The following is a 72,089-nucleotide window of genomic DNA, read 5'->3' as shown; positions in this document are numbered from 1 at the left end:
AAATGGAAGAGATTTTTATTTTGGAGTGCAGCAAACAATTTGGAGATTTCAGAGCCTAATTTGAGTGTGGCTCTTCAATATCTTACTGAGTTATTGGACAAAGGTTTGTCTTTCTCTTCCATTAAGATTCATGCTGCAGCAATTTCAGCTCACTATGATTGTGACCCACCATTGTTTTCGCATCCTTTGTTCAAGCAATTTCTTAGAGGGGCAAAGAATATAAGACCCCCACGTAGAGCTCCTACTCCTGCTTGGGATCTCAATTTTGTGTTGGAGAAACTTACTCTACAACCTTTTGAGCCTGCGGCTACTGCTGAATTGAAATACTTGTCATGGAAGACTGCTTTTTTGTTGGCCATTACTTCTGCAAGAAGGGTTTCTGAGTTGCAGGCCCTTATGGCGGTAGAGCCTTTTTTGATTTTTCATAAGGATAGAGTATCTTTACGTACTAATCCTTCCTTTATGCCTAAGGTGGTTTCTAGTGTGGCTTTAAACCAAACTATTCATTTGCCTACTTTTTATGCAGATCCCCAAAATAAAGGGGAAAAGATTTTGCACACTTTAGATGTACACAGGCAATTGCGTTATTATTTGAGCAGGACTAAGGATTTTAGGCAGTCTCAGCAGTTGTTTGTTTCTTTTGCTTTGAGTTCGCAGGGCAAGCCTGTGTCAAAACAAACTATCTCTAGGTGGATTGGGTTTTGCATTGCATTTTGTTATTCCCATCATGGCAAGGAGATTCCAGCTGGGATTCGGCCTCATTCCACTAGGGCTACTGCCACTTCAACAGCATTTCTAAGGGGGGTGGCAACTAAGGATATTTTGGAGGCAGCTACTTGGAGTTCAGTGCATACTTTCTCTAAGCATTATCACCTTCCTCTCTACTCTAAGTCTAGGGCTGGTTTTGCCACAGCTATTTTGCAAGGCATGTTGTCAGTTCCTGCTTCCTTATGATTTGCCAGCCTCCCTTACCTCTGCTTTGGGATTCTACCCAATAGTTAGGACTGCAGCAATGTGGAATGAAGAACATAGTACAGTTTTGTACCTACCATAAATGTAGATGTTCGAGGATCCACATTGCTGCAGTCCAATTTACCCTTCCTCCTTCCCCTCTGTGTTTAGGGGTGGTTGTGTAGGTGAGGTTATATTCTGGTAATTTTGTATATATTCTACATATTTTTGGTGCAGGTATGTTTGGAGTTTTTGGTTTTGGCCTTATCTTTTCAGGGTCTTCTGACATCTGGGGCAAGAAAAGACTGAGGATATGACGTCGGTCATGCGCATTAGTACCCTGACGTACTGACGTCAGTCTAATGCGCCCTGACCGACGTCAGCCATATACTTTGGTATTCGGGCCGACTGGACAGCGGACTACCCAATAGTTAGGACTGCAGCAATGTGGATCCTCGAACATCTACATTTATGGTAGGTACAAACTGTACTTTTCTGTCATATGCGGAAGGAAAATTGGGCCTTCCTGTTACTAAAGTATCCCTCTCTAGATGGCTCACCTCTACAATTACCTTCATCTATGAGATAAGACATCAAAAACTACCCTCAAGACCTAGAGCTCATTCAGCTAGGGCATTAGCTACATCCGTAGCTTTTCAGGATAGGCTGCCAATAGATTCCATTTGTGCAGCAGCCACCTGGGCTTCTCCTCATACATTAATTTCACATTACAAATTGGACATGGTTTCCAGAAGCCGTGCCAATTTTGGTTCCACTGTTCTCAAGAGTCTGTTCCGATAGGCCACCGGGATAAGGTGCTAGGACGGTCCCATCCAGCAAGAATGAAGGCGAGATGGACAACTTAACATTAAGTTATGTACCTACCATAACATTCCATGTTAGTTGTCTTCTTCTCCTTCTTTCTTAAGGCCCCACCCTCCTTCCCCCAAGCCTGGACAGACCGACAGGAATTCAGTTTGTGTTCTTCCTCTGGAAGTCGTCATTCCCACACGTTCTTCCACCTCCTTTTCTCCTTTCTTAGGTCTGCGATACCTTTCACGCAGGTTGTTTTGAGGTGGGTTTCCCTACTCCATTCTATGGAGACTAGGGTTGCTTGGTATAGCTATCAAACGAGATCTGAGTAGTTACCGCCTAGCATTGTGGGATATAGGGGAACCTCGAGCCGGTGGAATTAGCTCTCGAGCTTTAGTATTGGCCGAGTCGGCTCCGAACCCATCCAGCAAGAAAGAAGGCGAGAAGAAGACAACTAACATGGAACGTTATGGTATGTACATAACTTCTTATTTAGTTCCGTCTTCACCCCATGGCACTGACTCTAAGCCTTCGGAACCGAAGACCAAAATTCCAAAATTGATATCATCTTCGGCACCAGGGTCTCAACCCCCCTCCACGGTGTCGTGCTCTGCTCCAGAACTAAAAGTACGTACCTTGGTACCACCCTCAATACCAATAAAGACTACTGCACCGACCATGCCTATGATTACCACTTCAACTCCGATCTACTTTTCGGCACCAAAAATAGTTTACCTTATGCCGATCACTCCCTTCCCCCATGCATTTTACTGTTCCTGAAACCACGATGTTGAAAGGAGAAACTACTGCTCGGACCTGATTACGCACTTTGGCGGATCCATTCTTTGGGCAACAATATAGCCCTTTCTTGGAACGGCCTAATTCACCATCGGGGATATCAACCCGCTCCTCCTGGAGCCTCTCAGAATTGGACGTGGTGCAACTTGTAGATCAGCTGTTGACGGCCAGAGGGATTTCAACACCTTCCAAAACTCCCCTCCCAACTGGAGTTGGGAGTTTTTTTCTACGGACGCTTGCATTTCCGTTCCCACTCCAGTTCCACTGGTGGACCTCACCGTGGTTCTGTAGCTGACACTTTGGTCATCGACTCATCTGAAGCCAAGCCATCCTCAGGATTGTGACTGGGCTGCCAGCACCGTGACCCCTAGTACAGTGACAATGTTTTCTACGGTGCCGTCTACTACGGTTCCTGGAGTCTTGGCAACACCATCTTCTTGAGGCTCCTTCCTTGGAAGTGGGATCATCAGAGTTGGGTATGTCCCCGGTTCCGAGGTTGTTCCTGTCAGTTCCAGGCTTCCACTCCTCTTTAGGTGGGCCAGTTTTCCAAGTGATGGAGAGGGCCCTTGCCTGTGTAGGCAAACCTTCAGCATCGGAGTACTATCTATATCCTCCCTCTGAACTGCAGCTGACACAGTCCACCACATCGGGGCATCGAGCACAAGAGCCTCAAGATACCCTACCGCAGGGCACCCTCTCTTCGGAGTCATCTTTAGAAGCCCCCGCTGAAGAGGTACCACACAAGAGATTGTGCAGGAGGAAGCACATGGACCCCCCTGAAGTCCCTCTCTGAAAATACAGACTATGATGAAGGGGAGGAGTCCCCACAGTCACCCCCGAGGATGTCTCCTTTGGAGAGATACTGGAAATATTAAAACAGTGGGTAGGCTGGAAGCCCACCAACCCGTCTTGTGAGGAGTCCGTATTCTTGCAGGCTTTTTGTGCTCAATTCTCTACTTCCTGGGTGAACCCGCCTGCAGATGAACTAGTCCAGCTTGTCGTGCAGCGCGCATGGAAGAGTCCTGTTACCCTTGAACCAATCCCCCAGAGACCAGACAGAATTTTATCCCCGCCGGAAGAAAGTCCACATTGGTCCAAAGACCTACTTGTAGACGCTATGGTGGTGGCAACAGCCACTAAGAAAGAGTTCGCTGAGGAGAGCCATACTCTCCACCCCCCAAACAGGGAGTCTCGGGCAGTGGACAGGTTAGGGAAGCGAGTGTTTGCCTCATCGGCCTTTGCCATTCGATCCTTGAATTACTTGGCACACTTTACCAGGCTCCAGAGAAACCTAAGCTCAGAACTCTCTGGAACTTTGCAGGAGCAGTTTCTGATGAGGTATGCAACAAAGTTGCCTCGCAGCTTGCAACCCTGGAATCTATATCCCAACTCGTCCATGTGGTTGATCTCTCACACTACTGAAAGGGCGACTAGAGCTGTGGGTTCAGGCATTGTCATGAGACATCACACCTGGATGCGCCTTTGTGACTTTGTGGACTAACGCTCCATTGGAAGGTTCTTCCCTCTTTGGCCGTAAAGTGAAAGACACGTTAGCCAGGTGTGAAAAGGGTGAGAAGACCCTGTCTGCTGTAGGTGTACATTTTTTCACCCCTCAATGATCCTACTTTAGGAATCAGAGGAGTGGAAAGATGTGGCACAAGAAATCCCAGGGTCCTTTCCATGATACACGTGGTAAGTTTACCCTCAGGGCAGTGGGGGTAACTCATCTGGAAGATGGCCTACAGAGGCAGAGGGGGTCCGTGTAACCAGGGTTCCAAAAAAGACAGAGGACTGAAAACCGATCAGCATTGTGAACAAATTTGTAAACCAAACAAAATTCTGGATGGTCACGGTTCAGGTTCCAGGAGAAGGAAGATTGGATGTGCTCAATAGATCTTCAGGATGTGTATTATCACATAAAAATAGGCAAACACTCCAGAAGATTCCTTCACTTCCAGCTGGGAGCCAATCATTACCAGTTCCAGGCACTGCCCTTTGGACTCTCTACAGCCCCCATAGTTTTTACCAAATGCATGGCAGTGGTAACAGCGCACTTGAGACTACAAGGAATTCGAGTGTTTCCATACTTAGACGATTGGCTCCTTACCTCCCCCACCAAGCGTCTACTAGTTACATAGCTTACATTACACTCTAATACTAGCAAATTACCTAGGAATCTCAATAAACAGGGAAAAGTGCAAGCTGACGCCTTCTCAAACCCTGGAATTCATAGGAGCAACTTTCAATACTCAGTCTTGCCTAGTCTCCCTTCCAGATCGCAGATTAGAAAGCCTGAGGTCCCAACTCTGAGTGATACTCTCCCAAGACAAAGTTCCAGCTTGGACTGTCCTTCAACTGCTAGGATCAATGGCAACATCAATTACAACAGTTTCCCTGGCGAGACTACACATGAGACTCCTTCAGTGGCTCCTACTAACACAGTGGACCCCTGCGAATCACCCTATGTCTTTTCAGATCCACATAACAAACCGGAGTCATCCTTTCTCCCCACCTCAGCCCAAGGCCATAGTGACATTAGACGCTTTCCTGATAGGGTGGGGGAGGGGCACTTCCAGGGAAAGGCAGTCCAAGGCACTTGGTCCTCTGTGGAGGCCAATCTGCATATCAGTATTCTAGAACTGAGGGTGGTGCTTCTAGCATTCCAAGCATTTCAATCTGTCCTTCCGTCAGGGACAATTGCTATCCAGTCCGACAACATATCGTTGGTCTGGTATATCAACAAACAAGGGGGAACCAAGTTCTACTCGTGTCGAGAGGCCATGAGAGTTTGGGAATGGGTGATAGCTTCCAACCACTTTCTGATAGCAACGCACATTCCTGGGGATTCCGGTGTCATTGCAGATAAATTGAACAGATGCATCCTCCTCCCTCACGTGTGGCCCCTCAATACAACCATAGCGTCGAAGATCTTCAGCCACTGGGGCCAGCCTTGCTGTGACCTATTCGCCTCACCAGCAAATCTCAAATGTAGCAGCTACTTTGCCCTAATCCCCCCGCAGGGGGAGTCCCTGAGAGACGCTCTAATACACGATTGGCCCATGGGACTTCTTTATGCTTTCCTTCCCTTCCCCTAATCCCACAATTTCTAAAGAAGGCCCTTCAGTTGAGAAGCAGAATAATCCTCATTGGACCCTACTGACTTTGACAAGTTTGGTTCCCCTTCCTTTGGCCTCACCTAGTACACCAACCATGGATTCTAGATCCAACTCCGGAATTATTGTCGCACCCAGAGGGGTTGATACACCCAAATATATACAGTCTCAAGCTAACTGCTTGGTTTCAACACTTCCAGTAATTGCCAGGCAGAATAACCTTATCTGTCTTGTACATAACATTTTTCTGGCTTCACACATACCATCCACCAGGAAAATCTATCCTAGCAAGTGGAAGAGATTCCTTATTTGGTCCCGACAGAAAGAGCTAGACCCCTGTTCAGCCCCTGTTAGTGTGGTATTGGATTATTTGTCAAGCTTTCTTCACTTAGGAGCAGCGGCCTCCACCATTTGAGTACATTTGGCTGCTATTGCAAACTTCCACAATGGATTCCAAGACTCATCTTTAATTTCCCATCATCTCTGTAAAACCTTCTTGAAAGGATTCTCACACATCAGACCACCCTTCAAAGAACCGATCGAACCTTGGAGTTTAACACTAATACTGCAGTCCCTGACACGATCTCCTTTCGAACCTGCTGCCACCTGCAATATAAAGTTCTTATTCTAGAAATCCTTTTTTTTAGTAGCCATCACCTCAGCAATACGCATATCTGAACTTCAGTCACTCCGGACTAATCCTTCCTTCCTGCCCAAAGTTATTTCAGAACTGACTGTTAATCAGACAATTGACCTACCAGTCTTTTTCCAAACTTCTCAAACAAAAGTGAATACTGCCTTCATTTACTGGATGTACATAGACAATTACATTTTTATCTAGACAGAACTAAATCAGTACGTAAATCTGATCAGTTATTTGTTTCCTATTCAGGGCCAAAATTGGGAAACTCTGTTTCTAAGGTAACTTTATCTAAGTGGTTGAGAAATTGTATATGCTATGTTTACCAACATAATAAAATTCATCTACCGAGTAAGGTCAAAGCACACTCAACCAAATCAGTGGTGACTTCTGTTGATTTTCATTCAAGGGCTTCAATGGATGATATTTGTGCAGCTGCAACATGGGCTACCCCTCATACCTTTATCACTCATTGGATTTGGTCTCCAGGGGGGAGAGCATCCTTTGGTTTAGTGGTGCTCAGGAACATCTTCCATAGGGCCTCCCAGGACATAAAGTAGCTAGGGTCTCTGTCCCATCAGTAAGGAATGAATGAAGATTAACATCAGATAAAGAAGTTATCTTCTTACCATAACGTTCCACCTGTGTTGTTCATCTTCATTCATTCATTACCTCCCACCCTCCTTCTCCCTCCAAGGGGCTCCTGGAGGTTTGGATTTGGTCCAAGTCCCGCATTAGGGGACCTGCTCAGAAAAAGCCTCTGCTTTCTTTATCATGGGCAAACTCGATCTGAGGTAACAGGGAGAGGGGTACTATGGGTAAAGTTTAGCTTGAGAATTTTTTGGCTGGCACAAGCTTATTATAAGGCCAACTCACTTCCGAGGACGGAACTAACACCCATCAATAATGAATGAATGAAGATGAACAACACAGATGGAACATTATGGTAAGAACATAATTTCTTTTTTTTCCATGTTTTCCAGTAAACTGTGTAGAGATTTCAAGAAAGGTGTTTTTCTTCTCAAATCCCCCATAAAAGAACCGTCACCAGCCTGGAACTTCACTGTAGTTCTCCAGGGATTGACCCAGAAACCATTCAAACTGACAGGTACCTGTGATTTAAAATTTCTCTCCTGGAAAACTATTTTGTTAGTGGCGATTACATCAGCAAAAAGAATCTCTAAGTTACAGGGATTGTCAGCGAAACCTCCTTATATCCTTTTCCACAAAGACAGAGTATCCGTACATACCAGTCTGAATCTAATCTCAACCTATCCATTCAACTACCAGTATTCTTTCCCAGTTATGCAAATAAAGGCAAATATATGCTACACCTTCTTGATGTTCACAGTCAGTTGCTTTTTTTATCTTCACAGAATGAAACAGCATAGGAAATCTGATCAACTTTTTGTGTCCTTCTCCTCTAACTGCTTGGGGCAAGCAGTTTCTAAGATAACTTTGGCAAAGTGGATTACAGATTGCATTTCTTTGCTATACCAGTAGAGAGGTTTAAATTTGCCTCACCAACCTAAAGTCCATTCAACCAGGTCCATCTCAGCTTCAGCTGCCTTCTCTTCCAAATCTTCAGTTGAGGACATCTGTGCAGCTGCTACATGGTCTACAATACATACTGTTGTCATCCATTATAAATTGGACATTATCTCCGAAATCAGAGCCTCCTTCAGTTCAGTAGTGCTCTGCCTTATCCTTCCATGAAGGCTACCCAGGTGTTATGTAGCTGGGGACTCTGACCCCAGTGGTGAGGAAGAATGAAAAAGACAACATCAGATTTTAAAGTTATGATTTTACCATAACTAGGCATCTGTGTTGTCCATTTTCATTCTTCGTCACCTTCCCATCTAACCATCCCCCTACCTAATGTTCCTGGAAGAATTTCCTGGACAACTTAAGAACCCACAGGTTGTTGGCCTGAGCCTCTTCAGTTAATGAAGTTCTTTTCTGATTCTTGAGATATTTGGTGTGTCATGGTAGTAACATTTGTACATGAAAGTCAGCAAACACGATCTGAGGACTTGGGGATGCACTTGGAGATTATGGGTAAAGGGACTTGCATGAGGCTAGGATTGGAAGTCTAGTGGAATGCAGCTTAGCTGGATCCGAGGATCGGATCCGTGACCCAGTGGTGAGGAAGAATGAAGATGGACAACACAGATGCCTAGTTATGGTAAGTACACAACTTTAAATTTTATTAACTTCACTGCTACTATAATTAAATATATTAAAATTATTATAGGTAAATTTGTAGCCATCTTGCAAAATCTGCCCTTCTCTAGTTAAGGACTCCCCTAGACCTACATCTGTCTTATTCCCATAAGTAAACAGGCTCTTATTTAAAATTTCCTCTTGGGCGGTCCCCTCCTCCTCCTGTGGTTGTAGTTGTAATAAGGTAATTTCTTGTACTTTAACCTTTCCATTCTCCATACCGGAGAAAATACTAAATGGTCATTAATATCAAAATTATTGTTATTATTATCATGATGTCCATGTGATGCAGTAGATCTACCAAATGTATCCTCCCCATCCCTCCTGTATTGTTCACTGTGGTTCAAAGGTACATGAACAGCCCTATAATCAGTGAAAGGGGTACCCTTAGGGGCTCTAGTCTTAGGGTAACAATGCATCTGAAGTAGAAGATTCATTTGTCTGCAACCTGTGGGTTATGGATCCGATATCGGATCCGAACCGGCATGGTTTTCCAGCTATGGATCCGAGCTCTCAGCTCCTCCCCTCACCCATAATGCCCTGCTCTCCCTACATGACCTCAGATCTAGTTTGCCGCGCTGGTGACCATATTGGATTTCAGAGCTCTTCAGCTAAGTGTTTGTTATTCTCTTTGAAAGTGTTAAATTTAAAATTTTTAGTTAGTTTTGTGTGAAAGTGTTAGGTTCCCCATCCTTAAAGCTTAAAGTTGAAAGTTTTTAATAACTTTTTATAACTTTTATTTATCCCTCCCCTCGCTGGTGCGTAGTGTGTGTTTGGGCCTGTGTTTGTCTTTGGCTAGTTAGCACTTATTATTTTTAAAAAAAAAAAAAAAAAAAGTAGAAGTATCCTTAGGATGTCTGAAGCCCCTAAGGCTTTCTTTTCGAAGTGTTCCGAGTGTGGCCATAAGCTTTCTCCTGCTGATGGCCACACTCGGTGCGTTCGATGCCTTGGGGTTGAACACCTCACTTCTGGATGTTCCATTTGTGCAGGGTTCAACCCCAGGGCATTGAAGGAGCGGAGGTCGAAGCTGGTCCTGGTGGGACTTTTGCCCCCGGACACGGCTTCGGCTACCGCTCCTTCAGGGGGTACTGTGTCTTCGGTTCCCTCCTCTCCGGCTCCCCCTCCTCCACCTGGGACTCAACCTCCCTCTAGTGGTTTGGAGGAGAGGGAAGCAAGAAAAAAGGACCGGAGGGAGAAGCACCATAAGCGGCGGGCCGAGACCTCTGTTTCGGCCCCGCCTGCCAAGCGGGCTTCTCCTCCGGCCTCCTTGTCTGCTGGTTCTCCCCCTCCTCGGCTCCAGTCTCCAGTGTGCTTCTCACCGGGACCTGAGGAGGAGGAGACCCGATCTCCGTCGAGGCTATCGAGGAGGCACTCAAGGCCTACCTCGGTAGCCTCGTCGAGATCCACATACAGTTTATCTGACGCTGATCTGGACCGGATGATGAGAAGGTTCATCCAGGCCCAGATGCAGATGGGAGTGCTCCTGCCTCCCCCCCCTGGGGGAGAACTCGACACCTTTTTTCAAACCTATAGCTCCTTCTCCGACCCGCTACCCGGGTTCGGAGCAGTTGGAGCCGAGCAGCTTCGGAGCCGGGGGTGGGTCGGCGCCGATAGTACTGGGTACTGCGGATCTGACCCTGCCCTCGAGTGCTTCGGATCCGACCTCTCGGAGCCTGGATCCGAGCTTCGGATCCGGGGGGATCAGTGTTCCTTCGGCGCTGTCGGTGTCGGAACGCACTGCCCCCTCGGATCCGAATGCCTCGGGGCCGGCTCCGATCCACTCTTCGGATCCGAGGGGGAGACGATTATCGGATCCTTTGGTCGAGGTTGGCTCCCCCTCGGCTTTTGATGTAGTGGAGAGGGCCCTGTTGAGGGTTTCCGGACCCCCGGCACTTGCTTCGGCTCCTTCCCGCGCTCCGTCTGCACTGGGTCAGGCTTCCACCATCCGGCCACTGGGACAGCCCGCTCCTTTGCCCCAAGTTGTTCCATTGGAACATGACACCGCTTGCGAGGGGTCCTCGGACAGCCCCCCTGAGGATGCACCTCGCAAGCATACGTGTAAAGGAGGCACATAGACTCCCCGAGTCTCTCACAGAAGACACGGATTTGGAGGAAGGGGAAGGCTCCCCAAGATCACCCCCCGAGGATGTCTCCTTTGGAGACATCATGGAAATGCTTCGCATAAGGGGGGGTGGTCTGCCCCCAAGTCTTCCTCGGACGAGTCTGTGTTCTTGGAGGCATTTGAAGTGGGCCCGTCTACCTCTTGGGTGTCCCCTCCTGCCGACCCCCTGGTGGACCTAATTACCACCAGGGCGTGGAAGGATCCGGACACCGTGGAACCAATCCCCAAAAGGCCAGACCGCATCCTTAGTCCCCCGGCAGACCGTGCCCACTGGAGCAAGGGGCCTCCGGTAGATGCCATGTTGACGGCTGCAGCCACCAAGAGGGAACTTGCCCAGGAAAGTCCCTCAGTCCATCCTCAAAGCAAGGAGTCTCGGATGATGGACCGCTTGGGGAAGCGAATGTTTAGTTCAGCGACCTTTTCAGTGAGGGCGCTAAACTACTTGGCACATGTGATCAGGATGCAGCGCGATCTTATCAAGGAATACGCTGCATCCCCCCCAGAGTCCATGTCGGAGGAGGACAAACTGTTGCACTCCACCCGTATGGCCACTCTCAGGTCCGTGACTAATACCTCTATGCGGTTACTGTCCCATGCTACGGAGGGAGCCGCTAGAGCTGCAGGGGTAGGCCTAGTTACTAGACGTCAGGCCTGGCTCCGACATTGCGATTTCACGGAGCCCTTCAAGGCGTCATTCGCGAACGCTCCCTTCGATGGTTCTGCCCTTTTTGGCAAAACTGTTCGCGATACTTTGACCCAGAGCGTGAAGGACGGGAAGATGCTGTCTGCCGTCGGAATCCGCTTCTCTGTGCCCCAGAGGCCCTATTCTAGGAACCAAAAGGGCCAAAAGAAGATGTGGTTCCGGAATTCGCAGCAGTCCCAACCCGCTCCGGACAACCAGTCCTTCCGTGGCAGAGGAGGACAGGGAGGACGCCACCCCAGGGGCAGAGGGGCTCCCAGGAACTTCGGGTCCAGAGAACCTTTCTCTGAACGGCCCGCGCAGCAGCCCTGAAGGGTTGCCCGGCTGCTCCACTCTGGAGGCAGTCGGGGGACGTTTTTCGGAGCACCTAGCGGCATGGGAGTCCATAACATCAGACCGCTGGGTCCTCCGCATCATATCCAGAGGATACCTCATTCCATTTCATCACATCCCAAAATTGAAGTCCCTCCCCGACGTTCCACCTGGTCAGTGGGAGGCCGCTTTGGCAGAAATTGGCCATCTGCTGATGAAAAGAGCCATCCAGCCCGTCCCCCCAGACCAGATCGGATCAGGGTTCTACTCCAGGTTCTTTTTAGTGCCAAAAAAGACGGGGGACCTAAGACCAATATTAGACCTTTCACTCTTAAACCTGGCAGTTCCCAAGGAGAAGTTCCGAATGGTTACCTTGCAGTCCATTCTCCCCCTTCTGGGAGAAAATCACTGGATGTGCTCTATAGACCTGAAGGATGCGTACTACCACATTCTAATGGACAGACGCTCCAGGAGGTTTCTTCGCTTCCGGCTGGGAACCAGTCACTACCAATTCAGGGTCCTTCCCTTTGGTCTCACCACAGCCCCCAGGGTGTTCACCAAAGTATTAGCAGTGGTAGCGGCCCACCTGAGGCTTCAGGCGGTACAGGTCTTCCCATACCTGGACGACTGGCTCCTCACCACCCCAACAAGGCATCTACTGTTATTGGCGTGAGATTCCTTTCTCCATCTAGCTCCCCGCCTGGGCATCACAATAAATGCAGAAAAGTCCAACCTAGCCCCTACGCAATTCATAGATTTTATAGGTGCCAGGTTAGACACGACACAGTTAAGAGCCTTCCTCACTGCGGACAGAGTTCAGAATCTGCAGCTCCAGGTGCGGGCCATCCTCCACTCCAGCTCAGTTCCGGCGGAGTTGGTCCTGAGGGCTCTAGGGTCCATGGCAGCAGCGATAGCTCTTCTTCCTCTCGCCAGGTTCAATATGCGGGTCCTTCAATGGACACTCCTAGTTCAGTGGTCTTATCTTGCTCTTCCTATGCATCATCCCATTGCGATCAGCAAGGCTTGCAAGCGGTCCCTCCTGTGGCGGCTCCACTCACAAGATCTCCACGGAGCCGCCCCTTTTGTGCTTCTCCCCCTCTCGCCACGGTGACCACGGACGCCTCCCGCCTCGGGTGGGGGGGGGCATTTTGCATGCCGGACGGTCCAAGGCACGTGGAACGATTCAGAGACCTTACTGCATATCAATGTTCTAGAGATGAGAGCAGTGCTCTTAGCGTTGCAAGCACTACAGGCCTTTCTTCCCTTGGGAACTATTGCAATTCAGTTGGACAGCATGTCTGTCGTCTGGTACATCAACAAACAGGGGGGAACCAGGTCTTACCCTCTTTGTCGAGAAGCCATAAGAATGTGGGAATGGGCAATCTCCACCAACCGCTTTCTCATCGCAACACATATTCCGGGTCGGTCCAACATCCTTGCGGACAAACTCAGTCGCACCATTCTCTCCCCTTACGAGTGGTCTCTCAATGCTCAGGTAGCGAAACGCATCTTCGCACGGTGGGGAACTCCTTGTTGCGATCTTTTTGCGTCTCCCTCAAACACCAAGTGCGACAGTTTTTTCGCTCTAATCCCTCCTCCCGGAGATATCCCAAGAGACGCTCTGGTGCATGCTTGGCCCCCCGGTCTTCTTTACGCTTACCCCCTTTGCCTCTGATGCTCCCAAGTTCTTCAGAAAGCCTCTCGGTTGGGGTGCAGAATGATTCTCATTGCCCCATTCTGGCCTCGACCGATCTGGTTCCCTTTCCTAAGGTCTCACTCAGTGAATCCACCTTGGATTCTAGATCCCATTCCGGATCTGATATCTCACCCGTCCCATCTATCAACCCCGAATCTGGACAACCTGAAGCTAACTGCTTGGCTGCTCCAGTTCCACTCCTAATCAGGACTCCCGGTATTTTGTCTCCAGTTAGGGCCATCCTGGTAGCGGCTCATAAACCATCTACCAGGAAAGTTTACCGCAGCAAGTGGAAACGGTTCTCCATTTGGGCGGAGCGGCAAGGTCTAGACCCCTTCACAGTTCCCCTTCCTCTGGTGCTTGACTTCCTAACCACTCTTTTTAATGATGGTGCCAGCAGTTCCACAGTCAAAGTGCAACTTGCGGCAATTTCTCACTATCATATTGGTCAAGACTCCAGTCCACTGATGTCTGCCAAATTGTGTAAGATTTTCCTAAAAGGTACTTTTCTCCTTAGACCCCTGTAAGCAAGTGGTTCCTCCTTGGGACCTTTCATTGGTTCTTCAGGCCTTGACCACTCCCCCCTTTGAACCTGCGGCTACGGTAGATCTGAAATTTTTATCTTTCAAGACGGCCTTTTTAGTAGCCATTACCTCGGCCAAGAGAGTTTCAGAACTTCAAGCCTTATCCATCAAGCCTCCTTACTTGGTCTTTCATCCGGACCGTGTATACCTCAGGACCAACCCGTCCTTTCTTCCTAAGGTAGCTTCTGAAGCAAATATTAATCAATCCATTAACCTCCCTGTTTTCTTTCCTAAATATCAAAACAAAGGTGAATACAAGCTACATTCCTTAGATGTTCACAGGCAACTTAGATTTTATCTGAACAGGACAGCTAGTCATAGGCAATCCGACCAGTTGTTTATTTCCTTTGCTAAATTCAATTTGGGTAAACCAATTTCCAAAGTCTCCTTATCACGCTGGATTTCGCAGTGCATCTTATTGGCTTATCAAGCTTCTGGAAGGCCCGCACCGGAGGGAGTACATGCCCATTCAACCCGGTCAGTTTCTACTTCAGCGGCCTTTAAAGCTAGGATTCCTCTGGATGATATTTGTTCAGCAGCCACTTGGGCTTCATCTCATACCTTTATTTCCCACTACAAGTTAGATATTACATCTAGAGGTAGAGCATCCTTTGGCTCCGCGGTGCTCCGGAATATCCTTCCATGATGGCCACCCAAGATTCAGGTAGCTGGGGACTCTGTCCCACAGGTTGCAGACAAATGAATCTCCTACTTCAGATTTAGAAGTTATGTACTCACCATAACGTTCCATCTGAGTAGGTGTATTCATTTGTCTGCAACCATCCCGCCCTCCTATCCCCCTGGCCTTGTCAGTTTCCTGCATATTACATGTTACCCTTTCTAGGGTATTTTTATTGATGGCAAACTCGATCTGAGGTCATGTAGGGAGAGCAGGGCATTATGGGTGAGGGGAGGAGCTGAGAGCTCGGATCCATAGCTGGAAAACCATGCCGGTTCGGATCCGATATCGGATCCATAACCCACAGGTTGCAGACAAATGAATACACCTACTCAGATGGAACGTTATGGTGAGTACATAACTTCTAATTCTCTTCATATTCAGTCCTGTCGATTTTAATTTTTTTATATTTCCTTTAATTAGAAAATAAATTTTTTTATCTATTTTAGTCCTAATACATTCATATTTTCCCTCTTCCTCCATGGTGTGCATTAAATCATTTATAATACATTTATTAATAAAATTAGTCTGTTTAAACAGTGTTTCCATATCTCTCTCATTTTGTTTAATAGTTGCTCTCACAATGTTAAAGCCACATGCATTAAAAATCTTGAGAAGCTCTTTTTGAAACTCAGAGCTTTCTACAACATTGTTAGGATACTTATACACTGAGCCGTTTAGGACCCAAACCTCTATCAATGCATTCTTTTAAATATTCAGTTAGTTTAGTCTCTGTTGATCTTAAAGCCTTCTCTGACCACTGCGTTGGCATGTCCAAGAAGAAAGATGCATGCACTAAGTTTGGATCCATCCCAACTTGCAATGGATCCTGTGCCTCCTTCTTCTCATTTGAGTCGACAGTGACAGACAGACAGATCTATCTGGCTATAAGGCAGCTTGACATTTGAGCTCCCTATCTGATTCTAACATGTCTCCATCAGAGTCCCTAAGACATGCTAAGACATGTTCTAGGAAAGAGAATGTACAGACAGAAGCACATAGACTCATTGCCTGAGTATTTCAGTGAAGATGTGGACTTAGATGAAGTTGAAGGATTTCCAAGGTCCCCTTCCCAGAGGATGTCACCTTGGGTACATAATAGAGTTGATGAGACAGAAGGGGGGATGGTCTACCAAAGCTCCTAATCTGTTGAGTCTGTGTTCCTTAAAGCTTTTGGGTTTGACCCTTCTGCTTCTGGGGTCGTCTCACCTCCTGATGCCTTAATAGACCTTGTTACAGAGAAGGCTTGGAAGGAACCTGACATAACAGAGCTCATTCAAAAAAACGGCCAAAGTTCTGGTAGCCCTGAAGGATAGGAAAACTGATCCAAAGGCATCCCAATAGATGCCATGGTGTTAGCAGCAGCCAAGAAGAAAACACTATCTGAAGAAAGTTCTTCTGTCCATCCTCCTAACAGAGAATCCAGGGCATTGGACAGACTAGGGAAATGGACTAACATTTTAGCAACCTTTGCACTTCGAGCACTGAAATTTGACTCATTTCCTGCACATTTGACTCATTTCCAAAGGGACTTGATCAAGGAGGTTTTCAAGTCTGTTTTGGGAACTTACCATTGGATGTCCTAAAAATGGTGGACACCCAAATGTTTACCCTGCAGTCTGCTTCTGATGTTGCCATGTGACTGCTATCGAATGCAGCAGATGGCACGTAAAGAGCTGCTGGTACAGGCATTACCATGCGTCTCATGCCTGGATGCAGCTGTGCAATTTCACAGAAGGCTTCAAGGCATTCTTGATAAATGTTTCTTCGATGGCTCCACTCTATTTGGACCTAAGATTAAAGAATTGCTTACTAGGTGCGAACAAGACGGCATGTTGCTGTCTGCTGTAGGAATCCATTTTTCCCGTCCACAAAGATCCTCTTCTGGTCCCTTCCCAGAGGATGTCACCTTGGGTACATGATAGAGTTGATGAGACAGAAGGGGGAATGGTCTACCAAAGTTCCTTCTTCTGATGAGTCTGTGTTCCTTAAAGCTTTTGGGTCTGGCCCCTCTGCGTCCTGGGTTGACTCACCTCCTGATGCCTTAATAGACCTTGTTACGCAGTAGGCTTGGAAGGAACCTGACATAACAGAGCTCATTCCAAGAAAATGGCCAAAGTTTTGGTAGCCCTGAAGGACAGGAAAACTGATCCAAAGACATTCCAGTAAATGCCATGGTGTTAGCAGCAGCCACGAAGAAAGCACTATCTGAAGAAAGTTCTTCTGTCTATCCTCCTAACAGAGAGTCCAGGGCATTGGACAGATTAGGGAAATGGACTAACATTTTAGCAACCTTTGCACTTTGAGCACTGACATTTGACTCATTTCCTGCACATTTGACTCATTTCTAAAGGGACTTGATCAAGGAGGTTTCCGAGTCTGTTTTGGGTAACTTGCCATCGGATGGCCTAAAAATGGTAGACGCCCAAATGTTTACCCTGCAGTCTGCTTCGGATGTTGCCATGTGACTGCTATCAAATTCAGGAGATGGCACATAAAGAGCTGCATTACCATGCCTGGATGTATCTGTGCAATTTCACAGAAGGCTTCAAGGCATTCTTTATAAATGTTTCCTTCGACGGCTCCACTCTGTTTGGATGTAAGATTAAAGAAATGCTTACTAGGTGCGAATAAGATGCCATGACGCTGTCTGCTGTAGGAATCCGTTTCTCCAGTCCACAAAGATCCTCTTTTGGGAATGAAAGGGGAGGTAAGAAAATGTGATTCAAAAAATTACAGGGTTTTCACTGCCACACTTCTGGAAATAAACCTCCCCAAGGGAGTGGTGGAGGAAATTCAAACGGACATTGCCCCAGAGGCAGAAGTGGACTTCTGAATCAAGGTTTCTGTGGCCCCTTCATTGAGAAACCTTACCAGCTTCCCTGAATTGTAAAAACACTGTAGTACTGGATGTAACACAGCAGAATATCCAATTTATTGTAAGTAAGTGCTTTCAATTGTTGACCGCTTCATCAGACTTAGATCTATGTCTACGGTGTTTTTTCTCATTTGCTTCTTTTTGCTCTGGTTGTTTTATTGCCTGAGGCTATATTCTTTGTTTATATTCCCTGAATTGTAACCTGACTGCTGCACTTTAGAGTTAGTCTGGAGCGCTTAAACTTACACCCTCTACCCTGGCAAACTGTAATGTCATGGGTGCTAAGGATAATCACTAGAGGCTGTACCATATCATTTTTATCTTCCCCAAAGAAAAGATTGAAGATTCCCAGTACGCCACCTGATTAGCTGGAATCTGCAGCAACAGAAGTGTTAAAGTTGCTAAACAAAGGAGCCATCCAGCCAGTCCCCAAGACTATTTAGAATCATGTGTCTGTTCTAGGTTCTTTTTAGCTCTAAAGAAGACAGGGGACCTCATACCAGTTTTGGATCTCAGCCACTTCAATCCGTATGTCAAACAGACAAAGTACCAGCTGGTCACAGTACAGTTCATTCTGCCTCTATTGAGGAAGAATGATTGGATGTGCTTTGTAGATCTCCAGGATGCCTACTACCACATCAAGATTCAAAGGCAATCTAGGAGATTCTTCTGTTTCCAGCTGGGAGCCAATCACCATTAATTCAGAACACTGCCATTCGGTCTGACCACTGCTTCTCCAAATGTTCACTAAGGTTATGACAGTGGTAGCAACTCATCTGTAACTGCTGGGGATCCAAGTCTTCCCATACCTAGAAGATTGGCTCCTAACTGCTACCTCCAAGGATTTACTATTGCAGCACCAGATTTTCCTTCTCCATCTTACAGACCATTTGGGAATAACAGTAAACCACATGAAGATCAAACTGCCGCCCACGCACCAAATAAAATTTATAGAATGTCAGATTGGCAATTTGTTGAGCTGTGTCTAATTCTCCATTACAAGAGTCTAGTCATTTAGACTTGTGGCATTTCAATTTGGCATCCCTGCCCACAGGCAAGACTGACTCGCAGTCTGTTATATCTGATGGCTTCTACATTAGTCCCATTAACAAGATACCACTTGAGAATACTAAAATGGACACTGTTCACTGGTCACAGAGCATTCACCCCTACACATCAGAGTCCATCCCACTCAAGTATGCAAAAACTATATAAGTTGGTGAATAACTTCTGCATCAGTAGTAGAGGGTAGACCCTTCCGCCCATCTGTCCCCCAGGCCACAGTAACCACCTTCTAGAGTGTGGGGGCCATTTTGAAGAGAAGACAGTTCAAGGGATGTGGTCATTAGTGAAGGCCAAACCTCATATCAGGGTGGTGGAGATGAGAGCAGTCCTCCTAGTGTTGCTGGCTTTTTCATGACTTCCTACCTAAGGGTGTGATGTCCATTCAGACAGACAATATGTCAGTAATGTGGTACATCAACAGACAAGGTGGAACACATTCATATTGTCTTTGCTGGGAGGCCATGTGAATCTGGTAATGGGTGATGTTTTCCCATTACTTTCTGATAACAATCCACATTCCTGGGACATCAAGTATACTAGTGGACAGGCTGAGCAGGTTTATCCTATTACCTCATGAGTGGTCTCTCAAACAGATAGTGGCAACAGAGATCTTCAGCCCCTGGGTCCAACCTTACTGCAACCCCTTTGCCTCCTGCCTAAGCAACACATGCAGCAGTTACTTTGCCCTCATCTTTCCACAGAGACAGTCCTCTAGAGATTCTTTCTTCCACATTTGGTCCCCCGGTCTCCTATATGCCTTTCCACCGATAACTGTCCTAACAAACATCATTCAGAAAACCACAAGGTGCAAGACCAAGGTAATCCTCATTGCCCCATTTTGGCCCCAGCAAATATGGTTTGCCCACCATGGGTGTTGAATCCCTTCCCAGATCTAATGAGTCACCCATCCGGGATGCCTCTACCAGACCTTCAGACTCTAAAATGAACTGCATGGTTTCTCCAATTTTAATGATTGGCAGAGATGCTAGACTGTCCTCTCCAGTAGTCCATATAATATCTTCTTCTCAGAAGGACTCAACAGTAAAGACTTATAAGAGCAAATGGAAAAAAGTTTCTATTTGGGGGTCCTCAAAGTGTTTGCACCCTGTCTCAGCTGCTCTTCCATCAATACTGCAATTTCTTTCAGAACTTTTTCAGAACGGTTCTAGTTGCTCTACTGTAAAAGTTTCGATGGCTCCCATTTCAAATTTTGATCCAGAGCGTAATGATTCATTTATCTCTTAGAATACCTAAATATTTCCTCAAAGGACTTATATTTGAGATCCATGGCATAACTCATTGTTGCTTCAGTCATTAACTCAAAAACCATTTGAACCCACAGCCTTAGATGATTTAAATCTTGAAAGACCTTTGTTTCTAATTGCCATCACTTCTGCTAGACAAGTTTCGGAGGTTCAAGTGCTCTCATGCAAGCCACCCTTTCTCATATTCCACAAAGACAGAGTTTCACTAAGAACAAATTCTTCCTTTCTCCCAAAGGTGGCATCTGAAAACAATTTAAATCAACACATTAACTTACATGTATTCTTTTCAAATTTTTCTACCAAATGTGAACACATCCTTCAAATGTTACATGTTTAGAGACAGGTTAGATTTTACTTATCTTCACACCAAGACATCAGGAAATCAGACCAGCTGTTTGACACTTTTTCTAAAATAAAACTAAGACAACATGTATCACACTTTCTAAGTGGCTGACAGATTGTGTTTCCTTTGTTTCCAAAACAAGAGGGTTGCTTATGCATTCAGAGCCTGAGGCTCAAGTTCACTAGAGCAATGGCCAGTTGACAGCATTTGCAAAAAGAGCTCCTATCAGTGAAACCTGTGCAGCAACAGCTTGGTCAACAGCTCACTCTGTTGTTTCTCATTATAAAATGGATGTGCAATACAAGGTCACACATCCGGGCATGTCTTCCTTGAGTCCACCCAGGCCCTTTTTAGGCAGCTTGGGAATCTGTCCCAAATGTTAAATTGGATGAAATCGATACCATTATGTATGAAAGTTATGCACTTACCATAACAATAGATCCTTGTTATCTCATTTTCATCTGGTTCAGCATCCCTCCCTCCTTCACCCTACCATATTGCCATTTCACACATCCTGGGGTTTGGACAGGACCTCGACTAAGACCCTGCCTGTTTGTTCCACATCATTTTCAGTAAGCGTGGAATGCTTTTTGGATAATTTTTCCATTCCATAATATTTGGTATATGTATAATTAGAATAGTCAGCAAACTTGATCTGTGGTGAATCATTTAGAAGGTGGGAATTGTGGGTAGGGGAAGAGTCAGAGTTATAGGATTCAATACTCTGGTATAAGTTGCTGAAATCAGATGTGGCTGGATCTGACAACTCCAAACATTGAACTGTCTGAAAATGAGGCAACACAGATCTATAATAATGTTAAGTATATAACTTTTGTATCTCCCTCCTGAAACTGTGGGAGAAATGAGCCTTCATTTTAAGTGAATGATGCACAACTGCATCAACATTTCTGGGATAAATGGAGGATCTGACATCTGGGACTACTGGGTTATTAGTAACCGTTGTAAAATGTAAATGTGATAATGTGTATGGGGAGTCATTATGATAACAGATGCCATGAGACCTAGAACCTAAAGTACCAGGACTGTTGTAGGAAATGAGTAGCTCAAGAGACATAAAATAGAGGTCTTAAATACTTGAGTTGTTTCAAAAGGTAGGCCAGTTACACATGTTGTCATATCCATATGGCATCCAATAAATAGTGTGGACTGTACTGACTGCAGACTGGATGTTTTTCCTTTTTTTTTGTAATTTGCAGAACTACCTAAGGGTAGGCAGAGCTGCAACAAGTAACCTTTGGCTTTGATAAGGGATTCCTTCTGTGCAGCATTGAGGAGCCAGTCGTCTAAATATGGAAACACTCAATTCCTGTTGAGTTGCAGGTGGGCTGCAACTGCTGCCATGTATTTGGTAAACACCTCAGGGACTGTGGTAAGACCAAAGGGCAGAGCTGTGTACTGTTAATGATTGGTTCCTGGTACAGGTCCTCTCATTGCCTTGTACTTCCAGAGCTATGAGTTAATTTTGTTGGCTATTTCCATTGACTAAAAGCTTCATTTGAAAGTTTTGACAGGAAAATGTGTAGATTTTGCAGTTTTTCTCCTTTGTGGTCATGATTATTTGAGGGGAGTGAGCTAGTTTACAGTATTTTACATTTTTTTTGTTTAAATCACAATTTTGGCACCATATTGTATGTTAAACATTTCTGAAAGGAATTCTTCATAAGTTTATGCTTTATTTCTTGTCTAAGGCTGATTTATGAAAGTTGGGGACTTTTGTGACATGTATTTTGTGCTTTGAACTGTGTTATTGAAACTACTGTCATTTTATTCAAGGCTGTGTTCAGAAATAGACTTCAGATTGCTGTTTAGAGGGAGAATAGTGGGATTTGTCCATTTTTACTGGTCTGACTGTGTGGCCATTATCTGGTATTGCCCTGGCTAGCTTTTTGTCCCCTGACTTGATGGACTCAGATACAGTGCCCCTCTCCACCCCATCTACCTTTTGTGCATTGCCCTTAAACAGCATAGAAATAAATGAGGGAATATGTGTCAGCCTACAGCTTGTGACTCTGCAGTTGCCTTAGGCAGGCTATCTGATCGCTTTCCTTCTTTTGTCTCCTGGTTTTCTGCTGTGGTGTTATTACCATAATTGTGCATTACACAAGGGTCAGAAAAGTCCTCCTGGGCTGTACCATTGCCTGGTTCAGATGCAAGAGAACCAAACTCTTTAGGTGCAGGGGAAATTAAGGATGCAGAATCTCTTGCCAGTGTTGATACATCTCCCCCTGGGGTTTCTCTCACTAGTGTAGTGCAAGCAAAAAAAAGAGACAAATGACTAACCACGTTGCATGGCAACATTCTCCAGCTGGGCTAGTGGCTGTGGTTAAATCCATTATTCCGGCAATTATTTACTGGATGCCAACCAGGTTTATGAGTAATGCCAGCACTCCCATCCAAGGATCCTGATTTTGAAGGGGATCTGGAATCTGAGGGTTCGGAAGTGTCAAGAGTCTGATCTGTCAGTTTCTCTGAGGAGGAACAGGTTTATAAACTCAAACAGATGTTCTGTTTTTCCCAAATGCTGGCTAGATTTAGGGAGGTTTTCACTTGGGAGCAGGCATTGGCTGCCCCCAAGATCAGCAGGATATATGATTTTTTGGAGGATGAGTCCCGGATGTGGCAACCTTCTGTTAATTGACCCAATGTTGGAAGATGTTTTTAAGAAAGTTTACAGTTCTCATCTAGTGAATAAGCTTGTGCCTAAAAGAGTGATCTTGTGGTATTTTCATTTGTTTCTCAATGGATGGGATCGGCTCCTACTTGGCCACTTTCTCTAGATTCTAGGATCTGACTCTCGAGCTTCTCCCTTACCCATAATGCCCATGACCACTGTGTTACCTCAAATCTCATTTTCTGCTCTTCAGGTTCAGAAGGGATTGCGATCTCTCTAGCTTGTTGTGGATTTAACGAGTACAAAAGCATAATTATTTCTGAAGAGAAAAAAATATTCCCTTTTGTTATTAACAGACTCTCTCTTACCTCTCTTCTAAACCTTTTAGTTACCAAAATTAAGATATTTTTTTGGCAGTCTTCGTTACCATTGTTGGTAACATTTCTTTCTCTGTTCTTTGAGGTATTTTATAGTCTTACTATTGTTGGCATGTGTATATATATATATATATATATATATATATATATATATATATATGTATATATGTTTATATGTTTATATATATATATATATATATATGTATGTGTATATATATATATATATATATATATATATATATATATATATATATATATATATATGTATATATGTTTTCTGTTATCACTATTTAAAAACCACTTTTCCTTTTCTACCTTCTTTGTAGATTTTCTTTTGCGTGTTGTCTTACATTATGGCTGAAAAGCCTACTGGATTCAAAAGGTGCACTTCCCTTCCTGTGGGTATAAGATCCCCAACTCTGATGCCTACAGGGAGTGCATCTGTTGTCTAGGCCTAGCACACTTGGGCATCTCCTTCTGCTCCATTTGTGCAGCATCTAATGTGAGGGCCATTGGTGATAGGACAAACAAGCTTGTTTTAAAAGGCCTCCTTCCAGCTTCTGCTGCTTCTACTGTTACTTTATCATCAGGCGTTCATACCCCCTCTCATAAATCCAAGGAGCCCAGGGAACACAGAAAACATTCCCCTGCTCTGTCTCCTAAGACAGTACTTACTTCTGAAACTCCTAAGAAGGGTTTGAAGAGTTCATATCTGAAGTCTTTGGATCCAACATCTAATGTTGCCAAGTCTCCTCAACTCCATAACCCAAGGTGTTCCCTGGAGCCAGTATCCCTGAAGTTGAGGTCTCCTTTTCTTCAAGAGGCTCCTAAAAAGTCATCAAGGCCACCTTCCACTTCTTCCTCTGATAGGTCCTTCCGAAGACTTTCGGAGGCAGAGGTGAATAGGATGATGAAAATTCCTTAGAACACAGTACCAGATGGGGGTCTTGCCATCTCTGTCTCCCATTCAATCCCTGAGCCTTAAACCTTCTTTCCAGCCTGTTATTGCTCCTTCTCAGATCCAGCCTACTGTTTTGGAATACTTAGCTCTGAAATCCTTGAGAGTTGAACCGTTGGATCTGAAGATTCTTCTATCTTGTACTCTGGCTACTTCCCTGATCTGATTGGCTTCTACCCCTTTGGAGCGCGATGGTTCTCGGAGCCAAAGCATCAGCATCAAATCCAAGGCGTTGACTTAGACTCCGAAGTTTTCAGAGTCATCACTTCCCCTTGGGGCTTTGACGCTGGACAGCTCGATCCAACTCCTCCCTCAGAGTGGAAAGTTTGGGAGGGTCTTGGATTTTCTTTGCCAAGAGTCCCGGCTCAATTCATATTGTCCTTGGTTTCTCCTGGTCCTTCCACCTTCGAGGATGTGGAGGGGGTTTTCTGTCACGCCAGAGCAGTTTTGACTCTTGTGCCTTCAGATCCATTCCCTGTTCCCTCTTCAGATCCTGTGTCTGAGTCTACTCATCCTGTACCTTAAGGACAGCCAGCCCATATGAGTTTTCAAAGAGTTCTCACCAGGAAACTCCCCGCTTCTTCCGACACCTCTCCAGAACACCACACTGAAGAGGCTCCTCAGAAGAGGTCATGCAAGAGGAGGCACTTCGCAGGAATCAATCACATAAGACACTGATTTTGATGAAGGGGAAAGGTCCCCAAGATCTTCACCTGAAGATGTCTCGTTTGGAGACATCTTAGATATCCTTCACCAGAAAGGTGGTTGGTCTTTCCAAACCCCTTCCCAGGAAGAATTGGTGTTCTTGGAAGCCTTTGGGTGTGAACCATCTACATCTTGGGCTACCCTCCATGCAGATGAGCTTATAGACCTTATCTGCTACAGGACATAGAAGGAACCGGACTCCATGGAACTGATCCCCAAATGCCTGGACAAAATTTTGAGCGACCTCTCTAGTAAACAACACTGGACTAAGAGAATCCCTGTAGATACCATGGTTGTTGCAGCAGTCACTAAAAACGAGCTGGCTGAACAGAGATCCACTGTCCATTCACCTAATAGGGAGTCTACGGGATTGGACAGGTTTGGGAAGTGAGTGTATGCTTCATCAACTTTTGCCCTACAGTTGCTGAATTACCTGGCACAGTTTACTAGGTTACTAAGAGACTTGGTTAAGGAACTCTCTAATTCTACCCCTGGGTCCATGTCTGCAGAGGAACAAAAGATCTGATGTTGTTGTTTTCGTTCATTCCTCAACCTATAAGTTTCGGATCTGACCTCGGATCCGACTCGGCCACTTTGTAAGCACAAGATTTGATGCTGAAGCTCCTCTTCTCATCCGATAATGCCTCCTTCCCCCAAAATGCCTCAGATCTTATTTGTCACTCACTGAAGAAGCATTGGGATTGCATTGCTGCATTATTAACATCTGTAAGTTGACTTTCGTCATTGTCCTTTTCACTCCTTCTTCCTCTTCTCCCATTTCTAATTCCTTCTCAGTACTTAGTTAAAAAAATAGCCTCCTTTATAGTTTCAAAGTTAATTTAAAGTTAGGACTTTTTGCAGGTTTCGTCCATGTGTTCAGTCTCTCTCTCTCTCTCTGTCTGTCTCCCTTTATTCCTTCACTTTCCTTCTTTGTCTTATATCTTCTGGTTTATCATGGCTGAAAAAAACAGATAAACCTTTGGGTTTTAAAAAATGTACTTCCTGTGGGCATAAGATTCCCTTGTCTGATGCCGACAGGGAGTGTGTTTACTGTCTAAGCCCTGCTCATCTAGACAGTTCATGTGAAGTGTGTGGCAGTTTTAATCAGTGTGCTGTCACAGACCGCTGCAATAAGTTGGTTTTGAAGGGCTTAGTTCCCCCTTCTACTCCCTTTACACCCTCCACTTCAGGAGCTCAAAACCCTGTTAGAAAGCCAAGGAAGCCAGGGAGCACAGAAAGCATTCCTTTGAGCATTTTTCATAGGTTCATAGTTCATAGGTTCATAGTTTAGTACTAAGCTAACTGCCCTTGCGAGCCATTTTAAGCCTAGCCAATTATCCCTTGTGAGACTCAAACCCTGCAACTTGTGTTTGTAAGGCAAACACCTTAGCCGTTAAGCCACCCTCCCAACCCTCAGAGCCACCTAGAAAGGCACCAAAACCTTCGGGCCTGAAGCCCTGGGATCCAGTGATTGTGCTATCTGCTCCCTCAGCTCCCCTTGCTCCAACTGTATCCTCAGAGCTGGGTGTTTCTGCTCGGAGCCCTCCTCCTAAGGAGGCCTCACTCAAGCCAGTGTCCAGACCACCTTCCACATTCTCCTCCGGCAGGTCTACCTGGAGCTTGTTGGAACATGATATGGCTAGACTGATGAGACAGTTTCTTAAGGCACAGATTCAAATGGGGTTACTGCCGACCCTTTCTGGATCCTGAGCAGACATTCCCCATTTCGTCCCGTGGCTCCTTCTCTGATCCGACCTCCTGCTTTGGAGATGTTGGGTCTGATGACCCCGAGAACTGAGATTTTGGATCCGAGAGTGGCTTTCACTTCAAGTCTGACAGTTTCCCTGACGCGCTCGGCTCCAACGGCTTCGAGGCTGAATGCTTCTCAGAGTGATAGCTTAGACTTTGAGTCTGGGGGGGGGGTTAACCTCGACTTTGAGGTTTTTGGAGCCCTCTCTCCCCCTCGGAGCCTAGGTGTTTGATAGCTTGGCCCTGACTTCTTCTTCAGAGCAGAGGGTTTTCGTGGTTCGGGAGAAGTCTGCTCCGATGGCTTTGGCTCTGGAGGGATGACTTTTGGATCCTCACAGTCCATCTGCCTTTGAGGTAGTGGAGAGGGTCCTCACCCATCCTAGAGGTTTCCCGGTTCTGCCACCATTGGATCCCACCCCCGCTCCCATACAGTCTGCCCTTGAGGTCTCTCATCTTCCACTAGCACAGCTGGTGCTGCAAAGCCCTCAACCTCTTCCCACTGTGGAATCCTATTTGTCTTCCAACACCTCCCGGGAGTATCCCACTGAGGAGATCCCTCAGAAGAAGAGGTGTAAAAGGAGACACCTGGATTCCCTGCAGGAATCCATAACTACAGATACTGATTTTGAGAAAGGGGAATGGTCCCCCAGATATCATTCTGGTGATGCTTGCTTTGCGGACACCCTAGAGATTCTCTGCCAGAAGGGTCAATGGTCCTTCCAAAGCCCTAACCCAGAGGAGTCATTGCTCTTGGAGGCCTTTGGCACCATCCTCTCTACATCATGGTTGTCCCCCCCAGTACATCTTCTTATCGAGCTAGTTTCCTCCAGTGCATGGAAGAATCTGGACACTGTAGAGCATATATCCAAGCGGGCTGATAGGATCTTAAGTGCTCCCTCAGACAAAGCCCACTGGACTGAAGTGATCCCAGTAGATGCCATGGTTGTCACGGCAGCCAACACAAAGGAGCTAGCTCAGGAGAGCTTCTCTGTCCACCCCCCCCCAACAGGGAGTCTAGGGCTTTGGACAGGTTTGGCAAGAGGGTTAACTCTTCATCCACTTTTTCCTTATGAGCAGTAAACAATTTATTCCATTTTACCAGGCTACAGAGGGACCATCTGATGAAGGAACTGTCTAGCTCAGTCCCCAAGTCCATATCTGAAGAGGAGCACAAGATGTTTTCCTCCAGGATGACCACTCTGCAATCAGTTTCTAATTTGTCCATGAGGCTGATTGCTTATGCAGCTGAAGGCACCCCTCTGGCTGCCGGTTCTGGCATTGCCATTAGGCGTTATGCCTGGATGTGGCTGTGTGACTTTGTGGAACCTTTCAAGGCTTCATTTGTCAACACACACTTTGATTATTCATATCAGTTTGGCCCCACAATTCGTGACACACTGTTCCACAGCGAGAGGGATGGGAAGACCTTGTTTGCCATCGGAATCCGTTTTTCTACTCCACAAAGATCCTTTTCTAGGAATCAGCATGAAGGGAAAAAAAAAACCTGTGGTTTAGAAAATCTCAATGTCCTTTCCAGGATTCTCAGGTAGACTTTTTTTCCCAGTAATGGGGGTTGGGGACATCTACAATGGTAGACACTGCCCCAGGGGCAGAGGGGGCCCACAAATTCAAGGGTGTCAGGATTTTTCCATAGACAGACCCTTTCTGAAGGGTTGACCATCTGTCTGTCTCTGTCTGGAGGCAGTCGGGGGGAGCTTATCCTTGCACCCAGAAGTCTGGATAGCCATCAAAAATGATTAATGCGTGTAAAGGATCTTATCCAGAGGATACACCATTCCCTTCTTAAACCTTTCCAGACCAAGAACTTCCCTCCCAGATGTGCTACCCAGTCAGAGGGAGGCAGCAATGCTAGAAATTACAAAGCTGCTCCAAAAAAAGAGTCATCCAGGAGGTCCCATCTGACCAAGCCGGATTGAGCATTTCCTCAAGGTTTTTTTAGTACCAAAGAAAATAGGGGACCTAAGGCTAATTTTGGATTTGATATCCTTGAACAAATCAGTAAAAAACTTGAAATTCAGGATGGTCACGATCCAATCCATCCTACCTGTTCTGAAGATGTATGACCGGATGTGCTTAATAGACCTGAAGGATGCCTACTACCATATCAAAATGGAGAAGTGCTTTGGAAGGTATCAACGTTTCAGCAAGGGAGCCAGCCATTAGCAGTTTCAAGTGCTTCCATTTGGTCTCATGACAGCCCCCAGGGTGTTCACCAAATGCATGGCAGTAGTTGCAGCTTATCTCAAGCTGCAAGGATTCCACGTGTTTCCTTATCTCGACGACTGGCTCCTAACTGCTTCAACCAGGCATCTACTCATTCAAGCCAGGGATTATTTGTTAACAGTTTGCTCCCAACCTCAGCATAACTGTAAACACACAAAAATCGCAGCCCAATCCTTTCCAGATAATAGACTTTATTGGAGCTCCTTTGGACACAGCCAGCACTATGACCTTTCTACCTCCAGACAAGGTATCCACTCTAAGGTTCAAGTTTCTCAAATCCTAGCAATTGCATCTCCCCCAGTGAAACTAGTTCGAAAAGTGTTAGGTGCTATGGCTGCCACGATAACATTATTGCCCACAGCACACTTACACATGCGAATCCTACAGTGGGCATTATCAGTTCAGTGGTTGTTACACCAGCATCCTCTGTCTCATCCCATAAAACTGTTGAGGGTTTGCAAAGACTCTATTATCTGTTGGCTCCATTCCCTGGAAGTCTACCAAGGTCATCCCTTTATTCCTAACCTGTCAAATGCCATGTTGACCATGGACACCTCTCAATTGAGGTGGGGCATTTAAGGAACGTGGTCTTCTCAGGAGAGCAGATTGCATATCAATGTCCTGGACATGAGAGTGGTTCTTGTAGTGTTACAAGCACTACACAGCTTCCTTCCTCGCAGGACCACTGCAATTCAAATGGACAATATGTCTGTGGTGGAACCAGATCTTACCCACTGTGTCGAGAAGCACTGAGAGTATGGCAATGGGCAATCTCTACCAACCGCTTTCTAATCACAATTGACTTTCCAGGGGAGTTCAGCATTCTAGTGACAGGCTCAGTAGAATTATACTGATGCCTCATGAGTGGTCTGTCAACCAGTAAGTGGCAAACATGATCTTTCACAGGTGAGGTTAACCTTGCTGTGACCTCTTCGCCTCTCCCCTCAACAACAAATGCAGCAAGTTAGAAAGTTAGCCTTAAATTGGAAGAAAAAGAAATTTTATGGCAACTTAAACTTGATGCAAATTCACCACCGGGTTTAAATGAAATGATTTCTATAAAAAGTTTGTTAAAATTGAAAGCATTGTATAGATAGTGGCTCTTTTACACTATAAACATATATATATATATATGTATATATTTTACATTATAACATGCTTTTATAATAACATTTGAACGTTTAACATTTAAAACTGTGGATTTATATGGGTAGGCTCTTTAAAATCTGTTTTTTAACTTTAACTTGGATAATTGATTAATTAATCAATTATGTATTTTGATGACATCAGAGTATATTGTATTATTTAAGGAGTGTATTAAGATGTTTTTTTTATCTGAAGAAGTTTACAATTTGCCAGTAAACGAAAGCGCTAATTTATAAATACAGTTGCTAGTGTGGTTTTTCTTCGTTGCTTTGGTTTTACCAGTTTTTGGAATTCTTTGTGGAAATGCAGCAAGTTCTTTGCCCTGATCCCGCCACAGGGACAAGCCTCTGAGAGATGCTCTAGTCCATGTTTGGCCCTTCCGGTCTACTCTATGCATTTCTGCCTTTACCCCTGACTTCCAAATTCCTTCAGAAAGCTCAGCAGTTGAAGAGCAAATTATCCTCATTGCCCGTTTCTGGCCTTGCCAGGTCTGTTTCAACTTTTTGTAGTCTCACCTCCTTTGTCCACCATGGACTGCTGAACCTCTTCCAAATCTGTTGTTCCACCCCTTGGGACAGCCTCATCCGAACCTTCAAGGTTTAAAATTGACCACATGGTTTCTCCAGTTCCAGTGATGGCTACACATTCCAGGCATTCATCCCCGGTCCAGAAAATCCGGATATTTATTTATTTATTTGACATTTGTTAACTGGGTTAGTACGACTGGGCTGCAGAGCCCTTTTTCAGTGGAGACCCGAGGAGAAAAGCTCCACAGATAAACAAACATAAAAACAAAATATCATACAGTATTAACATACAAGTGTATATACACAGGAGAAACAGAATACATCTTATAACTGAACATGTTAGAATACAAGAGTAATATTGAGGGTTTAGGCATTCATGGTACATATTAAGTATATCAAATATAATATAAAAAGTTAGATTCTATCTAACAATTACTATCAGAGAGATTCAGAGTTGGTAGAATATCATAAAGACCTTACATGATATCAGCTCATAAACTTCTATTAAGAAGATATATAAGAGCAAATGGAAACGGTTCTCTGTTTGGGCTCAGCAGAAATTCATCCATCCTTTTTTCGACTTCTGTTCGTGTGATTTTAGATTTCCTGGCCTTTCTGTTCCAGAACGGAGCCAGCTATTCTGCGGTGGAGGTTCAGTTGGCAGCTATTTCCCACTTCCACATTGGAGAAAATTCTGCCACCCTAGTGTCTTCCAAACTATGTAAGGTTTTTCTCAAGGCACTTTTTTTCTCTGTTCTCCAATCCAAAATCCATCTCCTTCTTGGGATCTTACTTTGGTTTTACAAGCCTTAGTTCTTCCTCCCTTTGAACCAGCAGCTAAAGTATATCTGAAGTTTCTCTCCTGGAATACTGCATTTTTGGTTGCGATTACATCAGCGAAAAGAGTTTCTGAGCTCCAAGCCCTCTCTGCTAAACCTCCTTATTTTATCTTTCATAAGGATAGAGTTTCCTTATGGACCAATCCATCCTTTTTACCTAAAGTGGCCACAGAAGACAATATCAATCAGTCCATTCGTCTCCAGGCTTTCTTCCCCAATTTCTAGAATAATGGAGAATAAACACTGCAGCTTTGGTTACGTTTTTATCTGAACAGGATGAAATCCTTCAGAAAATCTGGCCAGCTGTTTATATCTTTTTCAGACGTGAGGAAAGGGACAGCAGTTACTAAACCTACTCTGTCCAGATGGTTGCGAAACTGCATTTCCTTTGTTTATTTGTCAAAAGGTATGCCCTTGCCAGGGTGTGTCAAAGCTCATTCGACGAGGTCTGTGGCAACTTCTCAAGCCTTTTTCTGTAGGATGCCAACTGATGATATCTGTGCAGCTGCCTCTTGGTCAAGGTGTCATAACTTTGTTTCTCATTTCAGACTAGACATCATTTCCAGGAATAGAGCTGCCTTTGGCTCTTCAGTGCTTTAGAATATTTTTCTATAAATAAGAGCCACTCTAAGTTCTGCGTAGCTGGGTACTCTGCCCACAGGTTGAGGAATGAATGAAATTGACAATGTCAGATAAAGAAGTTATGTTTTTACTATAACTTTCTATCTATGTTGTCTATTTTCATTCTTCCTTGACCTCCCCACTCTCCTTCCCCCAAATTATTTTCCATGTAGACCTGATGGAGTTGGTTTCTGTCAGGAACTGTAGTTCTGGTAGTCCTTTGGTTGAGTTCCTGAACCCTTTCCTTCATCTATATAGATATCTTAGCTGTATAATTTTCAGTATACTCGATATGAGGTATTCTGGGGGAAGGAGGCAGTATGGGATGTAGAGGAGGAGCTTGAGCATCGAAACTTGAGCTTAGAAAGTGGCAGAAACCAACAGGTCGAGGAAGAATGAAAATAGACAACACAAATGAACCATTATAGTAAGGGCATAACATCCTTTTTTCCCTCACGATTGGCCACCCTGCAGTCCATTACTAATGTGTCCATGAGGTTACTATCGCATGCAGTTGAAGGTTCCTCACAGGTGGCTGGTTCAGGCATAGCCATTAGGAGACATACTTGGTTTTGGTTATGCAATTTTGTGGAGGCCTTCAAGGTGACATTCATCAACACTCCTTTTGATGGATCTTCTCTTTTTGGGCCAACAGTTCTAGACAGTAACAGTGAAAAAGATGGAAAGACCTTGTCTGCTGAGGGAAATCACTTTTCTACCCCACAGAGACCCTTTTCTAAGAATCAATGCAGTGGTAAAAAGTTGTGGTTCCGGAAGCCTCAAGGACCTTTTCAAGAGTCACAAGGAGACATTTCTCCCAGAGACAGTGAGGGTAATAGCTACAATGGAAGACGCCACCCACACGGCAGAGGGAGTCTGAAGAATCCTTCGTGGCCAGATCCTTTCAGTGCCCATAAAAGGTTGCCCGACTCCCTCTCTGGAGGCAGGTGGGGCACTTGTCCTTGCATCTAAAACCTGTGTAGCCATCACAAAAGACTCATGGGTGCAAAGGATCATATCCAGAGGATATTTCATTCCCTTATTGCAAGTTCCCCAAAAGAAAAGAAAATGTCTCCCCGATATTCGACCTAATCAGAGGGAATTAGGTGCTCTAGAGATTCAAAAGCTGCTGAGTCATCCTAGAGGTCCCCCTAGACCAAAGAGGATCTGTGATTTACTAAAGGTTCCTTTTAGTGCCAAAGAAAACAGGGGACCTGAGACCTATTTTGTATGTCAGTTATCTGAACCAGTTTGTAAAGAATTCCAAATTGAGGATGGTCACGATTCAGTCCATTCTGCCTGTTCTACAGAAGGATGTTACATACCTCTCAAATGTCCAGATTTGTGCAGAATGTCCATATGTTTGTCTCATATTTTTAATCTGTTTCTCATAAAATCTGTATTTTTTTCTGGCAAATCACTGGGATGAGCTGAGTACTGAAGTCACTAAATAATGATATGTGTTTGAGTTTCAGACCTCCTATTCTTCAGAAAAATGCATGCTAAGACAAATCTTGTCATTCTATCAACGTTCTAAGTTTATGACAGCAATATATAAAATCTGTCCCTGTTTTGGGATCCCCCCCCCGTTATGTCAGCTTTTGACCAGATTTCTTGGTCTAAAAGTTATGAAGGACGACTGAATGTGCTGTATCGATCTTCAGAACGTGTACTATCATGTCAAAATGAACAGGAGTTCTCGAAGATACCTATGCTTCTGGCTGGCAGCCAGTCATTATAATTTCGGAGCCCTGTCCTTTGGTCTTACCACAGCCCCCAGGGTGTTCACCAAATGTATTGCAGTAGTAGCAGCTCATCTAAGAGTGCCCAGATTCAGAGTGTTTCCCTTCTTAGATGACTGGCTTCTTACCGCACCACGCAGGCATCTTCTGGAAAGAGTCAGAGATTACTTACTCCATTATCCCATTCTCTGGGAGTTACAATCAATCTGGCCAAGTCACAACTTCAACCAGTTCAAGTCTTTCCAGCTGTCAGATACACCTGGAGTAATTCCAGTGCGTCATGCTGGCAAACTAGTCTGGAGGTGTGCTTGTCCTTAATGAAGATAGAGACTCCACCACCCTTAGTTTTCCCACCTCATTTTTGGGTCTGATTTTGTGGAATGAGGTATAGCCTGGTAAGGCAGGGGTTCTCTGTGCAGCCCTGAACCAAGTTTCTGTGACTGTACAGACATCGGCATCTTCCAGTGTGAGGAGATCCTCCAGTGAGTGCATTTTTAGGTTAAGGCTCCTAGAATTAAGCAGCATGACCTTCAATTTCCGTATCTAGATACAGTCAATTGTCTAGCTGTTCTGCCTCAAAACAGAGTTCTTACTTTGAAATCGCATGTCAGGCAGGTTCTCTCTCACTCTTCTTCCCCAGCAAAAATGATTCTAAAAGCCCTAGGGTCGATGGCTGCTACAGTAACCTTAATACCACTGCTCGTCTTCATATGAGAATTCTTCAGTGGACTCTAGCAATGCAATTGTCTTTTTATTGACATCCCTTACAGCAGCCAGTAAAATTATCTCAGGTGTGGTGAATGCAGTCTGAAAAAATTTGTCAAGGACTTCCATTTATTCTTCCTCCCCAGAAGCCACGTTGACCACAGATGTCTCCCATTTGGAGTGTTGGGGGGCATTACTTGGGACAGGCCATTCAAAGCATGTGGTCCCCAGAAGAAACCAATTTGTATATGAGTGTCCTGGAGATGAGAGTGGTGCTTCTAGTGTTCCAGGCCCTTCAGAGCTCTCTTCCACTAGTAACTGTTGCTATAAAACTGGACAACATGTCAGTACTCTAGTACATCAACAAACAGGGAGGATACAAATCCTATCTCCTGTGCCCAAGAAGCAGTGAGTTTGCCAGTGAGTGATCTCCTCCAACTGCTTTCTTCTAGAGAAGTACATTCCGGGGAAAACGAACATCTTGGCAGACAAGCTCAGCAGGACCATCCTGATGCCTCATGAGTGGTCTCTCAGTCAGTGGCAAATATGATCTTCCACAAATGGGGTCAACCCTGGTGTGATCTATTTGCCTGCCCCCCTCAACAACAAATGCAGCAGGTACTTTGCCCTAATTCCTCCTTAGGGACATTCACAGAGAGATGCTGTAGTCCACTTTTGGCCCTCCGGTGTCCTTTATGCTTACCCTTCCCTCCCTCTAATACCCAAGCTTCTTCAGAAAGTGCTCTTTTGAAGAACAAAGTAGTCCTCATTGCCCCATACTGGCATCGGCAAGTGTGGTTTCCCTTCCTACTATCACACCTAGTATGTCCTCCTTGGAGACTGAATCCCAGTCCAGGCCTTCTGTCACACCCATCAGGGATGTTTCATCAAGATATTTCAGGCCTCAAGTTGACCGTATGGTGTCTCCAATTCCAGTGATGGTTAAACATTCCAGGTTTTCCTCTCCAGTTTGCCAGATTCTTTTTTTGTCTCACAAACCTTCGACTAGGAAGATTTATAAGAGTAAGTGGAAGAGGTTTTCTTTTTGGGCTCATCAGAGAAAGTTGGATCCTTTCACTGCTCCACTCCCTGCTGTTTTAGATTTCCTTGCCTTCATCTTTGAAAGCGGAGCAAGTTTCTCCACCATCATAGTCTAGTTAGCAGCCATCTCCAACTACCACATTGGAGATAATGCTTCTCCTTTGGCTTCATCTAAGTTATATAAAGCCTTTCTCAAAGGTTCCTTCTTACTTAGACCTCTAGTTAGGAATCCCACCCCACCTTGGAACCTGACCTTAGTATTACAGACTTGGGTGCGTTCACCTTTTGAACCATCAACTAAAGTAGACCTAAAGTTTCTGTCTTGAAAAAATGGTCTTTCTGGTTGCCATAACTTCAGCAAGACGAGTTTCTGAACTTCATGCACTCTCTTTGAAACCACCATATTTGATTTTTCACAAAGATAGAGTTACTTTACATACTAATTCTTCCTTTCTACCAAAAGTTGCCTCTGAAACAAATATCAATCAAGTGATCCATTTACCAGTTTTCTTTCCCAGATTTGACAATAAAGGAGAATATATCCTTCATTTCTTAGATGTACATAGGCAACTTCACTTTTACCTTGACAGGACTTTAGGAAAACTGATCAATTGTTTGTCTCCTTTTCTAGCAATAAGATGGGAAAACCAGTCTCCAAAATTACACTAGCCAAATGGATAACAGATTGTGTTTCCTACATTTATTGCTTGAGAGGCTTAACCTTGCCAAGACAACCTAAAGCACACTCAGCTAGGTCATTAGCCACATCAGCTGCTTTTTGGATAAGAGCCTCCGTTGATGTCATTTGTGCAGCTGTGACATGGTCTAATGCTTATTCCCTTATTGCTCATTATAAATTGGACATCATCTCCAGAACTAGAGCTGCATTCATTTCTGCAGATCTCCGGAACATCCTTCCATGAGGGCCACCCAAGATTACCATAGCTGGTGACTCTGTCCCATTCATTGAGGAACAAATGAAAATGACAACATCAGATATAAAAGTTATGTACTCAGCATAACTATGCATCTGTGTTGTCCATTACATAGTCTGGTAAGTAAACAGCTTAATGGGTTAAGGTCAAGACAGAGCAGCAGCAGTGACAAAGAGTCACCTTGGAATATACCCCTTTATTTTATTTTATTTTTATTTTTATTTGCCTTTTGTTAACCGGGTTGGTCTGGCTGGGCTGGGGGCCCTTTTTCAGCAGAGACCCGAAGAGAAAAGCTCCAGTACAAAAATAATTTGTTACAGTGAAGTACATAATTTAGCAAACTAACAAGTAAAAAGTTATACATAGAAAAAATTAAGTTTCTTTTATACATGCTTAGAGAGTAAACAATCTTAGATACAGATTATACTTACTGTATAATATCAGTTTACAATCAACAGCAGGAATAGGCAAATCAGGGACAGGAGGGAGAGATAGGAAAGTAGGATATTAAGTAAAGAGGGGACTCTAGTTTGAGATAGATAGGATAAGACATATAAGTATAGAGGAGATCCATGAAAGGATGCATTTGGATTAAGATATTGGGTAGTAAGAGTGATAGAAGTTTCAGAGAAGTATAGGTGGGAATGTATAGAATGGAAGGGGATAGAAACAGTGTAATAGGGAGAGGCTAGCCTGGAGGAGGAAGAGATTCAAGTTGGATCTTTACAGGGGTAGGTCCAGGAATTAAGCAGATATTCCTCTAGAGCAAGTTTGAAGTTGCTAGACTGTTGAGTAGATCGGATGTTGGGAGGAAGTTTGTTCCAAGAAGAGGCAGCAGTCTGGCTATAGACTTTTTCCTATGGATTTACTAGGTATGGAAATTTGAAGGAGGTTTTGGTTGAAGCTATGAAGTTCTTGGCTAGGGACATAGGGGGAGATGAGATTTGTCAGTGAAGGACGGGCAAGGAGTTGGTGAAGGATGGAGTGAGTCAGAAGAAGCTGAGGCAGAAGGAGTTGATTATGGAATTCTAGCCATTTGATTTTTTTTAAGGAGAGGCAGTGATGTGAACGATAGGGGAAGTTAGTGGCAAATCTAGCTATTTTGTTGTATGCTAGTTTGAGTTTGGATGACAAATTTTTCTGGAGGTTTGTAAAGGAAGGGGCAGCATATAACAGGGTAGGTAAAAGGTAGGTTTGGGCTAGGGGCAGTTTAGATTCTTGTGTTAAGAATTTTTTTTTATTTCTGTAGAGCATTCCTAGTTTTTGCTGAGTCTTTTTGATGCTATTATTAATGTGGATGTCAAATTTAAGTTTGTCATCTATTCAGAACCCTAGACGTTTAGTATGAAAATCAGCCTTGATGGTTGTGTTGTTTAGAGAGTAGACAGAGAAGGAGGATTCTAGGTGTTGGAGAGGTTTGGGGAGAAAGAGAAGTAGTTTAGTTTTATTGGGGTTAAGTATGAGTTGGTTGGATGTGAGCCTTGAGTCCACTGAATGCAGGGTGTCTTTTGTGAGAGTAAGTAGGTGAGGTAGGTGGTCAGAGGTAGTGATAATGGTGGAGTCGTCAGCGTATTGTATGAGTTTTGGGTGGGGGCAAGACTGAAAGAAATTATTGGTAAAGATGTTAAATAGTAGTGGGCCCAAGATGGAGCTTTGGGGTACACCGGTTTGAACAGGAAGGAAGGGAGAAGTGGCAGAGAGCCACTTGACAGCTTGGGTTCTATTAGATAGTTCTGAAGAGAACCAGCAGATGGTAGGGGTAGCAAGATTAAAGGAAGCAGGTATGGTGAGAAGAAGTTTGTGAGACACAGTGTCAAATGCCTTGCAGAGGTCGAGGAAAAGGCAAGACACTAATTTGTTATTATTGAGAGATGAAGAGATAGAGTGAGTAAAGGATAGTAATGCGGTAGTTGTGCTATGATGTGGACGGAAATCATGTTGTGTAGGAGTGAAAAGATTTTCCTGAGTGAGGTGTGAAATTAGCTGTTTGTGTATGCACTTTTCAAGCATCTTGGAAAGAGGAGATAGGTTAGTTATAATCCTGAAGTTAGAGGAGTCAGTGGAGTTACCTCCTTTATGTAATGGAATAATATAGGATTTTTTCCAGATGTTGGGGACAAGATTTTCTTGTATAGACCAGTTGATGAGTATGGAGACTGGATAGGCAATAGAGGGGGCAGCGAGTTTGAGGTGTTGAAGATGTAGGTTATCAGGAGAAGGGGAACAGGGTTTAAGTTTATAGAGTAGAGAGCTTATGTTAGATTATCCCTGAGATAATAATTTGCCATTTGTCATGGCTCAGCTGCAGAAGAGTTTGCCACTGTTTCATGGTCACTGTAATGTAATTGATCAGTGTAGGGTGTATCTCATACATTTATAAACATTCATTTATCTATGAATGTGGGATGCTGTCAAATGCTTTTTTTTAATCTATCCATTTCATACTTAAATTCTTCGCCTTTTAACCATTCTCTGTTATGGCTTTATTTAGCATCAAATGATCCTTTTACTCTGCACAGTTTTCTTTTGTTAGCCTTTATTTTTATTCTAAATGACTGCGGACTCCGCGTCAATTCCAGTGTATAATTTTTATACTGTTGGGAGGCAATTTATTGATCTATCGTTTTTTAGGATGGCTTGCATGTTCATTAGTATGTTTTTTCCTGTTATTAAGCAGGTTGGTGTCTGTTAGGATGCACATATAAGTAATTCTTACACAGGTAAGTCTTTGTGTAAAGATGTTAATGCTTTTTTAGCCAGAAGTTTGGATTATGCACCTGTGCCTGAAGGTTTCCAGTTAGGAGCTGTTCTTAATTTTTCTCAGTTTCTCTGGCTATTACTTCATCCATTTCATATCCTGTATATTAGAGCTCTTTACTGTTTCTTTTAGTTTTTCTGTCTCTATTCAGCATATTTATTTTTGTTGGGGTTTTCATAAATACTTCTCCAAAGTGTGCCTTTTTCTTCCTTTTTGGAGGTGTTTCTATTCCTTTTGCTTTGTTTCCCACTTCTCTGTAAAATCTTTTTGGATCATCTATGAATTATCTTGTACTTTTTCTTTATATTTATCTGCATACCTTCTAAGTTTCTCTGCCTGTGCTATTTTCAGTTTATTATTGCAGTAGTGTATGATAAATTTCAGTCTATTTTGATACTCTGCTTGGCTTTTACCACATTTTTCTTACTAAATTTTTGATGATCTTTACCTTTTTCTGTATTCATAGGTTCATAGGTTCATAGATTAGTACTAGGCTAACTGCCCTTGTGAGCCATTTTAAGCCTTTAGTTCTTATAATAGTGATACTTTTGTCTTAATTGCTTTATATTTGTCTCTATTCAATACTTCCATGGTGGCATTTTACTTGTTTCCTTCCTTTCCTTTGTTACTCTATGTTTTTGTGGTAGTACTTTAACTGTTATTAGTTTAGCTGCATAGCAACATGTTCTTTCTATTTCTGGTATATCACATGAATTTCTCAATAGTCCTGATTACTGTGTTCATCTGTTTTACCAATCCTCTCATATTTTGGATCTTATTTGCTTTCTGTAATCTTTTTCTTTCTTCTATTTTAATATACTTATCCAGCTATAGTTAATCAAGCAGGTGTTCCCTTAAATCATTTTCTTTTGGATTGGGAGTGTCTTCTTTGTTCACTGTTTGCTGAAAATAATCTACAGAAGGTTTCAGCAAATCTTCATGTGCCATATGCTCTTCAGATGTACCTTGCTTCATTTGCTGCTCCTTCATTTGGGAACCCTTTGGCCCGTCACTCCGCAACATTACCTGTGTCACCGTTGCCACTCTTTCCTGCTCCTTTTGTACTGGTGTCCTGCAGAAGGCTCCTGAGCACCATCATTTTGCAAGTCTTCTTCAGATGCCTCCTGCTCCACCTGTTGCTTCTTAATCTGGGGACCTATAATTCCATCATGCTGCAACATTGCCTATGTAGAATTCCCCACACTAAGTCCTTCACTTCAAGGGTAATCCATAACTTAAATTTCTGTGCACTTTTTACCCTACTAATTCTAGTTTCTACATTCCCTCTTTGTTTTCTTATTTTTTGTATTGTGAAATGGTTCATATCTGTGTGGTTTTGTCTGAATTTCTCTTCAAATATCCTTGGAGCTGTTTTTTTTGTATTTATTTGTTTAGCGTTCTTCTTTACATAATATTGCACCATTCTAGATCTGTTTTTCCTTTCCATATGCATGTTTCTTTTTTATACCTGTCAAAAGTCTCCGAGTTTTGTTCTTTATATTTTCACACTTCCTCTGTCGTCACTTAATTTTATAGATGCCCCAAAGTTCCTTCGTCTGTGCAGTGTTTTTCATAAATTTGTTGTACAGATGAATACAAATTTTTCTTTGAATCCTTTGATAGTTTTTCTTGTGCAAGTATTTTCCTTTCCTTTCTCTTTTAATCTTTCTGCAGATCCTTTGTCTGGAAGTTCTGGACTTCTTGCTTAATAGTAATAATACATACATTTTTCCTTATCCTCCGTAGTTCAATTTATCGTGTTTATGGCTCCTTTTTGGACTGTCAATTTTTCTGGGTTTTGTGGACTTTATTTATTGGTAATATGTATAAATGTTGTAAGTACCATTAATGTTTTAAATTATTATAGCCTCTATGACCCAAATCATAATGGAAAACATTCAGTGTACTAGCTTATCTACCTGGTTAATAAACGCACAAATAAATAAGTAAATAAACAATCCTAAGAACTGTTGTGTGACTTTGAAGTTAGAATGTATAAGCTGGGGTATGTAAGGGTCCCCCCCCCCATATCTCTTGGATGACTTTCTTGATGTGGAAGTAGGCATCCTGGAGGTGTATCAGATCCATCCAGTTGTTTGTCTTTAAACATGACAAGATTGACTGTACCATGATCATTCCGGGGGTGGGTGGGCTTTTTCTTGTAAAGGTTTAGGCCTCTGAGGTCCAGAATGGGCCCAAGATCCTTCTTTTTCTTGGTCACTAGAAAGAATCATGAATAGATTCTGGACCCTCTCTGGCCTGGTGGGACCACTTGGATTGCACTTTTTTTTAAAGAGAGAGGATTTCTCTTTTGGCTGCTTTTTATTGGAATTTCTGAACGTGACCAAGAATGTTGAGGCAGTATATGGGAAAAGAGTAGATATAACTTCTGGATAATATCTCTCTTACTCTAAAGTCCAGTGCGATGGCCATCCATGCAGAAGCATAGAGAGAGAGAGCGAGGAAGAGAGAGGTGGCTGATGACTGCCTCCAGAGGGGAGCATTTGGTTACTCCTTCATGGTCACTTGTTCTGTTTGCTAGAAAAAGGCTCCTGAAATCCCTGATTCTAACCTCCATGACCTCTTGGTCTGTGTCCATTGAGGGGGCTTTTTCGGCTATGGCTGCCTCATCTGAGGAGGAGTTAAAAGCTTGATGCTGTGCCTTTTAAATTATAGAGATTTGGACTCACTGATAAGTCTCAAATTAGATCTCAGATGACCAGAGGGAGAAATCACACACTTGGAGCCAAGCACGACATCCCATGGTGATGCCTGTGCCTTCTGCCTTGGTCACTCCATCAGTTGCAGTGTGCATCAGCTACATGAGGAGATTATAGATACTCAGCACTGTCATGACCATAGTCTCTAGTTGCTTATGTAACTCTGCCATGAGAGGGGCTTCATAGAGAGAGTAAAGCCTGTTTCTTTAGAACCATTTGGAAACTGTTCATATGTGTTGCATAATTCAGTGTTTTTAGGGCAAAGGCTCCCGAGACATAAGCACACTTCTCCATCCTGTCCATTGCCTGTGACTTCTTGTTGGACAAATGGAGATCTGCTGTTGCTTCGATGGACTGTGATGAAAATTATCTGGCATTATGGTAGGTACACAACTTCCATTTTTTTTTCAGGGGAGGAAGCCTCTCCTACAATTCTTGTGTGGGGGAGACCCTTACAACCCCCATTTATATATTCTAACTTCAGAGTCTCACATTTGTTCTTAAGTTTGTTTATTTGTTTGTTAACCAGGTAGGTGTGATAGCATATTGAGTGTTTTCATTTACGACTTGGGTCACAGAGGCTGTAACAATTTAAAACATTAATGGTACTTACAATACAACATGTATATACACACTAATAATGCATAAGAAGTTCACACTAAGTGAGTTTCTTCTGGAGTTATTCTTGAAGCAAAGAACAAAGTAGCCATGCTTTATAGTCTTATTTAGAATACTTTGCTAAAGTTATTAATAGAAGGAATATAATGTATACACAAAATAGGTGAATTGTGTACCATTTCATAAGTTCTTACTACACTTAAAGCCAAGGAAATGAACGTGGATCTCAGCCTCATCACCCAATACTCATGGAAGACTAACAATATCTCCCATTAAGTAGATTTTCTCTACTTATCTTAGGTGAAAGTTTGCTATCACCCATTCAGTAATCCAGACAAGTTTTTAGAAAAGTATTATGTTTCAAAAATGGGGAATATGTTGGGCTAGTTACCTTTTGTGCCATCTGGTGTTACTGATGTGATAGGATAGGTTTAGGGCTCTATACTAGTTTTTGCTTTAATGCTGGTTCTGTTTAGGTAAAGGAGTTCAAAGAGTGTTGAGTTACTCATAGCACAGAATTGTAAGCAAAAATCAGCCACAGGAGTATGTATGACACTGAGTAGAGAGACAGTGTGTGTGTGTGTGATGGGGGGGGGGGGGTCAGTGTCACTGATGTACGGCCAAACAGTTCTGGTTTCTCTCTGCATTAAAGCACTGGGTCTCATAGCACTCACAACTTGTGTTCCCTGTGACAGATTTTATATGAGAGTGCTTCACTGGGCCTTGAAGGAATAATGGAGCTAACTTACAGACGCCTTGTTGCTTCCACTCAGAATTTCCAATGCTTGCAAGAAACTTCTGAGCTGGTGACTGCGCAAGCTGAATTTTACTCTGGAGAGACACTTTCTAGATCGCAATCCAGTTGTGGCTGTCACAGTGGATTCCTCTTCCTTAAGATAGTGGGGGCACTATCAAAGGCAGATAACCCAAATTGTAAAACAGAGGCCAGTCTGCACATCAGTACTCTAGAAGTGAGAGTGATTCTTCTCAGCTTACAGGCATTCTGAGGCTTCCTTCTCCAAGACTGTTGCCTTCTTCAGCACTGACAGCATGGCTGGAGTTTGGTTCCTGAACAAATAGAGAAAAACATGCTCCTACACCCTCTGCCAGGAAGCCATATGAGTGTGGGAATGGGATATGTATGTAAACTGCCTTCTGTAGTCAGTGTTATCCTGGGAGAAATTAGTCCATTAGTGGATCAGCTTATTCACTGTCTGCTGATGCCTTGCTAGTAGCGTCTCAATCTTTCTGTTGCATAGAAGCTTTTCTGGTATGAGGAAGCCTTACTGAGACCTCTTAGCATTCTTGAGTAGCAGAAAGTGCAAAAGCTTCTTTTCCCTTATTTCTCACTCAGGAAAGTATCTCCAAGATTCACTAGTATAGAAATGGCCCCCTAGAGTCCTCTACATTTTCCTGCCATTTCCCCAATCCTTGAATTTCTTCAGCAATCCAGGATCATTCTGATAGCTCCATACTGACCCCTTCAGGTTTGCATATCTGTGTCTTGATCTCCTCTGCATCTGAGGCTGTTTAGAACCCTCCTGACTCACTCTGGAGAGAAACATGAAAAAGCTGTACAGAATATTGTGTAAGTATTTCTCAGTGGAGATGTAGCAAACATTAAAAATGCAACTGTTTTTGACAGATCCAGACACACGCATGTACACACACACACACACACACACACACACACACACACACACACACACACACGCACGCACACACACACACACACACACACACACACACACACACACACACACACACACAAACACTAGCATAGCCTGGTGTTTGATAAGCTATTACTTCCTGTTAGAGAAGTTGCTTACCTTAAGTGGTTTAGAGTTTTTGGGAGATCTAAGCAATTTTGCTTTGAAAAGACACTTGGATTTAATTTTTTTACCTAGCAGCAAGTGAAGCAGTCAAGACTGATATGTCAAGTATAGAGTGGGAGACTTTCCAGAAGAGACCGTGCTAGCTGAATATCTGCCAGTGTTATTCTGTTCCAAGACGTCCCTTTGAATTATTTGGAGGTAGTGGGGCCGTTCTTAAAAACCTAGCACAGTGCATTAGATAATCAAAATTTTTATTTCTTTGGGCTGTGGGTGGACTTGAGCAGGACTGAAAGAACCTGGAAGATACTTTTTTATGGACATTAAAAGAAAAAGAGAGAAAACCTGCCTTCCAGGTGAAATAGTGAGATAAATTAATTGCCTGTTACATTTCAGCAGCTGTATGAATACACACATTAGCTGTAGTCAGTTTTCAGTTATCCTTCAGGTAGAGATAGAAGTCAAGCTAGATAGATTATTTTTCTGAGGTTAACTGTGTGTTTAACAACTTTAACAACTTTTTAGTTGAAGTTCTCTGGGTAAAAATATACATTTTTGTGAATTTAATTTTTCAGTGTTCTGTATACTGTTTTTAACTGCAGCATTTTATAATCTACTACAAAAGGTTGAGGCTGGCTAATTAATATAGTGTATAAGGGTAACTGCAGAGAACAGTTAAAATAAAATTGTTAGCATCCATTCTTTTGGAGTGAGTCTGATTAACTGTAGATAAACTTAACTCATGTAATATGGTTGGCTCATTTTAAGAGTGTTAATGATTATGATTCTTGATGTGCTAGACTGGTCTGGTTAGTGGGAGATTGTTAGCATAAAAACAGAAAGGAATGGTGATATGAAACAATATTATTAGCCCCTCCTGGAAATGACTGTTTGAGAGTGTGTGTACGTGTGTGTGTGTGTGTGTGTGTGTGTGTGTGTGTGTGTGTGTGTGTGTGTGTGTGTGTGTGTGTTTCTGAGTGCAAAATATCATAAACCAAGTGAGCCAGAATATGGTGACTGTTGGCAAGATAACACTGCAAGAGACAGAAATTAGAGTAAAGAGGGTGTGATCCAGGGAAGTCAGTGATCATAACTGTGCTTTGCAGCCATACAGTTCTGAAGATATCTGGGTATGGTAGATACTGGTCGCAACCCTTGGCACATAAGCTCCTAAAGCCATGGCTGACATATATTGCTGGTAACTGGGATTGTATAATTTGGACTACTGTAAAACAGTTGTTTTTCCACAAAGTGTAAGAACATTTGCATCTACAAAATAAATATACTGAAGTACACATTGTAGAGGCAGTTGTTTTATTTATTTTTTTACACAGAGAAAATCACAAAACAGTCAAAATCAGCTCTGTAGAATATGGAGAGATGTAAAGGTCACAAATAGCCAAAGAGTAAAAATCAAAGGAATCCCACATGGTAGTCTTAGCATTTGTGTAGTTGTAGCTGCCTTGACTGCAGTTAAAGTTCAATCCACTGAATCTGGGGACAGCCTAGTAGTGACTGTCTTTCAGAATATGCAGAGCTCATAATGTGGCTTGAACTGTAGAATCTGGATCTAGAGAGGAATTCCTGGAACCTGAAACAACTGAGAACTTGAAATGGAAATGCAGCAGAGCAGAGACACACCAAAGCAGCAAAGGAGGAAGTGAAGAGCCATCATGAGCTGATCATGGCATAAGAGAGAGAATAAGAGTAAGAAGAAAGAGAAAAGCAACATTGGCGGGAAAAGAAGGTGCTCAGTCTGTGCCAGATGCAAATGAGAAGCAGAGCTGAAAGCCCAGCCCAGAATGCAAAAGTCAGTATTAAATTACTTTTCAACATAAAGGAAATTGCTTAAGTTTACTTTATACATTTGAACATGTATGCAGTTAGCATGAAATAGACCAGGGGCAATGGTTCAGGTTTATAACTTCTCTGCTCACAGGTAAGACAACATATGCTGTTAGTAAAATGAATGGCCACATTTGGATTAGAAATATATACATTGGAAGAGCTGTGAATATTTTGAGGTAATGTCTAAAGTATGTAGGACAAAAATTGAAAGGAATATGAAAAAAGACAGAGGACAATGTCATAGGAACATAAGAACAGTACTAGGGGAAGTGATTACAGCGATCATAGGATGCCTGGCCATGTATACATAGTGCAAGCACCTCAATACTTTTTTGCCTGAGGTTCTGAGAATCTGGTTGACAGACTGAGAATGTATCACAGTTAAAGAGATGGGAAGAAAGGATGATTTTTATGTAGCCATCAGGGAACAGCTTCATAAGAAGTGTTTACATATAGGTTCCCCTCAGAATCTTGAACTTTTGAAATCCCAAATGTCAGTAGCCCAAGGCCAGCAAAAGTACAGAATACTGAAACCCCAGAAGCGCGAAATTCAAAATCCCGAAGTTCTGAGATTTTGAATTAGCGGTTCTGGTATTGCGGTGTGTGAGTGGATGGTTGGAGATGTAGATAAGTATTTGTGTTTTACGGATTTTTGGTAGGGCTTTAGTGTGTGTCCGTGTGTTTTCTTAGTGTGATGTGTGTCTGTGAGGGGAATGGAGCTTGTATAGAGGTGTTTTTGTGTGTTTGTCTGTGTAGTGCGACCTCGGAGTTAGTATATTTAAGTGGGGGGTGGGGGCACAACCCCCCATATGGGTGCTGCAAGGGGGCTTGCCCCCCTTGTTGTATGTCGAGTAGGTGTTTGTATTTGTGTATGTGTAGGGAGGTGTATGTTTGTGTCTGTGTTTATAGTATGTTTTGTATAGAAGTCGCGATTTTAAATTTCGCACTTCTGGGGTTTCGTCTTTATGGATTTTCGGCTTCATGGTCTCAAGATACTGAAATTCGAGATTTCAGTATTTCGAGATTCTGAAGTGAATCCTTACATACACATGGGCATAAGGAAACCTTTGGTGCAATATAAACAATCAGAGCAAATTCCTTAGGCAAGGGGGGGGCGTAAATGGATTTTGTACATGCCTCATTCTTGGGGTTAGATCTTTCCAGTGTCACCAAATGAGCATGTTATGATTTGGATGTCCATGGCAACAAAGTGACGAATAAAAGCCTAGTGAGAGAGCTGTTAGAGGTGCCACCACTGTAATTTTGGGCTGTGTTGCAACAAAATCTGCTTCAGGGTAGTACATGAGCATGTACCTTTTCGTGGTGAGGACAAATAAATCATTGTTAAGAGAAATACTCCATCAGTAAAATTATTGTTATTGTTAGAAGACAGTTACTGGCAGGAAAGTGAAAGAGAGCGAGGGAAAAAATTGAAAGTAACCTAATAAAAACCTGTTATTTTAAAAGAAGGGTTCTTAAAGATAAGGAAGAGATAGAAAGAGACTAATGATATATAGAAAATAGAATATAGATGAAAACAATTTTAATACTACAACCTGATAACCCAAGAGGTAGCTGATCAGACCACATCTTTGCGAAGTGGCAAACGAGATCTGAGGTAATAGGGAGAGATGCATTGTGGGTAAGGGGAGATATCCAGGAGATTTTTGGTTGCCACCTACAAGCTTAGTAACGGCAGAGTAAGATCCAGTGAATCGGATCTGGACTCCATATATGAGGAGAGATGAAAAATCGACAATACAGATGGAACGTTATGGTGAGTACATAACTTCTTTTTTAAGTCTACATTTGTTAGAAAGGACAATTCCTTGTCTGGACTGTCCACTCTGTTAGGGACATTGGAGGGAAATCTTTTCAGGTGCTATTGTTCAGAGGTACTTGGATTAATAAGGGGGAGATAGGGAAGCAAACAGGTGGTAGTTCTGATGACATTCTTATGATTACTTTTTTCTGTATCCTTCCCTTCCTGCTGGCCGTTATATTATTTTCCAGTCAAACTTGAGCCTTTTTATTCCCTAAGAGTGCAAATACTTCAGATCCTCTAGAGAAATAGCCATTTGTGAGGGCATCATCATTTCGGCAGCCACCGGGAAGTTTGTGCTGTAGCTAGTATCCTGGCAATGAGAACATTGTTACGTTAGCCTAATCCTACTACTGTGGTGATTTGGATACAAATGTCACCACAAAGACAATGTATGTCCCTATGTCTGGATGAGGAAGCTGCTCCATATACTCTTGACAATGGCTGCCCTCACTGACTTGGATGTGATACCCCAGCCATGTCTGCATTAGTCTGACCCCATTCATAACCTGTCTCCACTGTCAGACCAAGGCTAGGTCATTAAGCAGAGAAGTGGGTGTGTCTGGACTGAGATCCATTGACCCTCCCTAAGATTTGCACTCTCCTCTTTTCTTGCTTGTGGCATTAAGCACCTTGAAGTTGCACACAGCCAGGCATGGAGATAGTCACGTAAGGAAGGCATTATGAGAGTAAGCTAGCCAGACCCCACACATGCAGCAGGGACTGATAATGTGGCTACTTCAGGAGCAATTCTAAATAGTCAGCAGCAAGCCTGAATCTGAGCTAGAGCTCTTAAAGGATGTTGGACACCTTTGGAAGTGGAACTGTGGAGAATCAGAAAGGAAGAGTTAAGACAGGCACATCTCCACAGTCCCATGTTTAGAGCATTTTAGGGAAGTAGCCAAGGAGTCTCCAGATTCTCGAGGGCAAGTGTAATCCTTATACTGTGATAGTGGTTATTGTACAGAGAATAGAATCATGAAGGGTGCTAAAGGGAAAGGTGGAGCAGCAGCTAGTATCCCCAAAGGCATACTGTCAAGCATTTTGCTATAGCCCATGATGTTCCTTTTTCAGATCACATTGGCATCACATGGTATCTATTGACCATACATTGGAAGAGCTGTAAAAAAGCCATGGAGGACTTGAGAGAAGTGCCAAACAGTGGCAAGGCATGAGGCAAAGCCAGTGTTTTTTTTTAAGTATCTTTATTAAGTATAGAAAAAAACACGATGGGTGCAGAGATAAAATTTAAAATAAATTTATTAAGCACTTTTGACAATGCAGTATCTTCATCAGAATAAACTAACAAACCAGAAACCTTTCTTTTTGTACCAAACAGTCACAGTAGCAGTTACCAACAAAACACCTCCCACTTGTTTCCTCATATCTCTTATGTTTTCTGTCTCATCTTAAACACACTTATAATTGATAGCACCATTAAGCCTTGGAGTGGGTTTACTATCAGAATAGTGACGTTGAGGTGTTCGCAGATGAAAATCTGAAGCACAGATGTTCAAATGTTCATCTGCTTGAATATCTCAATGTTCAAATGTTTATATTAGCGATTTATATAAATTGGAAGAAATGTACAGAGATCTCGGTACAGTGCGGTTTGGGAAATTCATTCCTTACCTCACTGTAGTGTGATCTTGTAGATATAATATATAGTTAGCGAGGTGTGGGAGGGGGTGCAGTGGGGCTTGCCCCTTGCAAAAACTTGATGTCAGCTATAGGAGTTTTGTTTACATTAGGCCCTATACTGACATCATGTGATGTGTTCGGAAACAATGTCGAATCTGCTGAATTCAATCAGCGGATTCGACATGATGTCCTGTTCGTTTTTTAAATTTTTGTGGTTTACTTTCAATATGTTGAAAGAAAATTGTTTTAACGTTCGACATATTGATAGTAAACCAATACAAATCTCTTAAACCAACACATTATAGAATATTTACCTAAGAATTTGACATTCTTAGTCTTCACTGTATGATGATATTCATAAATTCACTTTGTAAGAGTTCTGTTGGTTTTACCTATGGAATATGCATCACACTTCAAACACTGAGAAAAAATACACAATATCAGCAGAATCACACAAGAAAATAATAAATGCATAAGTGATCTGAGTTGACACACAATAAAACTTGAGACTGTTCGAAATATATTTACATATGGAACATCCAAAACATTTGTAAATGCCTTTCTTATCACTCACTGACATCTTATTTCCTTTGGGTTGATATTCTTCTTTTTTGTTATATTTCTGCTCATCTTATTAATGAATGAAGGCTTCAGACCAATTTTTTGAAAAACTTAATTTGCAATTGTAATGTCCCAGTTCTTGTAAATCACACCTTTAATAGCACGACTGTCAATGCTGCTAACCAAAGGCACAGAACTGGCCCAATTGGTGTCAGATCTATTGACTTAAGAATGGTTAACCTTACTACTTTCTGAGTGATATTTTGTGTACATCACTAGCATTTTTTGTGGATACCCACTAAAAATAAATCTCGTATGTAACTCCTTCAGCAAATCATCCACCTTCTCTACTACTGTGGTGAGATGTTTCAGTCTTATACCTTGTCCTTTAAGTTATGTTTCAAGTAAGTGTGATGCATATTACAAGAAAAAAATGTTATGAAAGGATACAGGCATGTGAATTTGTGGTTGTGTGTAGATCTGACGGGATGTAGTCTCCTCTCAGATGTGAGTATTAGGCTTTCAGTTTTACTGGGCATTAGATCCTTACAGCTTCTTCTGTGTAAACTTTATTTATTCTTTTTGTCTTGGGGTTGTTACCAAGTATTTGTCTTTTCAATGTTTGATAAGACCTCAGGGTTCAACAAATATACAGCATACTGCCACAAACGTCCACCACAGGACCAAGGTGAAAGTGTTTGTATTGTTTGGGCTCATCCCATCTTGATGAAGTGTATGATACATGCACCTCTTTTGGTCCAAAGGTGCTTTCAGATAGATGAACTAAACTAATTTTGAAGGGCCTTCTCCCAGCCCGAGAGGAAGAATCAGCACCATCTACTTCTGTGTCTCCTTTTTCTAAGATGGCAGCAGATAGAAATAAGAAGGAGAAACCCAAGGAGGGAGATATAAATTTTGTCCAACACAAGAGTATAGAGTGTAGAAAGAGGACTCCAGAACCTACAACTTTGTAAGGACATGCTCCAAAGGTTCCTTGGCCCTTGGTTTCTGTATCTTCACCAGGGATCATGTCCATATTTGATTGCTGGCTTCCCGTGACCTTTCAGATCTGGTTTTCACTTCGGAGCTGTAGGATTCAGTTGCCTACTGTTTCCTCCCTTGACAGACCAGGTCACTAATTATCCTGATTACCGTGCCTCTGAAGGATAGAACAAATTGGAATAAGAGGGTCTGTGGTGGATGCTCTTGTTGTGGCTGCAGCCATGAAAAAGGAACTTTCAGGGGAGAGTTCAACTGTCCACCCCCCAATAGAGAATCCAGTGCATTGGAAAGATTTGGGAAGTGTGTGTACGCTTCAGTAACTTTTGTTTTGTGGGTGCTGAATTACATGGTCCATTTGACTAGACTGCAGAGGGATTTGACAAAGAAATTTTCTGAAGCCCTTGCAGGTCCCAGGACAGTGGATACTTTTAATTCATTGGAAGCCCACCTAGAGATCACGTAGTCTATAATTAATGAATCCATGTGGCTTTTGTTGAATGCAGTGGATGGTACAGCTAGAGCAGCAAGTACCAGCTTTACTTTTCATATTCACATCTAGATGCAACAATGAAATTTCCCAGAAAACTTCAAAACATCCTTTTTGAATGCCCCTTGTGATGGGTCCACTTTATTTTGACCCTTGGTTAAGGACATATTAGCCATGAGTGAACAAGACAGCAAAACCTTGTCTGCTGTAGCAATCTGCTTTTACACCCATAAGAGTGTTTTTCTAATAACCAGGAACGAGGAAATTTTTTTGGTTCCAGAAATCTCAACCCTTTGCCCATGAAACTTCTGGCAACAGGGCCCCCGCAGTCAGATTGGGGAACTGTAATGAATGTCACCATAGGGGCAGAATCAGACTGCAGAAACAAGGGTTTAGAAATCCTTTCATCAATAAATCCTTTGTGTTCTCCTGAACGGTTTCCTGACTCACTTTCTCTAACAGCATTTGGGTGCGCTTAACTCTTTACCTGCAAGCCTAGAAGTCCATCACCATCAGTTTTTGGGTGCTGAGAGTAATAACCAGAGGCTATACCATTCCCTTCATAACCCTTTTGAAGACATTGTGAGGGACACTTTCAGACATTCCACCCTGGCAGTGGAGGGCAGCAGTGCAGGAAATAATGAAGCAACAGGGAAAAATGTGATCCATGAGGTCCCAGCAGACCTCAAAGGATATGGGGTCTACTCAAGGTTCTTTTTAGTACCAAAAAAAGAATGAGGACCTCAGGAAGCCTAATCTTTTTGTAAAACAAAAGTCATTCCAGATGGTCACAGTGCAGTCCTTTTTGTCTCTTCTGTGGAAGACTGACTGGATGCGATTGATGGACCTAGAGGGTGCTTACTATCACATCAAGATAGCCAGGCAGACCAGGGAGCCAGTCACTACCAATTCAGAACATTGCCCTTTGGTCTCACCACAGCTGCCCAGGTGTTCAACAATTGTATGGCAGTGGTAGCAGCCCAACTTGGATTGCAGAGGTTCCAGATGTTCCCATATTTGGTCAACTGGCTTATGACAGCTTTGACAAGGGATTCACTAATTCATAGATGAGGCTTCTTACAAAACTTGTATTCTCCTTAGGTATTACTCCTCTGTATTTTGAAAAATGTAGACCGGAACCAGTTCATACTTTAGAGTGGACACTAGAATGCAAATAGCTAGGATTCCTCCACCCAGACTTTCTTCTCTGCATCTTCGGGCCTTTCTTCTTGTTTTAGGTTCATAGCAGGTGCTATCACTTTAGTAACAGGTGCCAAATTTTACATGAGAATACTTCAGTGGACTCTTTCTTTTCAGTGTCCAAGATATTACAGCCAGTGCATCATACCATCAAAGTCACCAGCATTTGTAGATAATACACTACATGGTTGATGACCCTGTTGGTTCTTCTGGGATATCCTTTTGAATTTCCACCACCAAAGATCATAGTCACCATTTGGTGGTGGTGGGGGGGCATTTTGAAGGGAGATCACTCCAAGGTATCCGGTCCCGGACTGAGGTCAATGATTATATCAGTGTTCTGGAGATGCTGGCAGTCCTTCTTGCATTGCATGCATTACAGGATTGCCTCCCTGTGGGTATGATAACTGTACAGACAGACATGTCTGTGGTTTAGTACATCAACAAACAATGTGAAACCCATTCATATCCGTTATGTCAAGATGCCACGAGGGTGTGGCACAGTGGGCAATGTCCTCACAATGCTTTCTTATTGCAGTGCATATCCTAGCCAAATCCAGTATTTTAGTGGACCTACTGAGCTGGTCTGCTTTGATGCCATCCAGCTGGTCCCAAAATCAGTCAGAGTCAACCGAGATTTTCAGCAACCGGGGCCAGCCTTGCTGCAACCTGCTTGCAATCCCAGCTAACACTAAATGCAGCAGCTCTTTCTCCCTAATTCCTCAGGAGGGACAGTCCCAGAGGGATGCTCCAGTCCAGAACGTGACCCCTGAGACTCCAATATGATTATCACCCCACTTCACTCATAGTCATGTTTCTATGGAAAGTGGCTTGGTGCAAGGCAGATTGTCCCCTTTTGGCCCAAACAGGTTAGAATCCCCTTCTTGCTGACTTGACTGGTTTATCATGAGTCCTGGATCCCTTTCTGGATCTGATTGTTCACCCTCCAGCAAGTTACACCAGGACATTAAATCCCTCTGTCTGACCACTTGGTTTCTACACTTAGAAATTCCAGGCTCACAGCCAGAGTTGTTCATATTTTTAAATCTTCTCAGAAGCCGTCCACTAGAAAGCCTTACAAAACTAAGTGGAAGGGGTTCAATATTTGGTTAAATTCTAAAGGTGTGGACTCTTTTCCTGCAGCCTTGGTTTCCATTTTGAATTTCCTGGTGGGTCTCTTTCATCCTAAACTGTCTAGACTGTGCTGCATACTTGGGAGCCATATGTATGTTGCCTTTCCATTCCTTCTTCTCAAGCTCTTCTAATCTCCTCTGATTGATTCTTCTAGATGGCCTGACTGAAATCATTGTTGCTGTATTCCAACAAGTGGGTTATCACCACAGATGTCCTACCAGTGTACCAAAGCTTAAGATTCCCTAGGCCATACGTGCGACATGTGACCTCACCTTGCAAGTGTAGGGGTATATAGGCAGACATATGAGTGCAGCTCCTCAGACTATCTCGCTGTCAGCCTAGATGCAGGTCGCATATCCATTAGACTGATTGTTGTTTGGTCATTGATATCACAGTTTCATTAAAGACATATAAGTGCTCCATTGGGGAACCTTTCTTTACTTATCTGTGTTAGATGTGAGCTAGGAGGGTTAAGTGTAAGTGAGGTAGACAAATCCCATACAAAAATTTGTATACCTATTGTCTTTCCTGCCTAGGCATGGAACACGACAACAAAGCCTCTAACATCTGCCAGTACTTTGTTCAAAAGACTTTGCAATCCCATTTGGCTTTGCTTAACACTTTCTTGGAGACCCAACATCTGAGGTGTTTGACACACTCCAAGATGAAAGATTCCACTTCCCCAGATGTACCTCCACCCCTCAAAAAAAAAAAAAAAACTCAAAAGGTGTTTGGCACACTCCAAGATGAAAGATTCCACTTCACCAGATGTACCTCCACCCCTCAAAAAAAAAAAAAAAAAAAAAACCCAAAAGGCCCAGGCCGGATACCCAGTCTGTCTTTTCTGATTCTGACATACCCGCGGAGGTTCCAGAACCCACAGTAAATTTGACTACACCTTTGTTGCCTTCTAACAAGACCTTGACGGAGGTCAGTATGGCATCGGAGGGCCTTAAAACTGAGGAATTTGCTCTCACAGAGAATGGTGAACTGTGTATCATAATCTCAGAGGGACCAGAAGGCATTCTACAGATTCTAGTTAGGGAATAGACCCCAGGTCATTTAATACAGGTATGTCAGGGGTCTGAACCTCCCTGCATCGTGCAAGTGGACATCACACCAGAAAAGAAATGCTAAAAAACTAAGCATGTTTCTTCTCCTCCCCCATCTAATAAGAAGGAATAGATGGACTTTTCTCAGGCCCTACTCAAGGTCATTAAGGGCCCTAAAACTCCCTTATTTTTCTGACCATCCTCCTGCTTAAACACCCCCATAAAATTATTGTGGTTTCATCTTCATCTGAAGAGAAAGATGCCTCTGACTCTGGACATTCTCTGGCATGCTCCTCTAAAATACACTTAAAAATGAGACCACAATAAATAATTTCAAAACTTTTCCCACCTTTAATGTGATCTATAACCTGTACAATTCAATTGAAAAACAAACAAATCTGTTAGGGTAAAAAAATATAAAAAATAAAAAACGCACAATAAGCTCGTTGCATACATGTGCACACCAATAAAGTAATACTTTGTTGAAGCACCTTTTGATTTAATTACAGCATTCAGTCTTCTTGGGTAGGAGTCTATCAGCATGGCACATCTTGACTTGGCAATATTTGCCCACTCTTCCTTGCAAAAGCGCTACAAATCTGTCAGATTGAAAGGGCAAATCTTGTGCACAACCCTCTTCAGGTCACCCCAAATATTTTCTATTGGATTTAGGTATGGGCTGTGGCTGGGCCATTCCAAAACTTTAATTTTCTTGTGGTGAAGCCATTCTTTTGTTGCTTTTGGATGTATGCTTGGGGTCATTATCATGTTGAAAGGTGAAATTCCTCTTCATCTTTCTAGCAGACACCTGAAGGTTTTGGGTCAAAAGTGACTGTATTTGGAACTGTTCATAATTCCCTTCACCTTGACTAAAGCCCCAGTTCCAGCTGAAGAAAAGGAAACCCAAAGCATGATACTGCCACCACCATGCTTCACCGTGGGGATGGTGTTCTTTTGGTGATGCGAAGTGTTGTTTTTGTGCCAAACTTACACAGAAATCCACTCACAGCCTGACAGTGCAGGAGAAACCACGAAAATCACCAATGTGAGGAAACAACTTTATTCCAGCATAAAAAAAACACAAATAAGCATAAACATGAATGCTTAATGGTCTCACTGCATTTTCATTCCTGAATAGAACTTCCTCAGACATGCACACCCAACTCTGTTCCATCTAAAATGTATACATACACTCCAATTCAATTACCCAGTTGAATCCATTCATTCCCTTTCCACAAATCAATTTAAAAACAAATGTGCACTAAAGACAGTAAGCATAAATAAGCTTGAAAATTCCACAAATCCTAAAAATATACAATGCTTGCTTTAAATAAACTATGTTAAAAATATATATTAAAAACATATATTAAGTGGATGCAGTTATAAAATTATATGTATATACACAGACATTGAGGGCTCGGGTCTACTATTAATGTGGAAATATAGCCAACAATGATGTTGTGCTACCCTCTAGTATTCAAGTCAAGGCCATGCATTATGCCTGTCCTAGGGGAGGAGATGTGACCTTACCATTCTCAATGCCATAAATCCCAAGGAAAATGTGAATAGTATAGAGTGTAAAAAATGTGCCTAAGTAAAATAAAATATATATATATATATGTATGTAAGACTCTGCCCACAGTGCCCCTCTCTCCATTACCTCAGATCTTGTTTGCCGCTCTGTCAGCAAGGCGTGTCAGCCGTTGCTCTCAGCCAAGTCTTTAAAAATTTTCCTTATTAAGCTATTTCCTTGTATTTCTCTTTCTGTAGGTAAACAGATATATATTTCTATATTATACATTGTAATTTTTCAGTTGTGTGTGTTCGAATACTTTACCCCTTGCCTCTGGTAATCTCCATTACCATTTTTTCTAACCCCTCTCCCACCCTTCTTACTGTTTGTGGTAATTCTTAGAACCATCATTGGTGCTTTCCTTCTCTCTTTTCTCTTATAACTTTTGGTATTTCTCCACTACCATAGTTGGTAGACTTTCCTTCTATCCTTTGTGTGCATGTGTGTCGGTGTGCTTAACTTGTTTCCTTTATATGCTAATTGCTAAAATGGTGAAAAAACGTAAAGGCACTTCTGAATTTAAATAGTACCAAGACTGTGGAAGAAAGATGACTAGTTCTGATGGGCATCTTTCGTCTGTTTATTGTCTAGGAGATGTCCTTCATGTTTCATTGTTGCAGTCATTACATTTGGGTAATCTGCTGGCAGGTTACCCTCAGTCAGCCTGAATAACAAAGTCTTGGGTCCTGCGTCGGTTACTGTATAAAACATGCAGCCAATGCCATTTTATTCAGTCTTTCTTGCCGCGTGGTGCACGAAGCAGAAGCAGTTTGCAGGTGCCTGTCGGCAGACTCCTGAAATTTTCGCATTCGAGTTTCAGAACCAAAGTCTTCAATCTAAAGCTAAGTACCCCGTTGGGGAAACTTTTTCTTGCTCCTTACCGATGTTAGTAAAAGTTAATAATTGCATTACTTGTGGGAAGCAAATACCTCGTAAGGGTTTTCATTTATACTGTATTCCTTGCCTAGGCCCAGATCATAACGTGCCTTGCTGTCGGTTTTGTGCTAGATTTAACCAACGCACTATTAAGCGTCGGTATAGTTTTGCTTCTAAAAATTTTGGATCAAGATTTAATTATCCTGAAATGTCGTCGGTTAGCAATCCGACTACCAGGGTTCACAAAAGATGCAAAGAAAAAGACAGAGACAGACCGTTGAGGTCCAAAACCAATGATGAAGCTTCTCCTAAGCCAGTCGCCGGTTCGCCGGTACTCAGTGAGGCGCTTTCGCAGCCCCTGATACCCGCTACTTTTGAGTCACAGGCCTCTACCAAGACCCATTCGGAGTCCAGTATGCCGTGAGATTCTCAGAGTATTGTACCCGCGGATGTCTCTCACTTGGATGGGTCTGGAGCCGCTGTGCAGGCACCGGCTTCTGAGGGTGTTTTCAGGCCTCAACATTTTTATATAAAACCAACGCCAGCCTCAAAAACAAGGTCAAAAGCATCTTCTATGTCTAAAAAACTGACGCATGAGCCACGTGCTCAGGCCCCTATGCCTAAAAAACAGATGATCAAAATGGCTGAGGACTTGATTACCTTGATCAGGGGTTCCCAACCCCCCCCCCCACTAAGATCCCTAGGCAAGACACTGATTATGAATCTTTAGATCAGGTTTCCATTTCTTCTGATTCCTCTTCTGATCAGGAATTTTCCATTCCACCCTATGAGGATTCTGATGCAGAGTAATCCATCCCATCTGCATCTCCTCCTCAGGATTACTGTTTTGGAGAAACTTTGCATACTTTAAGGGAACATTTTCACTGGGAGAGTCAGGACTTCCCTGAATCAAAAAAGAGGCTTAGGGATTTCCTTCTTCTTCCTCAGCATAGGCCTTTGGCTATACCTCCTGTATTAGACATTGTTGATTATGTGTTTTCGGAATCAAGCATGGCTCCTGATTCCCTTCCTCTGGCTCCCTAGTAAGCCAGACAGATATTGCAGGGTTCCTGACTCCCACAAATTTCTATTAAAAAATCCTGCTGCTGACCCTGAGACTATTTCACAGGGTCCCAAGGGTGTTAAGGCCTCTACAGCCAAAAATCCTACCCACTCTGATAAAGATTCCAGGGCGCTGGATAGATGGGGAAAGAAGGTTTATACATCTGCTACCTTGGCAATCAGAGCCTTAAACTGCCAGTTTCATATGCTTAAATATTAACAGTATGTTATGGGCCTACTGAAACAGAAAATTATGTTGATTTCTGATTGTGTGGAAAATAAAGAGTTACAAGAATTATTGCATTCAGCAGAACAGGTTGGAAAGCATACTTTGCAATGTGATTTTGATTCCTTGTAGGCCTCTTGCAGGGCCGCAGTTACTGGATCTGTGATTAGAAGGCATGCCTGGCTCAAGGAGTAAAATCTGCCTGATCATGTTAAAGCTAAATTGTTGGATGCTCCCTTGCAGCATGACACTCTGTTTGGTAATAAGGCAGAAGAGGTTTTAAAGAAAATGGAAGACAAAGCTAAATCTATGCAAACTGCAAAAGATTTCTTGCAAGTGCAGCTACCCAGGTTCAGTAGGCACTGGCCTACTAAAAATTAGTCCTTTCCTGTGTCCAACAGAGCCACTCAAGGCAAATCCATGTGCTCAAAAGACTCCACATACCAATCACAGGGTTCTTACAGGTCAAAGCAATGGGGTACCTCCACCTCCAAATCTGGAAACAAAGGACAACCCTACAGTAAGCAGTCTCAATGACTTTCCTCTACCATCACCAAGCACTTATCTTTTGGCAGCCCCCTTGGGGGGGAAACTAGCACTTCATGCTCAAAATTGGCAGTTAACTACCCAGGACAAGTGGGTATTGAATTTAGCATCCCAGGGGTACAGATTTCATTTCCATACTTTGCCAATTCCAAATGGATGGCCAGATCTGCCACAAAATCAGTGGGCAGAGGCTCAGAAACAAGTTATGTCCCTCATGGATATGAGGGCTATTCAACCAGTACCAGAAAAGGAACAAGGACAAGGTTTTTATTCAAGGCTTTTCCTGGTACCCAGAAAAGACAATTCTTGGCGTCCAATACTGGATTTATCAATTTTGAACACGTTCCTGGACATTCCAAAATTCAAAATGCTGACTTTACAACTGCTACTGCTTATGCTGGGCAGAAACCCTTGGTTAGTGACTCTAGACTTAAAAGAGGCATACCTGCATATCCCAATAAGGGAATCATGCAGAAGATACCTCCGCTTCAAGGCAGGTTTTTTTTGCATTACCAATTCTCTGCACTGCCCTTTGGCTTATCTACTGTGCCCAGGGTCTTTACAAAGTGCCTGGCACCAGTAATTGCATTCTGCAGACAAAGAGGCATACAAATTTATCCTTATCTGGACGACTGTCTCATTCAAGCAGAAGACAAGGACACTCTCCTTCAACATCTGGCATTTGTAAAAAGGCTTCTAACATGCCTAGGGTACACAATAAACGAAAAGAAATCCCAAATGGTACCCTCTCAAATAATTACATTCCCTGGGTGCAAGCTTGAATACAACTGCCTAGATGGCTTACTTTATGCCAGACAAACAAAGGCAACTGATAATATACTTCAAACAAATGGCAACAAAAACCCAGTTATCTGCAAGACAAATTCTGCAGGCTTCGGGGTTCATGGCATCCTGCATTCTACTAATTCCATATGCAAGACTGCATATGAGGAAACTTCACTGGTACCTAAAAAGTTTATGGAGCCAACATTGTCATAGTCTGGAAACAATGATTCCTCTCATTCCCTGCCTACAACAGGAGTTTCTTTGGTGGGTGGAGACATGTCACCAAAACAAGGGACTGTCATTCACTCTACCCCATGCCACCCAAACCCTAACTACAGACGCATCAGACTATGCTTGGGGGGGCCCACCTGGCGGGGAGATGCATTCAGGGCATATGGAGCCCAAAACAAATGCATCTGCATATCAACCAGAAAGAGATGCTAGCTATTCAGAATGCTCTGACAGCCTTCAAGGACTTACTTCATCCAGGACAACTACTGATAAAGATGGACAACACCACAGTTATGTGGTACATAAACAAGCAGGGGGGTACACATTCCTACCCCCTTTGCAGACTAGCCATGGCATTGTGGAACACAGCTTTGACTTACCAAATACATCTTCAAGCTCAGTTCCTGCCAGGAAAACAAAATACTCTGACAGATGACCTAAGCAGAAATCTTATGGACCCACACAAATGGAAACTGGATCCACAAATCTTCAGCATGTTAACACGGAAATGGGGGAGCCCAGACATAGATCTATTTGCCTCTCCCCAAAATTATCAGCTGGACAAATTCCGCACAAGAATTCATTACAAAAAAGCATGGAAAGTGGATGCCCTATCCTTCAGCTGGAAAAACCCATCAGTCTATGCCTTTTCCCCTCTGCCTCTTCTCTCCAATGTCTTACTAAAAGTCAGACAGGAAAAAACAAAAATGATCCTAGTTGCTCCGGACTGGCCTCGACAGCACGGGTACCCACTTCTAAGGAATATGTCTCAGCTTCCCCCTTTTGTACTTGCCTCAAATACCTCATCTACCGTCTCAGCAGAACAATCAAATTCTGCACACTCAGCTCCAAACTCTGAACCTTGCAGCATGGCTGATCATTTAATTATTCAAACAACACCTCTCAGTAAATCTGTGATGGATGTCATTTTGGAAGCCAGAAGGCCTAGTACTAGGAAATCTTGTGCTGATAAATGGAAGAGATTCTGTGCTTGGAACCAAGCACAAGGAACAGACACAGCAAAGCCCAATATTCCTCAGATTTTACAATATTTGACTGAGATGCTTGACAAGGGCCTATCATTTTCTTCAATAAAAATCCATGCCTCTGCCATCTCGGTCATTACAACACAGAGCCTCCCTTCTTTTCTCATCCTATGCTTAAACAGTATCTTAGAGGGGCCAAAAATTTAAGACCTCCCCGAAGATCACCAACTCCTGCATGGGACCTCAGTTTTGTGCTGGAAAAACTCACCCTGCCTCCTTTTGAACCAGCAGCTACTGCGGATATAAAATTTCTGTCTTGGAAAACAGCTTTTCTCTTGGCAGTCACCTCAGCAAGAAAGGTTTCAGAACTACAGGCTCTCATGGCTGTGGAGCCTTTTATTACATTTTACCCGGACAGGGTGTCCCTCAGTACCAATCCTTCTTTTATGCCTAAGGTGGTATCCAGTTTGGCTCTTAACCAGACAATTCACCTGCCAACTTTTTACCCAAATCCACAGAACAAGGGGGAGAGGATTCTGCATTCATTGCACGTACACAGACAACTAAGATTCTATTTTAACAGGACCAAATCTCTAAGAAAGTTTGAGCAACTACTGGTAGCATTTGCTACAGGGTCAGAGGGAAAGGCTATATCAAAGAAGACTATTTCTAAGTGGATAAGCCACTGCATTCATTTCTGCTACCTGCACCATGGTAAACCTGTGCACAAGGTGATCAGATCTCATTCCACCAGAGTTACTTCTACCTCAGCAGCTTTTCTCAGAGGAGTTCCAACCAAAGACATTCTAGAGGCTGCTACTTGGAGCTCTGTTCATACATTCACAAAGCATTATCATTTGCCTCTCTTCTCCAAATCCAGGGCAGGCTTTGCCACTGCAGTTCTGCAGGGCCTTATAGCAGCTCCTAATGCTGTTTAGCTCCATCCTCCCATCCATAGCTTTGGGATTCTACCCAAATGTAATGACTGCAACAGTGGAACACAAAGAACATAGTACAGTTGTGCACACTTACCATAAATGTAGATGTTCGAGTGTATTCACTGTTGCAGTCCGGGTTACCCACCCACCATCCTCCTTTTTTCTATACCTTTTCTTTCCTTCACTATATACTAAAGCCTTTGTGGTGTATTTGCTGTTAGATGAAGGTAAAGTTTATGCTGCTAAAAGTACATTTACATATATTTCTGTTTATATATATATATATATATATATATATATATATATATATATATATATTTGCTCCCCATTTGGGGGGCACCTGACATCTGGGGCATGAAAAACAGAATAAAATGGCATCGGCTGCATGTTTTATACCCCTGACGACCTGACGTCATGGAAGAGGAGACAGCAACCAATACAGGACCCAAGACTTTGTTATTCAGGCCGACTGAGGGCAACCTGCCAGCAGATTACCCAAATGTTATGACTGCAACAGTGAATACACTCGAACATCTACATGTATGGTAAGTGTACACAACTGTACTTTTCACGTCTCGATCAAAATTGACATCTGCCAGGCCTTTAGTAACCAGGCCTTGGTCGAGCATTGCAATAAGCTCATTTTGAAGAGCTTGTTGAAAGCAGGTCTATATTACAACCTCGAAACCTCACTTATGCGAATACAGAAACATCGAGACATATTGAGCGAACCGCAAAAACACCAAACGTCCTAAACCGCGAAATTCAAAATGTCAAATCGTCATAGTTGGCCAACCCCACCACCTGCTACGTACTACCTACCCAAACAAAATAAATAATCCACATACATACACTTAACAAAACCTTACATGTGATAGTGTTCAATCTCGCCGTTTGTTCTTACACATGGGTTCGGAGCCGATCCTCGGCTCCGTGCCGGCCTCTTGCAAGCTCTGCATCGAGAAGAAGCTCGAGACAATCTAATACCCACAATCCCCCTCTGCCTTTACCTCAGATCTAGTTTGCCGCTGCTGCATACGCATCGTTGGGAGCTAGCTCGAGAGTTTCTAAGATAAGATATAACTTTTTTTGGTTGTATTTTATTAAGATTTATATTCTAGTTGATATTAGCTGTATTAACAAGTGTGATTGTGTTGTGGTTCCGTAATTCCTTGGTACCGTTAACCTTATTTTCTGTATTTTTGTATCGGGGCCTACTCCCTTCACATCTACCATATTGAGACAATTTAACCGGATTGACATTTACCTGATTGTGACTTTTTCTCGGATTGACTGTGTTTTTCTGTAGTTATATACTGTTCTACTATGTCGGAGAAAGCAAAGTCTGGTTTCAAACGTTGTCAGTGTGGCCAAAAAATGTCGGTCACTGACAACCACAGTTCCTGCGTCTACTGCCTTGGCCCTCTCCACTTACAAGAGGATTGCTCCATCTGTCACTCTTTTAGTGGGAGGGTCATGACAGATAGGCGCAGGAAACTGATGGACAGAGGTCTACTGAAACCGGCTTTCCAAGAGGCTTTGGATGCTTCTGACCAGGCATCGAAGTCCTCTAAGGAATCGAAGGCGTCGGAGCCTAAGAGATCGGCTCCGTGCTCTTCTTCAAAGGTTAGAGCACCGGTTCCACAGACTTGGGGCAGTGTTCAACTGGTGTCGGTTCCTGAGCCTCGAGTCTTGGAACCGGTGATGGAGCTCCCTCCTTCGGCCATATTGAGGTCGGCTCCGTCTTCGGTTCCTTCGACCCGTTCTTCCTCCAAGCTTTCGGATATCGATGTGGATCGCGTGGTGCAGAAGTTGTTGGAGCATTCGGCCCTCTCTAAACTTATTTCGGTTTCCACCCAGTTGGTGTCGAAACTTGAAGGCCTTCCTGTATCTCCATCCATTCCTCCTCCGAGACCGATTCAGTCTTTGGAGCCAGAAGAGGCTGATCTGCTGATTGTGGAGCCCTCGGGTCCAGAACCGTCTTTTTCTCGGTCTGTTCCCCTCACCTCGACTCCGTCGGACCCGGTACCGGAGTCTCGGAGCCGACGGTCTGTTCTTGGTTCCGGGCGAGAGTCGAACCGGCGTGTCGGTTCCGACTCTCCCCTCGGGGCCTCGACGCGGATCGATTCGGCTCCGTCCTCGGGTCGATGCCTTCAGTGCCCGTGTCGGGGATTCTTCCCATTTCTTGAACCGGGGACTCTTGATGCGGGACCGGGGCGTTCGACCTGATGAGGAAGGTGTTGTCTACCCAGACAACCACATCAGTGGAAGCAGCTTCTCCTCCCCATAAAGGGCCTTTGTCTTCATCTGCACCCACGGTCACATCCAAGCGTCGGGCACCAGTGTCTCAGCCACCCCTGGAGGGTGCCCCCTCTTCCTCGAGGCTTCTTGGATGCTCCCCGAGGAAGTCCCTAGGAAGAGACTGTGTAAGAGGAGACACTTGGATTCTCCACAGGAATCCTTGACATCTGATACTGACTTAGATGAGTCAGAGGGGTCCCCTAAGTCACCTTCAGAAGATGTCTCTTTTTCAGACATTTTGGAGATCCTGAAACAGAGAGGTGACTGGCAGTCCCTTCCCCCTTCTGAGGATGAGTCAGTTCTGCTGAAGGCATTTGGTGCTCTCCCTTCCTCCTCCTGGGTCACTCCGCCCTTCGACGAACTAATGGAACTTATTGCTCGAAGGGCGTGGGAGGCTCCTGACACAGTGGAACCTGTTCCAAGAAAACCGAACAAGTACATCACAGCACCTCAGGATAAGTCCTACCTTACAAAAGGAGTTCCAGTAGACGCTATGGTGGTGGCTGCAGCCACGAAAAAGGAGATGTCGGAGTCTTCTTCGTCTGTCCATCCGCCTAATAAAGACTCTAGGACGATGGATAGATATGGGAAGCGCATTTTTAGTTCAGCGGCTTTTTCCATGCGGTCCCTGAACTATTTGACTCATTTTACACGTCTGCAGAGGGATCTAGTCAAAGAGTTGGGAGATACCCTCCAGGGTACTACAGATGCAGCTGTCTCAGAGAAAGTGACAGCGCAACTTAATACCCTAACATCGATTGTTAACTCATCCATGAGGCTGATTTCTTACGCAGCCGAAGGTTCGAGTAGGGCAGCAGCTTCAGCGATTGCTCTTCGTAGACAATCCTGGATGCGCCTATGCTCCTTTGCGGAAGCCTTCAAGTCTTCCTTTACAAACGCCCCATTTGACGGTGCCACTCTTTTTGGGCCCAAGGTAAAGGAGACCCTTACCCGGTGTGAACAAGAGGGAAAGACTCTGTCTGCTGTCGGAGTCCGTTTTTCCACCCCAACCAGACCGTACCCCAAAGGGCAACGCGGTGGGAAAATGTGGTTTCGAAAACCCCAAGGGTCTTTCTCAGGCACACAGGGTGATGCCCCCTCCAGAGGCAGAGGAGGGGGCAGAGGTGGAAGACGCCGCTCTGGTGGCAGAGGGGGTCCGCAACATCAAGGTGACAGGGAAACACTCCCTGGTAAACCTTTCCAGCACTCCTGAGAGGAGGCCCGACTGTCCTGCTCTGGAGGCAGTCGGGGGTCGCTTAGCTTTATACCCTCAGGCCTGGCAAGATATAACTACAGACAAGTGGGTAAAAAGCGTAGTTACCAGAGGTTACTCCATACCCTTCCTATCCTATCCCATTCCAAAGAAAAGACTCCCAGATGTACCGCCCCATCTGCGAGAGCCAGCAGCTTTAGAAATTTCAAAGCTGCTAGAAAAAGAGTCATCCAGCCAGTCCCAGCGGACCAGCAAGGATTCGGGACTTACTCAAGGTTCTTTTTAGTTCCAAAGAAAACAGGGACTGGAGGCCCATTCTAGACCTAAGCTACCTCAATACTTTCATCAAGAAAGAAAAGTTCGAATGGTCACGCTTCAATCGATCCTTCCATTCTTACAGAAGGACGAGTGGATGTGCTCAATAGATCTAGAGGATGCATACTACCACATCAAAATGGCCAGGGCATCCAGAGATCATTTGCGCTTCGGCTGGGAGCCAGTCACTTTCAATTTCGAGCCCTGCCCTTTGGTCTGACCTCAGCCCCAGGGTCTTCACCAAATGTATGGCAGTGGTAGCGTCTCACTTGAGGCGTCAGGGATTCAGGTGTTTCCGTATCTGGACGACTGGCTCCTTTCGCCACCACCAGCGTCAACTACTGCAGGCCAGAGACTATGTTCTTCAACTGTGTGTTCACCTAGGGATCTCCGTAAATTTGGAAAATCCTTACTTCAGCCATCACAAAATATCTTGTTCATAGGAGCAGAGTTAAACACACGTCAATTAATTCTGAGGCTTCCCCCAGAAAGGATATTATCACTGCAGACTCACATCGTCTTCTACTCTTGTCAAGGAAATCTCCTGCAAAACTGGTACTGAAGGTGTTGGGCCTCATGTCAGCCTCCCTTATTGCAATTCCCTGGGAAGGCTGCACATGAGAGTCCTACAATGGCTACTGTTTGCTCAATGGTCATTTCAACAACTACCTCTAACACACGAGATTCTTATAACAAAGACTTGCAAAACAGATCTAAACTGGTGGCTTCAAGCGTGCAACCTTACCCAGGGAGGCCGTTTGTGCTACCCGCCACAGTTACGGTGACCACGGACGCTTCCCTGATAGGGTGGGGGCATCTTTCAGGGACAGACAGTCCAAGGCGAATGGACCAATTTGGAGTACAATCTGCACATCAATGTTCTAGAGTTGAGGGCAGTGTTTCTAGCGTTGCAACACTTTGCTCCCCTTCTTCCTCTAGGGACTATTGCAGTTCAGACGGACAACATGTCGGTAGTCTGGTGCATAAACAAACAAGGGGAACCAAGTCCTATCAACTATGCAGAGAGGCCATGAGAATTTGGCAGTGGGCGGAGTCCACGGGTCGCTTTCTAATAGCAACGCACATCCCGGGGTCATCCAGCGTCATAGCCGACAGGCTGAGCAGAGCAATTTTGTTACCGCACGGTGGTCTCTAAAACAGTCAGTGGCGAAAAGGATTTTTCGCACGTGGGGCCAGCCTTCCTGCGACCTGTTTGCGTCTCCAATGAACGCCAAATGCAGGAGCTACTTTGCCCTATTACCCCCTCCAGGGGAAGTCCCCAGGGACGCACTGGTTTACGATTGGCCCCCGGGACTCCTATATGCATTTCCCCCATTTCCTCTGATATCGAAGTTTCTCCAGAAAGCCAGGAACCTACACAGGACGATAATCCTCATTGCTCCATTCTGGCCTCGTCAAATTTGGTTTCCCTTTCTAAAAGTACACTGCATTCGGGGACCCTGGATTCTGGACCCAGAGCCAGATCTATTGATTCACTCGTCAGGGGTTCCCCATCCCGCGCTCCTGTCACTCCATCTAGCAGCTTGGCTGCTCCAATTCTAACTTAGCCAGGTCTGATCTTTTGTCACCAGCAGTCCAGGATATATTAGTGGCTTCATAAAGCTTCCACTACAAAGACATATACTAGCAAATGGAAGCGGTTTGTATTCTGGGAATACACACCATGTGGATCCTTTATAGCTCCTTTGAATAAGATATTAGAGTTCTTAACAGACTTATTTCATCAGGGTGCTTCTCCTGCTACTCTAAGAGTTCAATTGGCTGCCATTTCGAATTTCCATGTGGAAGAATGTGGAGCTCCTATTATGGCTCACAGACTTTGTAAAGCCTTTTTAAAAGGAGTTTTCATATTAGACCACCGGTCAGATCTCCTCGTCACCTTGGAGTCTAAACTTGTTGCTATCTAAATTAATGTTGCCCCCTTTTGAACCTGCCTCTTCTTGCCCATTAAAATTTTTGTCCTGGAAAACTCTCTTTCTGGTAGCCATTACTTCTGCTAGACGAGTGTCTGAACTTCAGGCTCTCTCCATCAAGCACCCTTATTTGATCTTTCACTCTGACAGAGTTTCTCTTGAACCAATTCATCCTTCCTCCCTAAAGTGTGCTCCATTAACAATATTAATCAGTCCATTGAATTACCCACTTTCTTCAAAACCACTCCAACAAAATGGAGTATATGTTACACAAATTGGATGTTCACAGACAGCTAAGGTTTTATTTGGATAGAACAAAAGATCACAGGAAAACAGATCAACTCTTTGTGGCTTTTGCTGATAGCAGGAAAGGACTTGCAGTTACCAAAAGAACTCTTTCTAAATGGTTAACGGATTGTATAATCTATGTCTACGATTCTGCAAATCAACCCCTTTTACACAAACCCAAAGGACATTCCACAAGGTCGATATCTCGTCTTTGGCTCATGCAGCTCGCCTACCTCTGGATGCTATTTGTGCGGCTGCTACCTGGTCTAAGCCACATACATTTATTTCTCATTATAAAGTAGACAAGGTTTCTAGGGACAGGGCAACCTTTGGTTCCACTGTGCTCAAGAACGTACTCCGTGAGTTCCTCAGGATCAAGGAGCTAGGGGCGCTACCCATGTGTAAGAACAAGCGAGATTGAACACTATCACATATAGAAGTTATGTCCTTACCATAACATTCCATGTGGAGTGTTCATCTCGCCTTTGTTCTTACAGTCCCACCCTCCCACCCTTAGGAAGAACGTTCTTTGATGCCTGGCCAGAAGCATTTTTTGCTACTGTTATTATTCTGTGTACATAGTTGGTATACACATATATGTTTATATGTGTCTGTTTGGATATGTTTTTGTGTGTAAGCATGAATGTGCTTTTATGTAGATTGGTTTGCTTGCAAACTAGATCTGAGGTAAAGGCAGAGGGGGATTGTGGGTATTAGATTGTCTCGAGCTTCTTCTCGATGCAGAGCTTGCAAGAGGCCGGCATGGAGCCGAGGATCGGCTCCGAACCCATGTGTAAGAACAAAGGCGAGATGAACACTCCACATGGAACGTTATGGTAAGGACATAACTTCTATTTCTAACCCTAAAGTAAAGCTTGCATATATTACTATGTATACACTTACCTTAACCTGCACCCTAACCCTAAGGTCCGTAACTATTGCACACTTCCGTTAAGGAGCTATACCCAAACAAAATAAATAATCCACATACATACACTTAACAAAACCCTAGTTCTAACCCTACAGTAAAGCTTGCATATATTACTATGTATGCACTTATCTTAACCCGCACCCTAACCCTAAGGTCTGTAACTATTACACACTTACCTTAAGGAGCTATATTGGAGAAGGGCCAACTATGACGATTCGATATTTTGAATTTTGTCCTTCAGGACTTTCAGTGTTTTCGCGGTTCGCTGAATATGTGTCGACTTTTCCATATTCGCGTAAGTGGAGTTTCGCGGTTGTAATAGTGAACCCTTAAAAACTACCTTTAGTGAAGTTTGTCCAAGTCTGATCCCAAATCAGACCCTTCCAAAAAGAAGAGCCACTTGGTACCTGCGTCTCCCATGGCACCAGTGGCACAAAAACATAAGGCTACAGTTCTGACTGCCTCCATAGAACCGAAAGCAAAGATACTGAAACTTGAACTTAAAGAATCCTTGCCACCGACTACTGCCACTACTGTGCCCTCGGTACCAGCATTTCTTGGTTCCAGGCTCCACTCCTCCTCGGGGGGGTCCTACCTTCCAGGTTATTGAGAGGGCTTTAGCCTCTACAGGCTCTCAACTGGTTCCTCCTGCATCAGAGTGTCACATTACCATATCTTCTGGTCCAGAACTTACACTGATTTCCATGACAGTACAGCAGGCACTGATGCTTTAAGTTACCCTTGCACAGGGCCCCTCTTCTTTGGAGTCTTCCTCAGAGATCCCTGCTGAGGAACCTCCATAAGAAGACGTGCAAGATGAAGCACTTGGATTCCCTGCAAGAATCTGTCACTGAGGACATAGATTACGATGAAGGGGAAGGTTCCCCCCAGTCACCCCATGAAAATGTCTCCTTTTGGGACATCCTAGAGATCCTCAAGGAGAGGGGTGACTGGAAATCCCAAGACCCGACCTCAGAGGAATCCATGTACTTGCAACCATTCAGTGCTGGACCATTTACTTCCTGTGTGACCCCACCCGCTGATGACCTTATTAAGCTGATCGTGCAGTGGAGTTGGAAGGCCCCTGACTCCATAGAGCCTATTCCCCAGAGACCGGCAACATTTTATCATCTCCTGAAGACCATCAGCATTGGGCCAAGGGTTTACCAGTATATGCCATGGTGGTGGTAGCTGCCACCAAGAATGAACTTGCAGATGAGAGTTCTACTGTCCACCCTACTAAGCTGGAGTCTGGGGTGATGGACAGATTTGGAAAGCAGGTCTGTGCTTGATCGACCTTGGCACTCAGGTCCTCGAACTTCATGGCACATTTTACTAGCCTTCAGAGAGATCTGACTAAGGAGTTATCAGATACTCTCGTGGGAGTAGTATCTGACAAAGTTGACTCTCAGCTAGCCACCCTGGAGTCTGTATTGAACTCGTCCATGCGGCTCAATGCACATGCAGCCGAAGGCATGACCAGCGCAGCGGGTTCCGATGTTGCCATAAAGCACCATGCCTGGATGCGCTTGTGTGAATGCATGGAACCATTCAAGTCTTCCTTCGTCAATGCTCTTTTTGATGGATCATCTTTGTTTGGCCCCAAAGTGAAAGACACACTAGCCAGGTGTGAGAAGGATGGAAAGACCCTGTCTGCTATGGGCATTTGTTTTTCTACTCCTCAGTGACCCTACTCCAGGAATCAGGGGAGTGGAAAGACATGGTTCAAAAAGTCCTAGGGGCCTCATCAGGACACATGTGGCAGCAGCTTCCCTCAAAGCAGAGGGGGGGGGAGCTCAAACGGAAGAGACCTCCTGTGAGGCAGAGGTGGCCCATGAAACCAGAGTTCCAGAGACTCTTTCTCTGAACAACCTACCACCACTCCTGAAAGGAGGCCTGATTGGTTACCTTTGGAAGCGGTTGGAGGAAGACTCTCATTGCAGTTGACAGCCTGGCAACGAATAACCTCCAGCACTTGGATGCAGAGAATCCTTACCAGAGGCCATCACATACCCTTCACCCTTTTCCCGAGATCATTGAGAAAAATCCCAGATGTCCCAACCAATCAGAGGGATCAAGCAGCCATAGAAGTTAAAAAGCTGTTAGAAAAAAGGAGTGATCCAGGAAGTCCCTCCAGACCAGATAGGATCTGGATTTTAGTCCAAGTACTTTTTAGTGCCAAAGAAGATGGGGGGCTGGAGGCCGATATTGGACCTCAGCCTTCTGAACAAGTTTGTTCAGCAGTCAAACTTCCGGATGGTCACTGTTCAGTCTCATCTCCCCTGTCTTGGGGAAAACAATTGGATGTGCTCTGTAGACGTTCAAGATGCGTATTACCACATAAGGATGGACAAATGCTCAAGAAGGTATCTCCAGTTTCGGCTAGGGGCAATCATTATCAGGTCATAGTGCTGACCTTTGACCTAACCACAGCCTCCAGAGTGTTCAACAAATGCATGGCAGCAGTCACGGCTTACGTTAGACTACATGGATTCCGGGTGTTTCCTTATCTAGACAACTGGCTCCTCACCATGCCTACCAGGTATCTACTGCTTCAAGCCACAGGCTTTATCATAAACTTGTTCAGTGCCCTGGCCATAACAGTCAACAAAGAGAAGTCACAGCTGTCTCCCCCTCAGGACCTAGAATTCATAGGAGCCTGCCTCAACACAGTTTTGTGTATAGCTTCTTTTCCCTTTCCCAGGCTTCAAAAGATAAGGTGTCATGTACAGCTCATTTTAATGAAAAACAAAAGTCCCCGCTCTACTTGTCCTTCACCCCCTTGGATCTATGGTGGTGGGCATC

Source organism: Protopterus annectens, chromosome 2.part2, assembly GCF_019279795.1.
Source record: "Protopterus annectens isolate FY-2018-M chromosome 2.part2, PAN1.0, whole genome shotgun sequence".
Lineage (NCBI taxonomy): Eukaryota > Metazoa > Chordata > Ceratodontiformes > Protopteridae > Protopterus > Protopterus annectens.
Note: the sequence above shows the minus strand (reverse complement) of the source record.